The sequence below is a fragment of the Rhododendron vialii genome, chromosome 13a (genome assembly GCF_030253575.1).
Source record: "Rhododendron vialii isolate Sample 1 chromosome 13a, ASM3025357v1".
Classification (NCBI taxonomy): domain Eukaryota; kingdom Viridiplantae; phylum Streptophyta; class Magnoliopsida; order Ericales; family Ericaceae; genus Rhododendron; species Rhododendron vialii.
In genome coordinates, this window is record NC_080569.1 from 23,296,998 (window position 1) to 23,357,945 (window position 60,948).

General features: G+C 41.5%; 1 protein-coding gene across 1 annotated transcript; it reads right to left on the bottom strand.

The window, feature by feature from the left end:
* Nucleotides 1-34,214: 34,214 nt before the first annotated feature.
* LOC131314017 (uncharacterized) lies at nucleotides 34,215-56,119 on the bottom strand. The gene is made up of 23 exons (XM_058342515.1): nucleotides 55,483-56,119; nucleotides 52,811-53,114; nucleotides 51,270-51,380; nucleotides 50,976-51,184; nucleotides 50,451-50,661; nucleotides 50,107-50,344; nucleotides 49,846-49,996; nucleotides 49,436-49,739; nucleotides 47,057-47,118; nucleotides 46,905-46,988; nucleotides 46,708-46,823; nucleotides 46,251-46,318; nucleotides 46,118-46,143; nucleotides 45,825-45,868; nucleotides 43,564-43,636; nucleotides 41,112-41,645; nucleotides 37,547-37,895; nucleotides 36,138-36,248; nucleotides 35,789-35,997; nucleotides 35,384-35,594; nucleotides 35,034-35,271; nucleotides 34,796-34,946; nucleotides 34,215-34,694 (listed from the first exon to the last, which is right to left on the bottom strand). Exons 1-23 carry the CDS (start codon nucleotides 56,005-56,007, stop codon nucleotides 34,383-34,385), a joined length of 4,641 nt encoding a protein of 1,546 aa, XP_058198498.1. The 5' UTR covers nucleotides 56,008-56,119; the 3' UTR covers nucleotides 34,215-34,382.
* Nucleotides 56,120-60,948: the final 4,829 nt, after the last annotated feature.

Below are 60,948 nucleotides of genomic sequence, written 5' to 3' on the forward strand. Positions count from 1 at the left end.
TGGCTGAGCTTCCTTTTGAATTCCGCCCTTGCTGGTTCTTCATCACTGGAGGACCAAGTGTCATCAGCGAAAACCTCAAACCCAGGCAGCAACTCCCCAGTGACTGAACGACAAAAGGCTCGGGTTGCACGGTGTAGACATCATTCCCCACTTCGCGGACAAAATAGCTGTCGGGCTCACCATAGAGAGATCGAGGTTTTCCCGTGCATTTTCTTCTTTTGGCATCCTTGGCAGAGGAAGAATACCCCAAACCAAAGCGGCCCTCACAGGAAGGAAAGGCAGGGAACTCCGGGATCCCTTGTTGGTGAATCCCAAGACCAAGGCCAGGTAAATAGGACATCCTCCTCATAATGTCTAAGGCAACAGAGCTTATGATGAAGTCTCCATCTACATTGATAGCCAAAACCGAACTAGAAGTGTCGAAAGAGAAACCCCCGAGATCAACGTCTTCCTTGCCGTGTGCAATCCCCAAAACGGGTGTGCCATCTTCCTTAAACGGGCGAATGCCCGAGTCCCCGCAGATAGTCAAAGTACCGGTAGGGAGTCCCAACATAACTTTCTGATGAAGAGTAGATGGTACAGCCATGATGTCAGATCTGTGAAGCCACGGCCTTCCCAGCAGAAGATTAAAGGTGGCGGGGATGTCAACCACATGGAACTCAACATCCATCTCAAATCCCTCAGCGTCAAGTTTGAGCACGAGCGTGCCCTCGACCACGCGACGAGTGCTGTCGTATGCCTTAACAGCCAGATTGGAAGGTGCAAAGTCTTTCTTGGCCAGTCTCAAACGGTAAGCTACTCTCAACGGGCAAACATTGATTGCCGATCCGTTGTCGATTAGAACAGTGGGAATCCAGAGTCCTTTACACTTAACAGTGATGTGCAAGGGGCGATTGTGATCAACCCCTTCGATTGGTAGATCCTTGTCGGTGAAGACCACGGTGTGCCTAGAAGTAGGCGGGAGAATTATAGATATCATTGCTTCGGGCGTGACATCCGGTTGGATCTCAAGGCGAGAGAGAGTATGGTAGAACTTCTGATGATGTTTGCGGGAGGAACAGATTAGTCCCCAGAGTGATATAGCAGCAGGAATCCGCTCCAGTTGCCTCTGAATCATGTCCTCATTCGGGGGGCTAGGAGGTACCTCAAACAGCGCAGACCTTGAGAATGCAGAAGGTTCGTTCCTTTTGTTAGAAGAGTTAGACGAGCTCCCAGCCTGAAGATTGGAAGGCTGAAAAATTCGTCCACTCCTCGTAACGTTGAGAACGTTCTCTAAAGAGGGTACCGCTTGAAAGTCTTGACGGTCATCCCAAAGATCAGCAGGGACTTCCCCCAATTTGCGTTTTCCTTTGTCAGATGGCGGTGGGGCTATAGGTGCTTCCATGCCTAGATCGAGGTCTTCAGCTAAATCGTTCCACAGCAGCGACTCCCAGAAATCTGGATCCTCAATAGCTACAGCCTCCTCAACAGGCTCCGTGTTAGCAATAAACGGGACGTCCCAGAGTCCCCCATCGGCAAGAGAGCGGTTGACAGTCCAAACCTCGGACCCAACTTGGATGTTAACCACATCATCAACGTCCCAAAGGTCAGCCGGCGGAACGAGGTCTGTAACCATAATGCTGCGATCTTCCTCGGCCGGATAAGGCGGTGCGGGGCGCGAGAGTTCCTCGCTAATGATATAGAATGTAGGGTCGTACTCAGTGTTAGTTACAGAGTCAACCAGCCTGTCAAGAGTAGAAGGGAGAAAGCATTCCCCCAAGATGCGAGTTTCCTCCTGAACGAGACTCTTTTCCAGGAATTGAATCTCATGACCGGGCAGAGCGTATCCTTGAAGAGGATTGAGGTCAAACTCCAATGGAAACTGCCACATGGGCTCGGGATCCCAATAGTACTCCTCCTCAGGCAGAACAGGTTCAGGCTGTTGAAAAAGCATGTTCAAAGAGAATCCATCCAAAGGGTCAAGCATGTCTACCTCATAATTAGCCATCCAGGCGTCATACCAAGCATGGTTAAATGGGACATATTCGGGGTTCTGGGGGAAACCGTCTAACTCTAGCTCCGTCCATTCATTGATTATGGGGGCTGCATAGTCATCATTATCGGCAATAGCCCACCCCACCGCTTGCATATCAACCTGCCGTTCCGGTAGAAGAGGGACAGCAGACCTAAAACGGCATATCAAACTCGGAGAGGAGTTTGGATTTGTCACATCAAAATACGGGCTGTCCAAGGAAGAAGCAGAGCTGAGCTGCACGGAAGGGATGGACTGGTGAAACAGGTCGCTGATGGAAGCATTGAACACAAACGCTCCATTCTGCAGGCGTGTGAGGGGCACATTAGGATTGGACGACTGTCCTTCTTCAAGATGGATGTAGGAGATCTCGGCTTCGGGCTGAGAAGGCATGAGCACGACCGGCCTGGGTTGGTTTGTTGAGGTTATATGGTCAGTGGGATTAAATATAGTGGAGCTAGGGTTGATATAAGTGGAGCTGAGGGATATTTGGTTGATGTGGGGAGCAGCATTGTGCTTTGGCAGGGAGTTGGAAAGGATGTTTGGCTTTTGGGTTGGTGGAGGTGGAGCGTGGAGAGTCCCTTCATCTATGAGATCCTGAATCGCATGACGGAGACGGAAGCAAGAGTCCGTAAGATGACCAGCCCCTTGGTGATAGGCACAATAAAGATTGGCTTTGAAGTTGGGTGAAAGGTTCTTAGACAGAAGAGTTGGGTCGAGGGGTTTCAGATGCCCTGACTGGATCAACTTTTCCATAACAGATGACAGTGGAGCTTCAAACGCGGAGAAACTACGGGGCTGGTTACGGGGCCGGTTATTTTGAAGGGTTTCCACCTAGTTAATCTCAGCGATGCGATTGGTTGTATTGGAAGAGGAGGCATTAGTGCCGCTAGTTGCTGTGTTGGAAGATGTCCCACTGCCAAACAACGCATTGGTGTTCCCTGAGTAGACGCGAGGCTTTGGTTTCGAAGGGTTAGAGGGCTCCCCTCTCGACAGAATCCCACTTTGCAGCGCATCTTCGATGGCCATACCAGATTCGAAGAAAGTATCAAAGTTCGAGGAGGCTTGGACGAGAACCAAATGCCTAGCATAATCAGGCTGAAGATTGCGAGAGATGATTCGGAGCTGATCTCTCTCACTCGGGCGATCGGTCATCTGAGCAGCCTTCGTCCTCCATCTTTTGACAAAATCCGCGAAGGATTCCTTAGCTTCCATTTTCGTGGACTCAAGCTCTCGGGTTGTCATCTTGAGCTGGGAGTTGTAACTATACTGCGAAATAAACGCAGCACCGATGTCCTCCCACGTCCTTCTTTTAGCGATGTCGAGCCACAAAAACCAGTGAAAAGCAGGTCCTGAGAGAGTCTGAGGGAACAGCTGCGACATGGCCTCGGGTTCAACAGCCAAGAGTTTCATGGCAGCATGATAGCCATAGAGATGAGTCTTCGGGTCACCACTCCGATCAAACTTGGCAAGGTCAGGCATCTTGAACTTATCGGGGAGCTTAGCATTGGGATACAAGCAGAGGCGATCTAGGTCAATTCCCCCAGCGCTGATCTTCTCGGATTTGGATACAGATTCCTCAAGCTTGACTATCTTTGCCATGAGAGCAGCCATGTTAGGATTCAGAACGGGTCTTGCCACAGCGAGGTTCAGATTTGCTGCCTCCGGGTGAGCCTCTCTCGGGTTGGGCTGAATTATGATCCGCCCTGCATGGTTAGGGTCTTCAACAAAGATTGGTTCCGCATGGTCGTCCTCATCGACCTCGCCTCCCACTTCTGCAGCTGGCGGAAGACGAGTGTTGATAAGGTCATTGAGCCTAGTGAGATTCGCATCAGTCTGAGCACCCCTTTGCTGCATGGTGGCGATGCTGTTCTGGATGTTCATGAGTATGGTTTCGAGACTCAGTGGTTGCGGATGATCTGCCATAATGGAGGTTCCGGATGAACTTGACGAGGACGAGGAGGTTGGCGATGCCGGAGACTCAATTTCCTGGATGACTGACGGTGATTCTGATCGTAAAGCGGCCAAAAGGGAGCATGGAGAGTCTTTCGTTGTGACTGACTGAGCTTGCAACCTGACTAGCCTTTGAACGGAATTCTGATGCAGACGTTCCCAAGTGGGTTTGGCTTTCTGCCTCGATACTTTCCTTGGCGGCGCAATGGTTCAGAATTCTGCTTTGCTTTGCTGTAAGAAAAGGTTCGATAAGGGCCCTGCAACAACCTTACTCTAAACAAAAGACTTTAAAGTGATAATGCAGCCATCGTCGTCAGTGTCGCCCTTAGACTCTAAGACTACAGACAAGTCTGTCTCATGATGTTCGGATACCGCCAAAATCCTCGGATTTTTTTTCGAGAGTGTATCCTCGTTTGAATCAAATAATACTAAGAGATGTCAAAAATAGCCTAAGCCTTTGACTTTTCCGTTCTTGAAGTTTCAACTTTGAACTCGGAATAACTCGGGGTGGATGACGTGATACCTTAACCGGGGCGGCGTAGGCAACACAGTGCCATAGCCTGAGCGGTGTACGTGCTGCGCACGATAACTAGGGTGGTGTGAGCATCACGGCATTCTCTTCGTCGTTCCTTGTTTTCTGTTTGAAACTTCAATTGGGATATAGACAAGGACTTAGAAAGTTTTGATTTCCCAAAGTCTCGTTGATCCTAGGACTTTTGAAAATCTAATAACACGCACCACAAAGATGCATGACTCTTCATCGGACCTAGCAGCGTCCTAATAAACATAAGACAGACTCGAAAGAGAGACAACCTAGAAGCCGCCCTAAACATGCCCCTACGCAAAACGGTATGTATGTACAGTGCATGCGATAGGGAAAGCAGTAACACATAGACAATATATGGGGGTTAGATGTAAGTAAATCTTACCCTGTAGGTACCTGTCCTATTTTGGAGAGTTCTAGTGCTTTGTACATGCAACAGGCTGGTTTTGGCTTGTAACGGGTTCCTCGGACTAAAGCCAAGATATACCTCCCGCCGCCCGCGTAATCGGTGAGCAACAGTCGAACGGTAGAATGACCTATCATCGTCGGAGGTTGTTGGTCATTCGGGGTCCCCGGGCTCCGGTAAACCGTGCCGGATTGCCAAAACGATCCAACGAGGCTTATCCCACATCGATGCAAATAAGAATGCTAAAAATTGATTTAATGGAACAGAATCACAATTTCGCAAATGCCTTTTCAAATTTGGCTCACTTTATTTAGTCAATGCTTAGAAGAAACCGCACAAGAGAACAATCGGCAAAGCCCCAGATTGGATTGGCCGGACACGAGGTCTCGTAAAATCACCATTCCAACCTTCGGCAGCGCGAAGCTCACCGTTTTGACAAACTTTTGTGGGACTGTTCTCAAGTGTATTAAAATCTAAGCATAGACCAATATTGGTTCGATCCCCAGCGGAGTCGCCACTGTGGGCAGCGTGCCCTTCAGAATTTTCGGATTCCGAAATGCAAGGCAAGGGGCCCGGGTCGAGGGAGCGCGAGCGGGGAAGCAAGCGCTCGCAAAATACAGAGTCGCCACTCGGGTTTGAAGGTCCGACACCCAAGGAACCGTATTTCGAAGCACTTGCCGCGCTGTTTGATTTGAAAAAGTTTAAGGAACCAGTCCGTCATAACCATATCTGGGTTCGGGAGCCAGGTTACGAGAGCGGAAGGGTTTTATGGCACCCCTCTCGCCCAATCCGGAGATCGGTCTCTACTTAGGCATTTGCGAAAATGTTTGTTTGCGATTCTGTTTGATTAATCAATTTTTAGCCAATTAGGGCGGGGGAACAGTTAATCGGGGATTTAAAACTGTAACAATTTGCAGGATGTGATAAGATATGACGTGGATTAGTGAGATGACCTACAATAAATGGAATGAAGTTCAAAATGTCGATCATGCGTCGAGGCAGCGCTGTGTATGATTTTGGCACGAACAAACAGCCAGCTTGCATGCGTGAGTTCATCTGCATGCAAGCAAACCGTCGCACGACATAACCATATACTCGCGCGAGTATTGACGCTTCACCAATGGTTTGAATTTCACCCCCTTCTGGGCTCTGGAAGGACCAGTGCTCACCCAGGTGCAAACCAAGCAGTTTATAAGTACTTGAAAGTAAACAATATTACAACAAACAGATGGAAATATTATGAAAACACGACCCCTAAACAGTGGGGGTGTCTAAACAGAGGCCAAGGCCAAGCTGCTCATGCAAGGGCAGTCCCTGGAAAACCACAAACCATCGCGCGACAGAGTGATACAGGCGCGCGATTGTTCAGACTGGACTTCCAGGAATTGCTTTGCATACTTAGGGCCCTGAGACATGTTCAGGAGCATCCCAAGAGCATTCCAAACCAAGAGGTATTATAAACTAAGCTAAACAATGATTTTCAACATGCAAAACAACAAAGCAGTGAGCTAAAGCTCCTTAAAAGACTTTAAAAAGACTATGAACACAATAATAAACTTGAAGACGAGGGTCCCTTCCCCACGTGGTCCAATCTCATGCAGACAGAATTGTCGCACACAAGTATCTGGGACCATCGCGCGAGGGTGTCCCAGGTAACAGCTCTTGAAACCCTGCTAGTTTTAGGGCCAGAACTGGTATCGATTACCAGCCTTGACCCTGCCAGCCCCCCTCAGGGGTTCGAACAGTGAGCAGAAAGATATTATACCTTTGCTTGAGTGTCTTGGAGATGGCTTGAATGATGAGATGGTGAGATTTGGAGGGTGATTATGTGAGAGTGAGTGGGGTGTGAGATGTTTGTGCTTGAGTTTGCCTTCTTCTTTCTTGGAGAGAGATTGGTAACCCTTTGCAAGGAAGCATGGGGGGGGGGGGGGGGGGGGGGTATTTATAGAAAAAAGGGTTAGTTGGTGGCTAGCCAAGGCCTTGTAACCAGCCAACAATGCTGGTTACAAATGCTTGGTGGAGGAGTGGGGTGGCAAAGGTGATGGGAGAATGGGGGGTGAGGTGGTGCAAGGGGAGCCCCCCCAGAACGCTGTTCAGCCGAGAAAACGGGGTCACATAGGCCTGTAGCCCCCTGACCACCCCGCAATCTGGGTGAAAATGACAGGTGTTGACCATCGCGCGATGAAGTGAGAGCATCGCGCGAGGGTCCAGCCAACCCCGCGAGGGTCAATGGTCAAAGCTTTGACTTTGACCAGCACCTGGCAAATGGACCATCGCGCGAGGATCCCAGTGTGTCGCGCGACATTCAAACCCAAGGTCCAGGTTCTGATTCAAGGGTTTAAGGGCTAAGAATGGGTTCCTCACATGCCAAACTCAAGCCATTCCAAGTTCTCGAAACTGTTTTCGACCTGATTCATCATCGGGGAATCAAGAAACTGAAGAACAAAGTAAAACGATCGGGAAGTCAGATCGGGGTGTTTACAGCGTCTATAAGCAAAGGTCCTGAATGGACATGTGAACATTTTTTTCTCTTGGTCGGACAAGGCCACTTCTATTTGGTTATAGCCCGAATACCCATCAAAGAAACAGTAAAAGGCATGACCGGCGATTCTCTCCAAAATTTGATCAATGAAGGGGAGAGGAAAGTGATCTTTGCGTGTGCTTGCATTCAACTTGCGATAGTCTATGCACACTCGCCACCCGGTAGTCACACGAGTCGGAACGAGCTCGCCTTTGTCATTTTGCACCACGGTCACCCCCGCCTTTTTAGGGACAACTTGAATGGGGCTCACCCATTTAGAATCGGCGATGGGATAGATAATCCCAATGTCAAGCAATTTAAGAATTTCCATCGGGACAACATCTTTCATAATTGGATTGAGCCGGCGTTGAGGTTGGCTCGATGGTTTAACATCCTCCTCCAAGTAAATATGATGAGAGCATAGAGAAGGAGAGATGCCTTGAATATCCGCGATAGTCCATCCTATGGCCTTTTTATGCCTCCGCAAAATTTTCAACAATTTCTCTTCTTGGAATTTCTCAAGGAAAGACGAAATGACCACTGAAAATGTATTACTCTCGCCAAGGAACGCATATTTCAAAGTGTCCGGTAGTGCTTTCAACTCAAGAGTAGGCGGTTCGACGCTAGAAGGTACTGTTTTCCACTCAAGAGGAGGCAACTCTTCAAACTTTGGAAACCACGGTGCAACTCTGCAAATTCCCTCATCGCCATCTTCTCCATTGAGCAAGGAAAAGAGAGACTCCATCTCCTCGGATTCAAGAAAGGCGGCCTCTTCAGAGGTCAGAGCTACCTCCAAAGAGTCATTATACAAGAATTCACTTACATGCTCTTGAACCAATGTATCCACAAGATGGACATCTTGACAATCGTCATCGTCACCCATTTGAACTCCAACGTTGAACATATTAACCTCCATCTTCATGTTACCAAAAGACATGTTCAATAGTCCATTCCGACAGTTGATTACGGCATCCAAGGTTGCTAGAAACGGCCGACCAAGGATAACAGGAGTAGACAATGGTGATGAAGACGACGGACAAGTATCCAAGACAACAAAGTCTACGGGGTATACAAATTGATCAACTTGGACCAATACATCTTCCACCATACCACGAGGAATTCGGACACTCCTATCCGCCAATTATAGAGTAACTCGCGTAGGTTTCATCTCCCCCAGCCCGAGTTCTTGGTATATCGAGTACGGTAGCAAATTCACACTCGCTCCCAAATTCAAGAGAGCTTGCTCCACTCTCTTACCCCTAATAGTAATTGCAATTGTAGGACATATGGGGTCTTTGTATTTAGGTGCAAGATCTGTTTGGAAAATTTGGCTAACTTGCTCGGTGAGGAGCAACTTCTTGTGCACATTGAGCTTGCGCTTCTGAGTGCATAGATCTTTCAAGAACTTGGCATAAGAAGGAATTTGCTTGATAGCATCCATCAACGGGATGTTAACATTTACCTTTTTGAACACGTCAAGAATATCGGCATCCTTGGATGGGTGAGCCAGCTTTTTAAGTCGAGAAGGATAGGGTGCAGGAAAGGGGGAGACTTGTGGGCTTGGAGTGGTGTCGGCCTCCTTTGAAACTTGAACGGGAGATTCCCCGTCTTCCTCAAGAGCTTGCTCGATAATTTCATCTGGTGAAGTAGAACTTGTTGGTGTTGGAGATAGCACTACAATAGGGGTGACCGGCGGGTCAATCACAAGATTATCAACGGCCTTGCCATTCCTCAGAGTAATGATTGCTTGGGCTTGCTCAGACGGAGGTCTCGAAGAACTACCAATGAGAAGTTGACCTTGTGGATTGGCTTGTGGCTGGGTCGGAAACTTGCCCCCTTCTTGTTGGAGAAGCCCTATAGATGTGGTTATCTTTCCCATTTGGTTCTTCAACTCCCCCATCATTTGGGTGTTATTCTCGTTGTAATTCGATTGAGCTTACATGAAGGATTGGAGAGTATCTTCCAAAGATCGCCTTGGCGGGGGTTGAAACTGATTAGATCCTTGAAAAGGTCCAGACGGTACAAAACCTGGTGGTCCTTGTGGAAAACGAGGCTGCCCTTGGCCTTGAGCAGGCCGCCATGGTTGCATTTGAGAACCGGAAGGTGCTTGAGATGGTCCGCCTTCAATCTGATTGTTCCAACGGAATCCCGGATGTTGTCATTGACTTTGGTTGAAGTTTTGGGGAAAAGATTCAAATCGTTGGTTCACCGCACTAACTTCTTTGAGCGAGAGGTTGAGGTTACTGTAATGTTGCCTGAGAGTGGGAATAGACAAGCAATTGTCGGTGGAATGGCCCGGTGTTTCACATATAGCACACATCTCCTCTACCGCTCGCAGTGCCTTAACTTCCTTTACCCCTTTCAACTCCAACTTCTCCAACTTTTGTGCTAGTTGCTCCATCCGTGTTTCGATAGCATTGTGCTCATTAATGGAGAACTTTCCAGAGCCACCGGGACCTTGGCTAGGCATAGCTCTATCACCAGCATCTTCATAATTCCAAGTCAAAGACTTCTTTGCCAACTATCTAAGTAATCCCAACCATCATCGGGTGACTTATTCATGAATCCTCCAGAGCACATGGTTTCGAGCAGTTGCTGTAGGTGGATAAATTCAAGTACTGCTTTGAACAGCACTGGAATGCAGCGGCTCCACGTGGCTCTTGAACGTAACCCTAATTCGTCAGAGAAACCCTTATCCTGCAAAACAGACAAGGTGTGAGCGCACCTTTGCCGCTCGTGGCAAAGGCCCTCCGATGCCTTTGTTAGTATTTCGTACTAATGATCAAACCCTAATTATCAGTAGGAAAGCAATAAGATTGCAGTGTATTGCGTACCTTTTACCTCTAGGCTTGCTCTGTTTATATAGACATTCGGATGCTTGGTGCCCAAGCATCCCTATTGCCATAGGATTCCCAGCTCGTATAGGAAACCCAAGATATCAAGGATTCCCGTTTTCTTTATCAATTTATGGAAAAGAGTCCTTTTAGGAGTCTTTTCCATTACTGACCGAACATCCCATTCTCATTGGGTATCTTTCTCAGACCCTATATTCTCGGGATCTTATTCCTTAACGGAGTACCACTGTTTCTGGACTCTTCCAGAATGTTCCCTCTATTTCATCATCTGACAGGACCTCTTTCCTTGTTCGGCTGTCTCATAGCCGAACAAATGGTCTGGACCAGTTACTTCACATGTAACTGGTCCTAAGGAAACAATTTGGACCATATCCTTTCTAAGGAGCTCTCCTTCTGTTTGTCTTTTCTTTTGCCGAACAATGTATCTGAACAGTGGCATCACATGTCACTTTCCTTGTATCTGGTCCAATAACGTCTCATGTTATTGTACCGAGAATCGTACAACCTCTCTGGACCATTGACTTCTCATATCAGTGGTCCACAGTGCGTTGACCCTTTGTTGACCATGCTCGGGCTCATTTTGCACCTGTTCGGGAATACCTCCCTACAATTGCTCCCCAGCTTCACTTATTATTTTTTACTCAGATGATGTGTGAAGCTTCTCTTCCGAGCAAATTCATTTTGCTCCTGCACCTTACATATTGGAGCAACTTATCATCATTTTACCATGACGAAAATACCTTTTTAGGCCTGTTTTCAGGCTTTCAGCCCTAATCTTTACACGTGTCAATGTTTATTTTGAGAACATTTAATGCGGACAGGCGTGTTTTTTGGGGAACGGAACACTCAAACGCCGTCTGGGGTGACGTTTCACTTACGCCACTCTGGCTGTAGGGTATTTTTGGGTTTTCGTCCCATTTTTCAAAACACCCCAATCTTTCCCTTAGACTCCCTCTGCAGAAGAAAAGACTGTTCAAGCGTTCCCCCGCCATTGAAGCTCTGTTCATCGTCTCAAGACCTCTTCTTTTAAGGATTCCATCGACTATTCTCGTAAGTCATCATTTCCTCTTCTTACAACTCCATTTCTCAAGTGGATTGTTTTCAACCGCAGTTTAGGGTTTCATTGTCCCCATTGCTTTACACTTCGTAGAATTCCAAAATCCTATCTGGTAATGGGTAGATTTCGAAGGCACTGTAATACTCCTCAAGCCATGGCTAGTTTCAGATCTCGATATGGGATTCCTGACGATGTAGCCACTGTATTGGCTCCTGAGGATGCCCTTCGTGAGAGTTTCGATTTCGACACTCTTCACATTCCTGTAGTAGCCATTGTTGAGGGCGGGGTTAGATTCCCTCTGGCTCCTCTGCTTCGCCAAGTTTTGGCGTATTATAAACTTTCCCCAATGCAAGTCTCTGCCAACTTCTTCCGAGTAGTTATGGGCATCAACACCATAAATCAGATGTTAGGGACTTCTTTAGGTTTATACGACATTCATCACCTATACAGTATCTCTAGAACCGGGGATGCCCTCACATATTATTTAAAGAGTAGGGATTCTAGGAAGAAGCTTGTCCTTGAACTCCCTGACTTTGCTCGAGGGGATGACGACGACTTCCTGATTGTCACGGGCAACTTCGAACCCAGAGATGAGGACGGCCAAGTGATTGGTTTTCACGCTCCTCATGTATTCGGGAGCCCACGTTAGTGCTTTCCCCTAATTTCAAATTCTTGTCCTTTTTCATAGGAAAAGCTTTTTCATGCTTTCTAATTATTTATGCTTTGCTCGGCTGCAGCTTCAAACATTAACCGGGGTTATAATATCATAACCCCTCAAGTGCACGTAGCTGATATCAAGCGAGCACTTGCTTTCAACGGCGAAGGGACTTACCTTGCTGGCCGAGCAAGAGCGGCTCAGGTTCTGCTGAGTTACAAAGCGTCATACGGGGGGTTTATTGATCGGCGTACCCGAGCAGCGGACAACCTTGCAGCGGCTGGTCCTTCAAGACCTGTTCCCGAAGAAAGGCGTTCTCGGACACCTCCAATCTCCGACGAACCAATTCCCCTGGCCGAAGAAGCCTCCAGTCCCACATCAAGTTCTTCTTTCAGCGGTTACACGTCTTCACCTCCAACAATGAACCAGCCAATTGATTTAGGGAGTCTTCTCACCATACCTGGTCGAGGTCGTGGCGCTGCTCGGGGCCAAGGTGGCCAAGGTCGTGGCCGCCGTACTCAGACTCAGACTGATGCTCCTCCTGGCTTTTCCCCAGAAGAAATCGAGGCCATCCACAGAGAGAAACGTCAACGGGTGGAACAGCCTCAAGAAAGACCCCCACCTTCCTCCTCGTCTCCTGCTCCAATATGGGCTCCCTCCTTCTCTCATGGGAACCGAGCTATCACTGCTCGGGATACTGTCGAGACCGAAGGAACTGCCCTTGCATTGTCCCAGGCCTTTTTGTTGCCTGGGGACATGCAAAAAGAAGTTGCAATGTCTCCAGACAATCTTCTCAGTTCCTTCATGTCCCACAACGCCAAGGTAAAATTCCTTTTTGTGATCATAGTGTACACAGAACTTAACAGTTATGTTTATCACAATTGTTTTGAATGTTTCCAGGTGATGCAAAAAATGGTGGCCATGGCTCAAAAACTTAGCCAATCAGAGCCCCAACGAGTAAAACTTGTCAGTGAAAACTCCAAGCTCCAACGTACCATCATCAGGTTGGAGAGAGAAAGGAACCAGGCCCAGGGGGTTGCAGATGGCCTGAAAGGACAGTTGAAGGGGACTGAGGACAGTCTTGCCCAGACTTTGAAGGAGCTCGAGACGTCCCAGAATGAAGCCAAGGCTGCTTTTGAAAAGGGATATAACGAAGGAATCAAAGTTGCCACAGAGAGCTACACAAACCAGATGCCTGGAATTCAGGATCAAGTTTGGGTGGCGTCCTGGAGGGCCTGCCTTGAAAAAGCAGAGATTCCTGAGTCATCTCCACTTTGGACCAACATTGAGCTTCCAAGCGCAGCAGCTGGTGATCAGGAGGAGGATATTGCAGAGGAGATGATTGATGAACAGGTGGTGAACGTGTCGGCTGAGCAACCTGTTCCTGAAGTGGAGCCTCAGATTGATATGACCAATCCTGGCCAGGAGGAAGCCAGTGGTGGTCCTATTGAAGATGAAAATTCCACAAAAGAGCTGGCTGCTCCAGTAGTTCCTACAATTACTCCTGCAGCTGTCCAAGATCTCACAGAAGATGAATGAGCTCTGTCGCTCTGTACATCTGTTTTTGAATTTCTCCTGTCAAGATACCTTGTCCACATGTTTCTGACATGGAAGTTTTAAGATGTTTAAGTATTTCGAACTTAAATCGTTTCACGTATTTAAAAGTTTCACGTACTTTTATGCGTATATTCGTATGCTTCCAAGTTTGTGCATATTTTCGTATGCTGTGGGCTGTTGGTGCATATACTCGTTATGCTTTTATGCATGTATTTGTATGCACCGTATGGGTTCTCGTACTTTGAATATCTCGTGGCTAACATATACTTGTTTAAAGTTTATGCATATCTGTCCAAGTTTCTCGTACTTCAATTTCATACAATTGTTTCTCGTACTTTAAGTCTCACGTACTTAGAACAATTCTCAAGTTTGTCATACTTGCGTTCTAACAAGTGTCACGTACTTTAAGTCTCACGTACTTAGAACAATTCTCAAGTTTTTCGTACTTGCGTTCTAACAAGTGTCACGTACTTTAAGTCTTACGTACTTAGAACAATTCTCAAGTTTTTCGTACTTGCGTTCTAACAAGTGTCACGTACTTTAAGTCTCACGTACTTAGAACAATTCTCAAGTTTTTCGTACTTGCGTTCTAACAAGTGTCACGTACTTTAAGTCTTACGTACTTTAGTATATATCCTATACCCTGCTCCCCAATACGAATGAGGGAAACCAATGTCGTGATTCGTATTTAAAACAAATACCAAGAAAACAGCAGTTTGGACAAAAAACGTAACTTCATTCATAAACTGTAAAACCTAAGAGGGCGTTACTCGTATTACTTGTAAAAAAAAAAAAAAAAAACTAGAACACAAGAGAGTTTTATTCGTAACTCCCACACAATCACGATGTGCATAAAGAAAAATTATATAAAAAACTTTCTTAGATTATAGACATTCCAAGGTCTTGGCACTGGGTTCCCATCCAAGTCTGCCAATCGATAAGCCCCAATGCCTGCGATTTCTGTAACTCGATATGGGCCCTCCCAATTTGCCCCTAGCTTTCCCTCATTAGCCACTTTAGTATTGCCGAGCACTTTTCGTAGCACAAGGTCTCCAACACCAAACTCTCGTGGGTGTACATTCTTGTTATAACCTTTGATGAGCTGCTCTTGGTATGAGGCCAAGTGCACCAAGGCCCGTTCTCGTCGTTCCTCGGCAAAGTCCAGCTCAATCTCCAAGGCTCTGTCATTTCCTCCACTTTCAACCAAAGTGGTCCTGTTGGTCGGCAGACCTATTTCTAATGGAATAACAGCCTCTGTTCCATATGCTAATGAATAGGGGGTCTCTCCCGTAGACCTCCTAGGCGTTGTTCGGTATGCCCATAGGACCAATGGCAATTCATCGGGCCATTTCCCCTTTGCTTTATCCAAACGTTTCTTAATCCCATCAAGGATTGTTTTGTTTGAAACCTCTGCTTGTCCGTTGCTTTGAGGGTAAGCTGGAGTTGAATAATAATTTCTTATCCCATACTGGGCACAGAAAGTTTTGAATTTCTTCTGAAATTGCGACCCATTGTCTGTAATCAACGAATAGGGTACCCCAAAGCGAGTTATGATGCTTTTCCACACAAACCTTTCTATCATAGGTTCAGTAATCTTGGCCAACGGCTCAGCCTCAATCCATTTAGTGAAGTAATCTGTTGCAACTAATAGGAATTTTCGATTCCCAGTTGCTTTGTGTAGTGGACCCACTATGTCCATTCCCCATTGAGCAAACGGCCAGGGACTTGTCAGCGGCACCAGGTCCTCGGCTGGTGTTCGAATCATTGGTGAAAATTTTTGACACTTCTCACAAATTTTTACGTACACCTTAGCATCTTCTTGCATGTACGGCCACCAATACCCTTGGGTGATTGCTCGGTGGGCTATGGACCGACCACCAGCATGGCTTCCACAAGTTCCCTCGTGGATTTCGTGGAGGAACTTTTGCACCATCTCAGGATGCACACAAAGCAAGTAGGGTCCTGTAAAAGACTTCCTATATAGTTTTCCCTCTGGGGATAACCAGAACCGAGCAGATTTGGTCCTGATTTTATGTGCCTCCTTTTTGTCCAAAGGGAGTATTTCATCTCGTAAAAACTCCACTATTGGGTCCATCCAACTTGGTCCTTGGTTCACGTCCAAGACCATCTCTACACTTCTGCCAATGCTCGGCTCAGCCAAATACCCTACGGCTATTTTTCTTTTAAACTCAGATGGCACAGCTGCGGCTAACCATGCCAATGAATCTGCATGAGCATTCTTCCCAGAACTTATCTGTTCAATATACACCCTTTCGAAGGTATCAAGTAGATCTCTGGTCACCTGTACATATGCCGCCATCTTCTCGCTCCGGGTTTCATATTGCCCGGACAGTTGATGGACCGCGAGCTGTGAATCAGAATACACCCTAACTCGTTCAGCTTTTAGGGTTTTTGCACTTCTCAAACCAGCTAAGAGTGCCTCATACTCTGCCACATTATTTGATGCATTGAACCCTAGCCGAACAGATAATTCTAACATTGACCCTTCAGGGGGTAAAAGCACAGCTCCAATACCTGAACCGGTGTTGCAAGCTGACCCATCAACAAACAGCTTCCATTCCAGGGGATCTTGTTCGGCTAACGCCTGTTTCTTCGTTACAGGAGACTTTGCTTCACACTCCTTTCTCGTAGGAGGCAGAGGTGCAACCGTAGGTGAGAACTCTGCCACAAAATCTGCCAACACCTGGCCTTTGATTGCTGTGCGCGGCTGATAGTCGATTTCATATTGGCTCAACTCAACGGACCAAGTTGAGATCCTTCCCGAGAAATCTGCCTTTCGGAGCAGTGATTTTAATGGGAACTCGGTGTAGACCACAACTTTATGGCTCTGGAAATAATGTGGCAATTTTCTAGTTGCTGTCCTTAGTGCTAGGACCAATTTCTCGAGGGGCAAATACCTTGTTTCGGCATCTAACAAAGTTTTGCTCACATAATAAACTGGGATTTGCTCGGATCCCTTATCTCTTAAAAGTACTGCACTTACAGCATGCTCAGAAACAGCTAAGTATAAAATCAGAGACTCACCTGTTTCTGGAGTCGAAAGAAGGGGAGGAGAGGCCAAATACCCCTTCAGATCCTGAAAGGCTTGTTCACATTCTGCTCCCCACTCGAACCCTTCCCTTTTCTTCAATAACTGAAAGAAAGGTCGGCACTTGTCACTTGATCGGCTAATAAATCGATTAAGAGCTGCTGCCATCCCAGTTAAACGTTGGACTTCTTTCGTTGTCCGAGGACTTTCCAGATTCTGTAAGGCTTTTATCTGGTCGGGATTTGCCTCTATTCCCCTTAGAGTTACAAGATGGCCCAAAAACTTTCCAGAGCCGACTCCAAACGCACACTCGAGGCGTTGAGTTTCAACTTGTATTTCCTCAAAATCTCGAAAGCTTCTCTCAAATCTGCAATATGGCCTTGCCCAGACTTGCTCTTCACCACCATGTCATCTATGTAAACCTCCATAGTTTTGCCGAGCAACTTTCTGAACATGATGGTTGCCAGTCTCTGATACGTTGCCCCTGCATTCTTCAATCCAAAAGGCATGACATTATAACAGTACAACCCTCGTGGTGTAATAAAAGACGTCTTCTCCTGATCCGACCCAAACATTGCAATTTGATGGTATCCTCGATATGCATCGAGAAAACTCATCCGTCCATATCCCGCTGTTGCATCAACCAACTGGTCAATCCTTGGAAGAGGAAAACTGTCTTTAGGACACGCCTTGTTTAAATCTGTGAAGTCAACACATACGCGCCATTTTCCGTTCTTTTTCTTGACGACAACGGTATTTGATAGCCACTCTGGATAATAAACTTCCCTTATTGCCCTGGCTTCCAACAAGTGATCAACTTCTTCAATTACAGCGTCAACGTGCTGTACGGCTGCCCTTCGTTTCTTTTGAATGACCGGTTTATGCTGTGGATCTATATTCAAATGATGGCAGATTACATCTGCATTCACCCCAGGCATCTCCTCTGGTGTCCAAGCAAATACATCGACATAAGTTTTCAAAAAACTAATCAGTTCGTTCTCTTCCTCTTCTGGCAATGATTCCCCAATTAGAAAGTACCTATCTGGATCAGTCTCTTTGATCAGTGTTTTCTTCAAATCCTCAACCACCCTTTCGGTGGGGTCTTTTCCAATATCCTCAATGGTCGGCAGATCCGGAATTTCCACAGTATTAACATGGTGGGCATTATGGACCCTTTTTATGATGGATACCAAACATTGTTGAGCTACCTTTTGGTTACCTTTAATGTGCTCAATCCCATTTGACCCTGGGAACTTCACCATCTGATGGAAAGTTGAAGAGACTGCCCTCATCTTGTGCAACCATGTTCTCCCTATAATCACGTTATAGGAAGATGGTACATCCACCACTAGGAAGTCGGTTCGTAGCACCACTGTCCCAGCCCGAACAGGCAGGGTTACCTTGCCTAAGGGCCAAACTGCTCCTGCTCCAAATCCGACCAATGGAGTCACTGATTGTACCAAATCTTGTTGTGTGAGTCCCAGTTTCTTAAATGCATCATAGTATAGCACTTCGGTGCAACTCCCTGAATCTACCAGGATTCTTTCCATATCATATTCCCCAACTCGTAGGGTTATGACCAAAGCATCATTATGTGGTACCTGGACTCCTCCCAGATCTTCATCAGTAAAAACTATGCCCTCGTTACTTGCCCTTTCGTTGCGCCCTCTTTTCTTTCCCAACTGCATTACACGTTGGTCATGTTTCACTTGTCTCTGAAGCAATCTCACCTCATTTCTCGTATAAGGTTCGGCTAATCCATGTATCATATGGATTACCCCTTTTGGAATCTGTTCGTAATCCAATTCCATTGCCTTGTCTTTATCCTTGGAATCCTCTTGGATAAACTCTTTAAGGTAACCTCGTGAGACCAAATCATCAAGATGTCGTTTAAACATCTCACAGTCCTCTGTCATGTGACCCCAATCCTTGTGGTAACTGCAATGCTGATTCGTAGCACGTTTTGCATCTTTATTCCCACCAAGAGTTGGGGGCCATTTGAAATATGGTTGATTCTTTATTCGATAAAGAATCCTGTAAATGGGCTCTTTCCAAACCGTGTTTATTGAAAAGAATGACTTGGGATCCGGGGCTTGCTTATCCTTGTACTGCTCTTTCTTTGCCTGCCCATAATCTTTCCTTTCACGATAAGTTTTGGGTTCTGGTTTGTCAGCTTTCTTTATAGGCTCCTTTACTTGCTCGGCGGCCAACTTTCCATCCTCTCGTAGGATGTCATCCTCGTTCCTGGCGTGCTGTTCAATCCTCTCCATTAGTTTTGCCAATGTCTGCACGGGACTCATGTTTAGAGACTTACGCAGTTCCCCCCGAACAGGTAAACCCGTTTTGAACGTGGCTATTGCGTACTCTTCACTACATCCTTCAATTTCGTTGAAGGTTTCCCAGTACTTTTTTGCATAAGTCCTGATCGGCTCGTCCTCTCCTTGTTTCATAAAAGAAAGACTCTCAAAGGTTTTGGGAGCTTTCCTGCTCGTCAAGAACCGTGCAGTGAATTCCTCGGCCAACTGCACCCATCTTCGGATGGAGCGTGAGCCCAATTTGTGGAACCAGGACAGAGCAACCTTACCCAAACTTGACGGGAACATCTTGCACATGATTGCATCATCCCCTTCATGCATGAACATCGCTTGCTGGTAATGCTGTATATGGGCCACGGGATCAGCATCTGTCTCGTAGAGGATGAATGTCCCGTGCTTTACCCTGGTCGGCAATCTAGCCTCCTGTAACTTTTTTGCAAAAGGGGAGGATGCTATATTCTGCAGTGCTTTCCGTGCTGCTTCCCGTGCAGTCATGGCTTCATCCTCCGGTCCTTTCTTGGACCTAATTCGTTCCCAATCGGAATCAGGCCTCTCGTACCTGTCCCTATGATGTTTTCTACTCCCTTCTTCTTCGGGGGTAGAACTCCGACCTCTGCTTCTCCTCTTTCTTGGAGATACCCTCCTTCGCTCGGGTGTTCGGATCCTGCTCCTCCCTTTTCGTGGAGAAGTTTTACGTCGCCTCGGGGTCAGACTTCTGCTTCTGCTCCTCCTTCCTCGCGAAGGAGCCTTTTGATACTGCACCAGAGTGTATTCACTACCTCTAGAATTTCTTCGAGATAGTCCAGAGTCCTCCGGATGTTCTCTGATTTTCTCTAATTCTCTGATCTCATGTTCTCGTTTTTTGATCAAACGAGCATACTCCTCGATTTCTTGTCTCTTCTTATCAAGAACGTCTTCGCTACGGTATATACTCCTGGAGTGTGCAATCGATTCATCCCCTCGATGGGATTTAGTCCTTCTCGTGGACTTCGATGCCGTCTCTCCATCTCTATTTCTGGAGTTGCCCTGGATAGTAAGGGGGTGGCCCTTACTCGTGGTCCTTCTGTGTCCTCCTTCGGGCTTTCTCGGAGCCCCGGGTGGAGACTTATCCCCTCCTCCAATTAGCACATCCTTCGGGTCGTGTGGCGTTGCTGGCTCTACTTCCACCATGGTCGTATTTCAAAGGGAACTCTTTCGTTTCCCACAGACGGCGCCAGTTGTAGGTGGATAAATTCAAGTAGTGCTTTGAACAGCACTGGAATGCAGCGGCTCCACGTGGCTCTTGAACGTAACCCTAATTCGTCAGAGAAACCCTTATCCTGCAAAACAGACAAGGTGTGAGCGCACCTTTGCCTCTCGTGGCAAAGGCCCTCCGATGCCTTTGTTAGTATTTCGTACTAATGATCAAACCCTAATTATCAGTAGGAAAGCAATAAGATTGCAGTGTATTGCGTACCTTTTACCTCTAGGCTTGCTCTGTTTATATAGACATTCGGATGCTTGGTGCCCAAGCATCCCTATTGCCATAGGATTCCCAGCTCGTATAGGAAACCCAAGATATCAAGGATTCCCGTTTTCTTTATCAATTTATGGAAAAGAGTCCTTTTAGGAGTCTTTTCCATTACTGACCGAACATCCCATTCTCATTGGGTATCTTTCTCAGACCCTATATTCTCGGGATCTTATTCCTTAACGGAGTACCACTGTTTCTGGACTCTTCCAGAATGTTCCCTCTATTTCATCATCTGACAGGACCTCTTTCCTTGTTCGGCTGTCTCATAGCCGAACAAATGGTCTGGACCAGTTACTTCACATGTAACTGGTCCTAAGGAAACAATTTGGACCATATCCTTTCTAAGGAGCTCTCCTTCTGTTTGTCTTTTCTTTTGCCGAACAATGTATCTGAACAGTGGCATCACATGTCACTTTCCTTGTATCTGGTCCAATAACGTCTCATGTTATTGTACCGAGAATCGTACAACCTCTCTGGACCATTGACTTCTCATATCAGTGGTCCACAGTGCGTTGACCCTTTGTTGACCATGCTCGGGCTCATTTTGCACCTGTTCGGGAATACCTCCCTACAGTTGCTTGCTTTGTTGCATGCAGCCCATATGGAAGTAGTGAATCAGTTGATACAAGGCAAAGTTGTGGTAAGGAACCGCAGAAAGCAAATCCTTGTAACGCTCCCAATACTGGTGGAAAGCTTCTCCCTCACGTTGTTTGAAACCCTAGATTTGATCCATCAAGAGCTTTGTTTGGCTTGCTGGGAAGAATTTCTTATGAAAAACATCTTGCACTTCCCCCCATGTGTTCAAAGATTGAGGCTTTAAAGAGTGAAACCATGTCTTAGCCTTATCCTTCAAAGTGAAAGGGAAAAGCCTCAATCTTGCTTGGTTGAGAAGCACCTCCCCGCTAACGAACGATTGAAGAACTTCCTCAAATTCCCGGATATGTTGGTACGGATCCTCGCGCTCCATACCGTGGAAGAATGGAATGCAACGATGATAGTCTGATTTGAACACGAATGTGTTTGCAACAGTGGTGGGCTGTGGAAAAACTATCGGTGACAGTTGAGTGACTCGTTCCGGATTCAAATAGTCCTGAAGAGTCCTAACCGGAGCAGCTTCCTCATCTGCCATTGATGTTCTTGATGGAGAATACGGCCGAGAATATCTACTTGGTGGAGAGTAAGCTCGGAGATTTCTATTTCTTACGCGAGGTGGCAAGCTAGAGCGATGTAGTCGGTTTGAGCGAGGACTACGATAAACCACAAGCATGAACCTCTGCTTTTAACGATTAAGAACTATGGAACCACTCTGCAATAAGAAAAACAGATTGGAAGGGCTATGCCGCCACCTCTCTCTCAAGACAATTCTGAGGGGCTATGCAGCTGCCTCAATATACATGTACAAGAAAAGAAAACAAAAGGCAGTAGATACCAACACTAGCTTCGTTACACCTCAAATTGATAGAATGATCGGTTAGAGGTATCCACTAGAATTAGTATGCAATGCACAAAGGAAAATTAAATGGAATACTTACAATGGTTTGTCGAACCTCCCAATAAGCTATATAAGAAAAATCCCCGGTAACGGCGCCAAAATATGCTTCGTCCAAACCTAACCATCGAATTAGGTTGAATTACCCCGAGCGTAGGGCTAGGTCATTGTCAGCATAATATCTGGAAGTCCGGAATCGTTCCCACAAAGATGGTCTTTATAGCTTGCTAGGATTTTAGATGTAAGGATTTGCGGCGTTTAGACGGCCAACTTTTGGTTTTGCTTTGAATGGTGATAAACACTTATGAAAACGACTAGAGAATGAGTTAAACTTAATTTAACAAGCGGCAAGGCGTAGAAGTTCATAACGCCCGTAACTTAGGCCAACTAACCATTCTCAACGAAAACACGGTTGAATCGCACGGCATAGGCTATCAACCGGAAGAGTTTGCTATGAAACCATTAAAGACAAGAAATTAAGTATGGAGAACAAGCGAGCTCTTTTATTCTCTTGGCAAACACGAGGCGAGACATAGCTTACGGAACCATATGTGCAAGCATATGGTCACCGGAGGTTAACATCGACAAGTTTTTTTACTTAAAAAGTGAACCACGCTCATTTTCCATACCGAACCTCAAGTATTTAGTTGAGAAAGGTAAGATTAGCATAAGTCACATGACGTTAATCACTCCGTAGCCAAGCCTAATCAACTACTCACACATAACAAAAAGACTAGAAATTATGCTTCGAAAGGTAAACATGACTAACCGATAAAAACGGAAATAAACTTGACTTATGAGTAGATCCAACAAGTAGCTATAACATTACCTCTTGAGAATTAAATATACAACCACTACTTACTTGAGTTCTTGAGGAATTAAAGACAAAGCTTGGAAGACAATAATTATGGAGCTCTAAAAAACAAAAAGACTTAAAGTGTAGAAAGTTGCATAATGGCCAAATATTGCATAAAAGGCTATTTATAAGGCTAAACAATCAGCCATACAATGGACCAAAAGGCCCCCAAAATATCCCAAAAATATGTCTAAAGTAGAAACTTTCCATAAATAGAAGGTTGAAACATTCAGCACAAAAAGCTAGTTGAAGGGCATTGGTACCGATACCTTAAAAACATGGTACCGGTACCAACTCAACTGTCTTCATATCAGCAAATATAGTACCGGTACCATATTTTTGAGGAACCGGTACCTCTGCCTTGAAACTGCAGAACAGCTTCAGCTTGGTTCACCAAGCCTTGTGGTGTCCCGACGGCCTTTCATTGCTTGATTTCTTGATCACCGAGACTTGGCGGACATATGCCATGGGCACTTGGACTCTCGGATACCCTTGAGAACCATCCTCGATGCATTAGGCTCGCTTGAACCACTTTGGCACGTTCCTTGCCAACCTTGACCTCCGGCCGATCTCCGAGGCTTCTTATGACACCGTTAGGCTTCGGTGGCAATGAAATGAGTACCGGCAGGCATTTGGACACTTGGTTCAACCTGGAACGTTGATTGGTATTCAAAACCTGCTTAAAAACACATTTAACCTGAAATTCACCCAAAAATACCTTACGTGCGATATCGTATAGAAATAACAACTTTCAACAAATAAAAGCCACAAATTAGAGGATTAAAGCCCCAAGATCATACGATCTTGGGTGCTAATCACAAAAATTCGGGTCGTTACAGGTAGGTCAAATGCAAAATTGTCTCATTCAAATGTTGGCCTTTCTGTTTCCAGTTTCTACCGGTAGGATGCAAAATTGTCTCGTTTATGTTTCCAGTTTCTACCAGTAGGAACTTGTTCACCTACCGGTAGGAGATTGAACTGCTGCAGTGTCTTTCAGCTGCTTTCCTATATCTTTCAAATCACATTTTGAAGCTTCTTATCGACTTTAATGGGTTTGTTTGCACATTCTATCAAGTGTTTTGAAGAGTATGATTTGTCTCACTTTTAGAGTGGTATCCGATGGACTGGAGTGAACTCGTTGTGTTAAGAAATGAGAAATGGACAATATTACACATTGAAATACGAGCGATACACCTGAACATGTCTAGGGATCCGATGAGTAGTATTGCAATTCATTTTCTTTCGACTCGTAGAATTCTTTAGATTCCTTTAGCATATGCTTTATGGACTCCATGTATAGAAACTAGAAGACCGGACGTAGCAGAGTCTAGTCGTGAGTTGATATGTGGTATGTGAAGGTACATGGGAGTACTTAGAGGCACAGTGAGAACATGTGGTATTGTGGTATGCTTAAAGGGAAGGACATGTATTAGTTAATTAGTCGAAGTCTTGATATGGTTGATAGTTTGGAATGTTTTGAAATGAAATCAGTGTGGTGGATTGGTAGTGTTTAGAATGCTTGAAGTGAAATCGATGTTATGAAAGGACTATTTGAGAGGATATAATAACTTGTGTCCTCACGACTCGTCAAGTCTTTCAATCCTTTTGGCACCCTCCTTATGAGGTTCAAGTGTAGAAACTAATGGATAGAGTATTGTAGGATTATATATATGGGCTTAATACGCTATGTCTGATGCGAATGGGTAAACTAATGAAAATGTATGAACATGTATATTTGGGGAGTTAGGTAATGGTTAATTGAAGTTTTATGGTACGACCGATAGATTGATGTTGAAGTTGATTATGAAATGATGACAATTATGAAAAGTGTGAGAGGTGACCCAAGTGGTCGTTATTGTGGGAATAGACTCGGGGTGACCCTATGCTCGAGGGAACTAGACCCGAGGTGACCCAACTGATTATTATTATTGAGGAAATAGACTCGCGGTGACCCTACGCTCGAGGGGACTAGACCAGAGGTTACCGAGGTGACCCAAGTGATTATTACTATTGAGGGAATAGACTCAAGGTGACTCTACGCTTGAGGGAAATAGACCCGAGGTGACCCAAGTGATTGTCGATGGAAAACACCTGATTAAAAGAAAGGATAGGTTTTGCAATAAAGGGATTTGATGAAGATCAATGTGGACACTAGAAAGATTGTAGTACCGTACGAAGAATTTATAGACAAATGTGGAACGATGTGAATTTGTTAGTGTATTTAGTTAAAGAAGCAAACGGTTAGTGACATTTATGTGTAGTCTAGGACCCTTAGACTATAGCTTGCGATTTGTTGGTGGTCACTAGTGCATTGGGCGTAGCTGTCAATATTCACTTTTTCATGGTGCATGATTCATCAAATTTACATATAGTTTAAGTATAGAATTCTCTACTGGGCTAGTGTAACTCAACCCAATCTTTGTTTTCAGATTCAGATGCCGGATAATAGATTGCATGCATTGTGTGCTTGATAGTGAAAGACTTTTGGAAGCTGACATTATTAGTTATTTCGTCATCTTTGTGAAGATCTCATTTTGTTAAAGAAGGTCTTGTAACTAATTACTCTTGAATTTTCTTTTGACTAAAGTTGTAATTATCTAACTGAAGGACTTGTTTGTAAATTAAGCATGTGAGAAACTCTTTTGGGTAACGTATATGATATGCGAGACTCTTTTATTGAAATGTATTGTTTAATTATGTTGAAAATCGAGGGCGTGACATAGTAGATACCAAAATCATACAGCGCTGCCATTATGGATGCCGCTACACTAACACCGATTGCAATCATTTTTCGTTTATTTCCTAAAAACATGTTATTGTGTCAATCTTTATCTAATTAGTCGTGGCAATTTGATTAACCGCGGTCTAAAGGTTGTTAAAAAAAATAAGGTCCTAAGACAGTCAAAAAGGGTGGGGAGTAGGAGTACAACTAACAAGATGTGCACACAACAAGGCCAAATTAGTGACTTGCTTGTACGTAGGGGAATTCCAATGAGTGGGATTACGGAAAAAGTTAAGCAAATGCACGTACATAGTTAGAACTAATTTGGGCTCTGCTTTGTACGGAATTGTAACTGGATTTGTTTCACATATAATGAAGGCAACCTAAAGTATTTGGAAAAAGGACAAGGGATTTCATTTGGAGTCTAGCTATCGAAATCTCAGTAATGTTCAGCATTGTCTACCATTTGGGTAGTTTTGTTTGCCTATTTTTCAATTGGCTACAATTGCGAGGCTAAAGGCGAGGATCTGGGAGCGTGATTTTGATTAAATGCCTATCTATTTTGGAAAAAATAACTGGATAACGTGACTGCAACACGTGCACCGAACATTTTTATGTAATAAGGACTCCAGATTAATTACTCGCCTCTACTGCCATTGACGGCATCATTCCCGTTGCCTGAGGGAGCTTTTGCTACAACTGGAGGGTCCTCCAAGAACGGGTAAAGCTCATACCGTACGGTACAGCTTGGTGAGGTTACCCTCCCTCCTTTTTTCCTGTTCCTTGCACTGCAGGCACGCACCCCAGACACAACATAATCTAGGTAGTTACGAATGAGCACCAGAATGGCAGATCTGACGTGCATTGCACCATACTGTACGTACAGCTTTCTAAAATTACCAACGTCGGCTTCATTGGTTGCATACATCAGGTTAGAAGGTAAAGAAGTGGCAAAACTAGTCAGGTTCGTAAAAATATTGTCCAAAACCTCAGTGAACTTATCCGGTTCTGTTAAGTTTTCTGGGTTCCATTAACACGCGGACTGCGTCTCCAGGGTAGAGAAAAATGATCGGCTCGAGTAGCGAATTAAAAACTGATCGTACCAAATGGTTGCTTCTTTCTTGAAGGGACATCTTTGTTAGATCTCGTCCCCTGCCACGTCGATGCCATTCTAGCAATTGGCGGGAGAAACGTGGCCTCTGCAAAGGAAGAGCACCCTAAACTTTGTCCGGTTCTCCTTCTGTCTTGTTGGAGAAGATGGAATCGCTGCCGTCATTGTAGAGTGGTCGCTGGAGGACTCGTTTCAGGTTGGATTCAAATTGGCTATTGGCTGTGTACTTGGTGGTGTTCGAGCATACCGTATATAGAACTTGTAATTGTGTCGTGACTAGGCTGCTGCGAGGCATAACAGTAGTAGAAAACTGGTGGAGGAATCACGGTGGTGTGAGGCATAACGAGAAGCAGTAGGGCAAAAACATTAGGCGTCATTTTTTGTTTTCGGCTTAATTGCTCCCCGGAGAAACATGAACTGGTAATACTGCCGGAGAAACATCAATATATTATAGAAATGTGTTCCAACCCCCAAAGCGTCCAAAATCCTAATCCTTAATTCCTTGATTTTCCAGTTTCTTTAAAAACAAATTAAAAAAACCCCACCTTTGTCCCACGCACATGCCAAACGAAAAAACCCCCATCTCTTCTCCCACGCCAGTTAACATCCATGCCCACTCTCCCCTCCTTCAAATCGGCCCACTTACACCTCCAACGTACACACCTGAAAACACGGCTCCCGCATCTCTCTCTCTCTCTCTCTCTCTCTCTACTCCTCAACTGGCACCGCCCCATGCCTCTCTCCCACAACCCCACCCCTCTCCCTCACTCTCTTTCCCATGGGCTAAGAATATCCCTCTTCACTCCTCCCTCAATCTTTGATAGAGCTGCTTGGCCGCCAACCCCCGCTCTCTCCATCTGGCAGGACTTCTCCTTCACTCCTTTTCACCCTCTTTTTCATCTGTCCCCATCTAAAATTCTCTCTCTCATATGCATCTTTCAGAGGCGAGGTTGAGAGATGAGGGGCGTCCTACATTGCCGAGGTTCAGAGGCGAGGATCAATTGTTGATCAGGGGCTACCAGGGGTTTCTTTAATTCACTCAAAGAAGAAAAAGGTTTGGTTAGTTGGAAAATTGCAGGCCATTACGATTGACTGTCTTTTTTGTGTTCGACAAAATGCTTCAATCATCCTTTATGTGTGAATTCATTGGTTAGGTTTAAGGTTTTGACAATTGAAAGCAGTTCGGATCTCGCACCGCTTAGTTCTGCTAACCCCTAGGTATGATTTTCTCTCTGCTTCTCCTTCTGCACTCTATGGTTGCGAAAAGCTTTCCTTTCTGTTGTTTGGTGTTAATATGTCTAAACTTTGAATATGAGAAGTGTGATACATAATATAGGACGTCTTTGATACTTGGTTGAATGTTTACGGAATTCGGCAATCCGACAAACACCCATGGTCACCGGAAAGATTAACCACATCAACGCACTGCATTTAACAAAACAACAGTGCATCATGTCAACCCATTAGTTGCAAGGAAAACCAGTTTGTGAACAGAGGGATAATCCTATTACCAACCTCACAAGTACGGTAGTCCCAAACTCTCATAGGATTGTCCTTATTCACAGTTTCTGTTTGTAGGAAATATAAGAATAGGAATAATCAAGGGGCCATGATCCATTGTGCATTTCCAAAGGGGGTTTCAGTTTTGTTTTTTGGTTCTGTATGTACCCTGCATTGAGTTTGAGGAAGGAGGCAATTGTGCTCTTCCATTTGTCTGATGCTTTCTTCATTTGTATTACTGGTCCCGTACGTCTCTATTATGAAAAACATAATCACCGTTGTACCCGTTTGATGCACATAGAGAACGCTAACAAAGATTCTGGAAATTATTTGCCGTAGAACACCCCATGAACTATACATAGAGAAGATATTAATCTCACTATCATATACACAAGTGATTCTGGATTTTCGATGGAAACTGACAGAAGTAGTTTCTTTTTCTCTAAATTAACCCAAAAAAAAGTAGGGGTTGAATGTTTGAAAACTGGAAATAAAATCAGAAAATGGCAGTGCAGTTTTAGTGTTTTCATTTTGTTCTAAATAGATTAGTACGAAGCGAAAATTCAAGCCTTGCTTGCTCCCATACTAATATGAGTTTGTGGCCTTTCATTTTCAATTTCTCTCTCCTATTCTTTTTGAAGTTATTTGGTTTTGGAATCTGCATGTGATTTGATTGATATAGTGGCTTTTTGATTTTCCTTTCTTATATCAACTTCATCTAATGCGTGTGAGACTATAGGATTTAGGTGGTTTGGGTGTCCAAAAAATAGTTTTTTTCTCACTCTCTTTACTTCTTTTTTCCAGCTTTTGGTCGAATGAAATTTTACTTTTCGGTCAGAGGATGTGAAAAACTAAAAGAACTTCAACATATTTGCTAATCAAAAAAATAAAATAAAATAAAACTAGCATTGTGCCCTTCCGATGCATTGAAACGAAAAAAAAAAAACCAATGTGAACCTACTTTTTCTCTATTGTCTCATGCATCGAACGGGCACAACGCTAGTACTCCGTAAATAAATGGTGGGGGGGGGGGGGGGGGGGGGGGGGGGGGGCCTGTGCACAGCATGCGTGTTGTGCACCATCTCGGTTGTCCGTTCAGGCTATCCGGTAGTCCGGATCTCATCTTGGCAATGAACGACCGAGAGCCGTTCGTTGCCAAGATGAGATCGGAGCGTTGGATGGCTGATCGAACGGTCCAGATTGTGCACAACACCATGCTATGCACAAGTAGTATAACATTGTGTAGCAGTGGCGGCTCCAAATTCTTTTAGGAGGGTGTTACTTTAACTTTATTCTCTCTATTAACGAGTATAATATACACAATTTCGTATCTCTCTTTCCGGACTTAGTTTCTAAATAGTTCGACTGCAGTGAAGAGACGGTGTCATACAATCTTGGTTGTTCATCTCAACAATCAATGGTCTAGATTTGTGAAAAATTCTTAGAGTCAGTAAGATCTACTAGTAAGATTCTTTAAGCAACTTTGATCCACTGAAAACATTTTTGGATTGCAGAGAAGCCTGATTCATCTCATAAAGACATATTCTTGCCAAAAAAAAATTGTTCATCATCGATAGCTATGTCTTTTTTGACAAAAGGAAGATGTTTTATTAACTGATGGGCGGGGAACGCCTAAACATTAGCGAGAACGAAACCCCATGGGGACAAGGCGGTAGTCAACAGATCGAACGTACCACAAGAAAGGGATTTTTTTGCACTGATGTGTGCAGCACGATTAAAATCACCTTTAACAAAACTAAACTCACACGAAAGGAAAGTCCTTCAATGTCAAACAATCATGAATTAAAACTGCAATATCTAACGGTGGAGTCTTTGATATTATGACTGCCTCCGCATCCGATTCAATAATGACATTAGAAAATCTCAGTGCGATATGCTGATATCCATTTGAATACTGTCTCAATAGCTATGTCAATGGTTCACTTTTGCGAAAAGCAAAATAAATCATCCAAACTTTTACCATTTATTTATTTTCAATAAACGTGAACTGTTGACATACCTATTAATATCCAATTGAAATAACTATTGTTTATAAGGACTTCATTCTTTGTGAGATTGAAAATATGAACGACCCCGTACATTATTATGGGTCTGGAGTGAATTGAATCCAATTACGATGAACGAAAATTGAACAAAACCAGAGGAGGACAGTAATTATACAATGCTCCTGGAGTATATAAGCAGTATACTTCCTCCTCTCACATAATATGTGGGTCCCACCTGTGTCTCCCGTGTGGACCCCACATGTTATGTGAGATGATAGAGTATACTATTCATATACTCCGGGAGTATTGAATAATTTTCGCGAGAATTGGGTCCCGCCACCTCTTTAACAAAATCAAACGAGGTCTCCAAATATTGTGGAAAAGACGAAAAGTGAGTCAGAGTAACGATTTTTTTATGGGTTGATTAGGATTGAATTCTTATAATATTGGCTTTATGGTTCGGCCTACACTTTGATGCACCAATTAAAATCACTGAACGAAATTATCAGGAAAGGAAGATAACACACGCAAACAACAAAATTTAAAGTGATTTAGATGCAATAGGAGCACAATACTACTGAGCAGTATAAAATGTGACGACATCACTTAGGTGATGTGATGTCATGTGGATGACAATATCATCCATCACGGATCTTTAGAGCATCTCCAACAGCCTCAAACTGTTTTTAGGTAGATTGGATAGGAAAAATGGAATTATTTAGTTTAGCTAGTCACCACTACAGCTACCTAGGCAAACAAGTTATTCAAATCCAAATAGCATTATTAAATTTAAGAACATCCCTTGCCGGCTTGCCTCATGGCCTGCCAAACCCACCAACATCCTCACCAACAAAACCCACCTCGCAGCACCTCAAAACCATTCAGAGAGAGAGAGAGAGAGAGAGAACCTCAAAACCCACCTCGCAGCATCAAAAACCCACCGCCAAAATCTACCAATTTTGATTTTCATTTCGATTCATTGAAAATTAGTCAGAAAATCAACTCTCGCTGGAAAATTGATTTACTGAATGAAGATAAAAAATTGCCGCCGACTAAACCCGACCTCAAGCTCAACACTGGCAAAATCAAATAGCAAAAGAAGAAGAAGAAGAAGAAGAAGAAGAAAAAGAAGGGAGAGAGAGGCAAGCGAGCTACAGAAACCTCGTCGGAGTATCTCGAAGTACGACAACTGTTCTTGCCTTCGCCGGAGCTAGCGGATATGACTCATCGGCGTGAGAAATATCTTGTCGCCGATCTATTTTGGGGGAGAAGGGCTCTAGTGAGCCTTCCATACTCGATGGGTGAGGTGAGGGTCCGGAGCGAGGGGCTTAACTAGCGAGGCTCAGTTGAGGTTGTTGGAAACGGAAAAGATGGAATATTCTCACTAGTTTGACCTCGCCGGAGGGTGTGAAGAGGCTGATGGAGATGCTCTTAGCCAAGAAGAAAGTGGCAGAAGCAGCAAGTCTGAGGGAGTCGAAAGCTGCTCCTTATTTACACTTTGCCCCTTGCAGTTGTATATACTTTCTCCCTATATTCATGGGGAGAAAGTATGACTCAAAATTCTTCCTCCATAAATAGGAGGGGAAATTATACTAAACCCGCTTAAACTATCACACATATAGGATAAAAAGAAAAAAGAAAAAAACTATCACACAGACGCACTTTGTCCCCTTAAACTTGTACATCTAACAGTTAACCCCCTTCATCTATGAATCGATTTGCACCCAAGGCCTGCCTTTTGCAATCTGTTACTGTTTTGGATGGAAGGTGGTGATTCGATGACTGGAGCTCGAATATGGGACTATTTTGCCCTCATCTCCCCGTTTTGTATGAAGAAACCCTAGTAAAGAACGGATCTCTCTCTTTAAAAAATGATCTTCCTTAACTTTCCCATCGACATCCCAAAACCCATTGAGGCATGTGTTTTCATTCGTCAAGGCGGCGTTTACCCATCTCTCGGCGTGGGTCATCTACTACAGGAATTCGAGGCCGTCGCCGTCGATGCAGATGTGCTGGAGCTCCAATAGGATCTTGCTCAGCTCGTCCACTGAGTCACCCACCTGGTCGTTGTAATCCCTCAGCCTCGATTGCTCTCTCTTACTTGTGGTTCGGACAGTGGTCAAGTAGCAAGAGACTTTTCGAGCTTAAGTTAGGGTGACTTTGATAGTAGGCTAGGCTAGGTTCCTTGGGGTGTTGACGAAGAGTTTGATTTCCTTGCCGATCTAGCGATGCACAATCCAAAGGTGGGCGTCGAGGTTGAAGATGCCCAGGCCGAAGAGCTCGTGTAGGATGGAGTTGAACCGGGAGCCCTTGACGTAGTTGGAAAGTAGGAGCATAGGAGGTGATCAACGACGGTGGGGAGGGTGGTGCAGACATCGTGGAAGAGACCGAGGAGGCCATTGACTTGGATGGTAGTATGTAACTTCATTCAATTTGTTCACAAAGTAAAGGGGATTCCAATCATGAATAGTTCAAGGAGGTTAGGTGTTGAAATTTAAAGTTAAGGGGGGCAAAGTGCCACCGGATGATAGTTCAAAGGGGTTTAATATAATTTCCCTCAAAATAGGAATTAGTTTCCTACAATAGCGAATTGATAGAGCATCAATTGTGAAGCGTGAGGAAAAGAGGTTGTAAGAAATATTCTCAATAATATTAGATGGTCCCAAATGCCAATCTTTTCTTGATAATTCCTAAAGTAATTATCTTTTCTATATCAGGTTTCTTGCAATTGCTTTAACTTTCAAACAGAAAAGGTGATATTCAAATACTAAGTATGAAGTAACTACTAATTTTTCGCTAAATAAAGAGCAGATAATTAACTACCAAGCAAGTTCTTGGGTAACTATTTCATCCCAGTTTCATGCCTAACATGGGGCTACTAATAACACTTGCATAGACATGATCTTCATGTATGAACATTATATATCATATCCAAAACTCCAGATATCCTTGTCATATATTAGGAAACCTATGACTTTGCAACAATGTTGGATAAATAATCCAAGAGAATTACTGCTTTGTTCGGCTTTCATCAACAAGGGGTATCAAAGTTTCTTATAAACTAGAAATACCACCATGGCCAATGAAAACTCCGTTGTGGATGACCCAACAATCAACTAATGCACAATTACTGAGTACAACATTATAGCTGGAGGAGATGTAGTAGTTCAACAAGAATTGAATAATAAAAAACATGAGACAAATATATCGTTAAAACAGAAGATGAAATGTATGTGGATGCGCATGCTTAACTCGCAGCTCAAGCCGTGAACAAAAGGTTAATTGGTCTTGTGATTCTGAATATTCATTCAACCATGGGAAACTTGATGATGTATGCCTAGATAAGAATCTAAAAGGCTACAAAGAATAGCCTCTCCACAGTGGCAACCATAACTTCCCAACGATCATAACTGCACTCTGAACCCAGATAATGTGAAAATCTTAAGTAAATAGCAAAATGAACCCAGATAAACAGTAGAGAATACCATAGTAAAACACTGAAAATGAACACTGAAAAACACTGATATATGCCTCATGCGAGGGTTCAGCAGCAGCCTACTAACCCTGTTAGCAAGATAAATGTTATCGCATTTTTCTTTTCGACAAGTTTGTCATAGGTATCGCCTACCCTAACCCCCAATGCATCAAGTACTTGTCTCATACAAACTAAAGTGGGTACTGGAGGAGTGGAAAACGGAAATTTTAATTCTTGATCCACCCCTTGAGTGTTGGACTATCACCTGAACAACCCAGTTGGCTAAGAACTGTTAACATAATTGGGTTGAGAAAGAGGCGTGTTAAGCTTAAAAAGCACCCTTATAGTAGTTGGAGGCGATTTCACAAACAGTTGCCCTGCAGAGAACAATGGTCTGGAGAAAAACATCAGACCCACCCAAAAACTATCAGAGCCACCCAAAATTGGGTGCATTAAGTGTCTGTTACACATACCTATAGGTCCATGGGTGAATACCGTATACACTATACAGTATGGCACTTTTCTTTTCTTTTTTTTGAACCGAGTATGACTCTCTTTCTAAGAATACAAACTTTTAATTTTTTTTTTCTTTGACATAAAAATGTTAAGAGCAGAGAGCTAGATCAAACCAAGTAGACAAAAGTTCTTATTAAGCATAAATGATACTATACTGCAATTCAAAAAGAAAAGCAAAAATGAAATACTGCAGTTCAAAAAGAAAAGCAAAAATTATCGTACATGAATTTTGCCAGAAAACCAAAAAAAGAAGAAAGAATTTGCTGACATATTATCGGGCTGATACATCTGAAATAGTCATCCCGTTCGCTGAGACTAAGTTAGCATTTGGTGAGGCTTGACATGATTTTAACACCAAACGCCCAACAGAAAATGCTGGTTGTGTTGGTTTAGGCAGTGTTGCACTATCGCTTCCCAATGTAATAACTATAGTTGACATCGTCGGTCTGTCTGCGGGGTCTTCTTGGACGCACAACAATCCGAGATGGATACACTTCAACACTTCTGTTTCTACACATGAATCCACAAGTAATGGGTCCATCAGGTCCATTACTCCTTCACCTTTGCACCATAAATTCCACGCCTATCGACAATTTGAAAGTAATGAAATTAGAAGTAGGAGTTAATAATATGGCACTTAGTTTAGGGATGGAGAGACGAGTAGGAATCTAGCTATGAACATACATAAGTGAGTAGGCTGTGACCATGCTCAGAAAGGTAAAAGCCGTTGTTCCTTTTCCTACTTATAATTTCTAATAAGAGAACTCCGAAACTGAAGACATCAGATTTAACAGAAAATAGTCCTTCCATAGCATACTCTGGAGCCATATATCCACTGTAGTTGATAATGTATCAAAAAGATAATTAGGAGAGATGGTTAAACAAGTTATAAATGCATAAGTTGGAAAACAAAGAGGCTTACTATGTGCCAACAACTCTGTTTGTGTTGGCTTCACTTTGGTTTCCACCAAAAATCCTTGCCATTCCGAAGTCTGATATCTTGGGATTCATTTCTCGATCTAACAAAATGTTGCTAACTTTAAGGTCCCTGTGAATTATTCTAAGTCGAGAATCCTCGTGCAGATACAGAAGGCCTCGAGCTATCCCATTAATTATGAGAAAACGTCTCTTCCAGTCTAGTTCTGCAGCTTTAGTTGAATCTAACATAGAAACAAATTAATAACATTCAAGTTGATTAAGAGAAGTCTTGTTTGGGTTTGATTGCAAATGTCTTATCGAGTAATGAGTGGCGATTTCAGAGAGATTCCATACCAAAAAGGAAGAAATCTAAGCTTTTGTTGGGCATGTATTCATAGATTAGCATTAACTCGTTCCCCTCCAAGCAAAAGCCTAACAGTCTGACAAGATTCCTATGTTGTAGTCTTGCAATTAAAGATATTTCGTTCTTGAACTCTTGCAGCCCTTGGCCGGAATTTCTTGAGAGCCTCTTTACTGCAATTTCCTTCCCATCTGGTAATGTACCCTGCAAACAATTTCCAACCGATGCAATGCGTTCGAATTAGGATCACGAATTTCAATTACTTATTCCACTACGAAGGCATTGTTCTTGGGAAAAGCCTCTTTTAGCTCTAAATTTAGATTTTGTTTTCCAAAACGTGGCAACACACTGCAAATTTAGACAAGATAAAATCATCTGCAGATTGAGCAGCAAAGTACCTTGTAAACTGGACCAAATCCACCTTCTCCAAGCTTATTTTCTTCAGAAAATTGCTTCGTAGCTACTAGTATAATATCTAACTGAATTGAAGGAAAGTCCTGTGATTTCGCGGGTTTTTCTCCATGCAAATTCTGAGTGTCGTAATCATCAACAATTCTTCCTTGCGCTAGGTCAAGTAATTGAACTTCAGAGCTATATTCTGTCTCTTCTGTGGAGAAATACAGTTAGCTATAGCTAAGATAATTTTTGGTTTTTTGATCCACATAGCTGAGATATTGTGAGAGTAAAGATTGTGGTATTTGCTAATTGGGAGTAACGATTAACGAACTAGAGACTGTTGTTACGTACCTTTCACTGTTCTTTTCCTTCTCCTTTGGTAGTAGATACCAAAACCAAGCAGCACCACCACTATGGACGCTGATACACTAACACCGATTGTGATCATGTTTCCATTTTTTCCTTCAAAACAGATGGTAATGTTTCAATCTTTGTGTAAATCGTGACCCTTTTATAACAGCGGTCTAATGATCATAAAAATAAGATCCCAGCATAACCAAAAGATGGGTATTACAAGATGTGCAGACAACAAGGCCCCCTTCTTCTTCTTCTTCTTCTTCTTCTTTTTTTTTTTTTAATTTGAAGAGGGCAACAACATCAAATTATAATTGCTTGCTCTGTGGGGTTTACATGTTTATATTCTTAAGCAATTGGCAAAATTTATGCACTTCCAAGGTTTGGGATGATAGATACATAAACCTTCCTTCAGAATGTCCTTGGTATTTGCTGGTTCTAAAACAGATCTGTTTGCTGTAGTTTATCATGCAATTACAAGATCTCTTTCAGTGCTCCTATTTCAGATATACTGAAATGCAGTTCTCAAATTATCTGCTACGGTTCTTATTCCAAAAGAAAAAATATTACAAAAAAAGCATCTGTTATTAGGGTTGCATTGTGTCAAATTGTGCATAATGATTAACTATACCTCTTATGCTACTGCTCTCATGATTGAGGCAAAAACCACAATCTAATAGAGTACAAGTTTATTTTTATTTTATTTTATTTTGTAGTATAGGGTGACCAAGTTGCTTGCTCACACGCACACACTTCAAACTTATCCTCTCAGAACCTTCCCACAGCCGTTTTGCACGCTAAATTCTGGGGGAGGTGGCCCAAGAGTTACTGCATGAAGAATCGAACCTTATACCTTCTGAAACAAACATCTAAATCTCAGGGCAAGACCACCGAACCAACCCGTTGGGGTTTGATTGCATATAGTTGTTTTGAAGAACGTTTAGTGTGGTGTATTATTCTACATTTTCCCAAAAGAACATACTCATTAAGAACAAGAACAAGTAGTAAGAATATGACATGCACGATTATTAAATAATCGAGCCCAACTGGTTGCCTAAAAAAGCCCTGTGCTATGGGTCTACCGTCCACCCCACAGAATCCTAATTAATTGTGCTTCCAGAATAAAAAGGCAACCGAAATTATTTGGGGCTAGCTAGCTAGATCTATAAGGCATTGCGTTAGGACCGATCGAGTCTTTCACCTATACAAAAAAAAACTAGTAATAATTCATAAATACTGCAGTCGTAACAATTTTAGGTACTTAGGACCAAAAATTAATTAATAATTACGAACAGGCAAAGCTCATACCGTAGTAGTGACAGATTATAGCTAAGGTTACTGGACAAATTTAGAAACTGGAAAATTAAATTCCAAATCCAATTAAGCTTTACAAAATAAAGTTTTACCAGGGCCGCTTGTAGTTGTAGTACTAGGAGGAGGAGGAGGAAGAGGAGGAGGGACGACTGGCGAAGGGGGCAATGGTGCGTCATCGAAGCTGGCATTGTAAAACGAGTACATCTCATATCTGATATTACAACTCCGAAACAACATTCTCCCTCCAACTTTGCCAGCACAGCAATTCGGAAACAGCAAGATACAATTCCGAAGACATGTGTTGCACTCATAATCAGACAAATCCGGCGTGCATTGCGCTAGTCCGTACACTTGTTTGGATAGTGAGTAGTTGGCTTCTGCAGTCGCAAACTTCTTGCCTGAGTGATCACTCGAAGCCCGATCGGTTATATTGGGCATTACCTTTACAAGTGTATAAAGTTCATACTATTGGTTAGTGAAGTGGTTTGCCAAAAGTTACTCACGACAAGGCTCAAATTTAACTTAAAATTATACTTCTACGAAACTAAGGTTCTGTAAAAACATTTTACTCTGTAAAACATTTTACTCCTACATCGAAACAAATGGAGACCAAGTGTATGTTCAGTTGTCCTTTATGTCCGAACATCTAACCAACGAAGTTGGGATTTTATTTAACACAAAACAAGTTGATTTGCCAAAACATAACGCCATCGACTATCTGACTCAGGGGATGATAAGGCTACCGGTCAGTAGCCTGCTAAGATTCTTTCTAGTTTCAACTGCTTTCTCTCCATGTGCAGAGCCCGTCGGCTTAGGAGCTCATCCCGTGCTATGCGTAATATATAAATCTCATTCCCTTTTTGGCGGCTAGAGCGAGGTCGACTGCTTTGGCTCTCTCTTTTCATTCTCTTTTTATACGCTTTACTCCAAGAAAAGACAAAACCGAGCAAAAATTATTTGGGAAGAAGCCATTTTTTCTCTTCTCGGATGCCATTTGAGGCAGAGGCATTGACGTACATTGATCGTGTTAACTTTATGTTGTCCTCCATATATCCGTATGATAAATGGTCCAAATAATTAATCATAAAATGATAGGAACATGCAAACATATTTCATAGTAAATACTACAAATAATTTACCATGAAATCGGAAAGCTTGTATGTCATTTAATTGCAGAGATTGATATTCATCACAATCCTTTTAATTTAGAAAACCATAAATGTATATATCTATACAGAAATGATTCGTGCACAGCAGCCGTTTTCTCCCGCACAAAGATGATCGGAGCCGCTCATTTTGTTTAAAATATGTCGTTTAAGGTCTCTGTAAAAAATGAGCTTCGTTCGATATCGTTAGAGGCGTTAACAAAACACCCAAAATCACTTCAGAAATGATTTTGGGTGTTTTGTTAACGCCTCTAACGATATTGAACGAAGCTCATTTTTTACAGAGACCTTAAACGACATATTTTAAACAAAATGAGCGGCTCCGATCATCTTTGTGCGACCCGGGGCGGGAGAAAACGGCTGCTGTGTACAACAGTCTGTGCACGTAGCACAGCTCATATCTATATAGATATCATAATAAATGAGATATCATAATAAAGGGGTAATAAGGGTAATTCAAGCAATGAAAGGATGAAAACATAAGCATGCAAAGTGGGCGAGATGAATTCTTACAAGGCATAAATAAAGAGGATGATTATTTAAATTTTTCTTGAAAAACTCTCTCCGTCCACCATTGTTCCAAGCACGGTTGGGTTCTTGAAAAATGTGCAAGGAACGATTTTTTGATCTGGACTAAGGAAGATGCGACAAAATAGGAGGCGGCTACAAAAATTTTTAGTTCAGCAGTAGTGACAAAAAAATGTAAATAATTTTTTTTGTATATAAATCTTTATGTAAATTAAATATATATATTTTTATATTTTTTGATTGAATTCTACAAGAAATTTGGGATCTCCCAACGGTTTTTTAGTAAAGGTTGAAAAAACCGTCGGTATAGATGGTGTGTAGCAACGGTTTGCAAAACGTTACTAGAAACAGGACTATAGCAACGGTTTTCATGCAACCGTTACTAGATTACAATACTGTAGCAACGGTTTTCCATAACCATTATTAAAAACCGGACTATAGCAACGGTTTCCAATAACCGTTACTATAAACCGGACTATATATACGGTTTTCATTAACCATTAGTAGATTTTCACATCGCTAAAACCAATTTTCTTTCATGCGATCGGTTTTTCAAATTCGAACTAACGATCGAGACAGTTGACTTTTTTTTCATGTTGATTAAATCATTCTCGTAAAAATTTGACTCAATCGGATTTGTAATTATATTTAAAATATATATGTTTAATGTAATTCATGATAACAATTAAACTACGTCTTGTGTTGTATTTGAACGTACAGTAGCAACTCGACCACAACACAACCATGATGATTGAGACCATTGATTTTGTTTTCCTTGTTGATTAAATCATTCTCATATAAATTTGGCTTAATTGAGTTTAGAAAACTTCTTTATTGAGACTTCATTAGTAAAATAAATTTTTTTGCCCGATCAAGTATGTAACAATACCCGATTAATTTCATTTTTCGTATGAAGGATGTACTCTTTACTATGTAAAAAATAGACGGTTCCAATCGGAAAAAAAAGTAGGTGTTTGTATAGTATAAACCAAATTTAAAAACTTGGATTAAGAATAAATCGAAAAAACTCTAATGACATAAGCTAGCCCAGCCAGTTTGCATAGTATAAATATTAGAAGGCCCTTGATATTACACAAGTGCTGGGCTTGGTTTGCACTCGCGTGCGCATACGCGAGGTCTTGGGTTCGATTCCCGGGAGGAGCAAAATTGTTGTGTTGCCTTTCATGCGCCATGCGGCGACAGGTGGGGCCACGTCAGCGCCACGTGGAGGTCACATGTCTGCTATGTCATATTTTACCCCAAATTTAAAATAAAAAAAACTTGCCTAAAGAAACCGTTACTAAAAAAAAATCTGTACCAGCGCTCGTCAAAACCGTTGCTATACCTCTACACCACGGATATCTCACAACGGTTTGGCCAACGGTTGGTGAACCATTGGTATTACTTTTAGCAATGTTTTTTGTGTTTTTTAGTGACGCTTTTGACCGTTGTTAAATCACGATTTTCTTGTAGTAGAAGTTATGAAATAGGTCATTGTCTGACCACTTTCAAAGCAATTTGTTGGAATAGTATTGTACATTTGGGAACATGCAATCAATTTTGTAGGGTTCTCTCTACTTAGTTTTCTTCTTCTTTGCTCTATATAAATGTATCCGTGGCGTATCAAATATAGTACTGCACAAGAAAGAAATAAGACAACACAAAGAAAAGAAACAGATAGAAAGGGAACAAAATATGATAAACTTTTTTTTCAAGAATTTTTTTGGATTTTCTTTTTAAAAAAATGTTATTTTAAAGTTTTCTGCTTTGTTTGGAACATTTTATGAAATTTTTTTTTGAAAAAGTAGTGAGGCTAATAAGTGGAGATAAATAGAGAAAAAAATGATTAGAAGTAGGGGGAATCTTTTGAAAAATAATTTTCAAAAAGAAAAGCAAACAATGCATTCGTTTTGCAGACAAGACATTTTGGGATGGAGGGAGTAAAATTTACAGTTCATAATACCTCTTCCAAAACTTCATTTAAACGGGTCACATTCGTCACGTTCTGCAAATTCCACATATACCAACTTCCGGTCTCTGGAGCAGAAAAGATGGATGGCTTCAGGGACACATTGGAGTACCTCAGCATACATATGTCGTACCAGATCGTGACCTGTTTTGCCCAGGGGCACTTTTCAACTACATCTCCAATAGCGTAAACGACGCAGTCTCGACACATGGTGGCTGAAACGTCGCCACGACAAAGGAAGAGGCCGTAGGCGATGTCGGGGACACTGCTGCCGGCGTTGGACTCGTGAAAGCCATTGGATACAGTGGAGTTGGAGGAGAGAACGGAGAAGAGGGTGTTGAGGTTTGTTTTGTAGGTGCTGTTCGGGGCGTACGTACTGGTTGTGCTAAGATTTGTGTTCGGGCATTCTATGGCCAAGAAAATTGGGTCAGCACCTTCGATTTTTGGGATGAGGCTGAGCAAGCAAATAGCGTAAGCTGAACAAAGAAAGTAACAAATAGAGCCACTTCGGGTATTTTGTGGAGGAATTTATCCATTGTAGAGCACCAGGGGCAGAGTTCAATTTTGATGAAAATGGAGATTAGGAGAGGGTGGAGAAGTAAGTGGTGGGGCGGGGAGGGGATATTAGAAATCATGGGTGTAGACCCAACGACTTGGCAGTGGGTCAATGAGGCGTATTTTATTTCATAACTGTGATTAGGGCTGCAAACTGCTTGTGGCTCGGCTCCTTAAGGTTAGGTATGGTTAGGATTGACTCGTTTAGTAATCTAATCAAGTTCGACGTCGAGTTTTAGGCTCGTTTAATTAGTAAATGAGCCGATCTGAAAACTCAAAAACCCGGCTCATTATGTTATAATCAGCTCGTTTAAAGAGACTCATTTTTAATGTTTTGTCAGGTCTGTGGATGTCAATTTTGCCTATTGGGGTTCTCATTTGTCTGTGTTTAGGCTTTCACCTATCAGATTAATTAATCTTCTTTCCCTTGACCCAAAAAAAAAAAAATTGAGAGTAGCAATGGGGTATCTCCGATGGCATTACAAAAATTGGATAATCAAAATTTGTCGTCTCTTCTTTTGGTTATTCAAGGGGTTACGTTGCTAGCATAATTGACATTGTAAAATCCCACGACGGTCATTTTTAAGTCCACAATCAAAAATTCATCTTTAATAGAGAGAGAGGATTGGGAATAGATGTAAGTGGATGAGTTCAAGTTTGAAGCTTCTCGATGGCTTTCAAGTTTGAGCCATTATTGGTTGAAGAAAGCATGAACCAGCATGGTAGGGTCGTTAATGACCCACACTCCCACACGATTGGTTGTCTGTCAAACGAAGATAAGGCACGCAAACAAAGTTACTGTCTCGTTTATGCTAGTCATGATTAACTTATGTACTATAATTTTTTGGTTGCTAACTTGATGTGTAAAAAAAAAACTTGATCAGGGGTTTTTGGTGAAATTAAGTACAGAAACTAACTTGGGTTGGGTTGGATTGAGTTGGGTTAAGAGCGGGCCCTTTTTCTCCTCTTAGTTCCACAACGACCGTTTCCGGTTTCTAGATTAAAAATGTAAAGTCAAGACTCGTTTTCGTTTGAAAGTTCTTTCTTTATTTCCTTATTTTATTTTCATGTTTCCCACTTGTGCATGATTAGTCAAATACACTAAACGGCAGACAGACAAAGGTCCAAGTTTAGGCCCCGTTCAGAAATCTTCTTAAAAAATAATAAGCTTATTTCATATTTTCAAACTTAAAAATAATGTAAATGAAAAATAAATTTTCAATTTTTTTTGCATCGTATAAAAGATCTCGATGAGATCTTTCAAATAAGATCCATATTGCATATTTTTATATTTCAATAAGTTCATAATTTTTGAACTTGAAATTGCCTTCTTAAAAAATAAGAATTTTTTTTTCCGTTGCGGAACGGGGCCTTAGACTAATCCAAGTTTAGACTAATCTAATCTTACTTCCTGAATCCCGTCCTATATCCTCCCTTCTTAAGATAACTAGGGTGGTACCGTCGTCCGTCGTGCTACGCACGATAAACATGATCATTAATTTGATTGTACATTTTGGAGTTAGTAGTTTCGATAACGTGTATGAATGAAGGATGATACTAAGGATCATTTTTTTTTTATAAGTAAGAGATTATATTATCAAAAAGGCATCAAGGGAATGCCGCCCATATACAATTGAAGGCTACAAGACAAAAAGACCCTATACACTTGCACTCCTATTCGATTGAAAAAGCTCAAATCAATCTAAAAATTGGTCAAGAGATGGAAAACAATCATACTAAGGATCATATTAAGATTAAATGTTATTAATAGTTTGAAGTGTTGTTTCATATTACAATGCTTAGAAGTAATCCATAATTTTAGACTGGGAAATCCTAGACAAAACATTGTCTAGATCATAAAACCCAACATTCACCAACATTGTAATCTTACATTTTCTAGATCATAAAAGCATACATTAAGGTTCAAAATACATCCATTTACAGGGTGATTAGCTGGTAGAAATCTGGGAATATAAGCAACTATAAATTTTAAACACAGCAAAGTCATGCGACCATGAGATGGACGAGCACTACTAGAAATTACACCATTGCCGACTAAATTTACTTTAGTCGGGAAATTTAGTCGCCAAATGTTGGAAAAATACCGACTAAAATTATTTACCGACCAAAAAACAAATTTAGTCGGCGAATATAAATGTTTCCCTAATTTAAAAAACCAATTAATGAAAAACATTTTCCAACTAAATGATTTAGTAGGGAATAGTAATATTTTCCGACTAAATTTACATTTAGTCGGCGAATATCATTTTTTCCTAATTTATAAAATCAATAAATGCAAAAAAAATTTCCGACTAAATAATTTAGTAGGGAATTAGTAATATTTGTCGACTAAAATTACATTTAGTTGGCGAATATCATTTTTCCCCCATTTTAAACAAATTTCAAGAAAGAAAATATTTGTTCCAATGACATTGAGCATGATGCAACCTTCCCAATCAAAACCGTTCATTTGTTTTTCCTTCTGAATCATAAAGATTTTTTTCAAAATTTTGGCTCGATCGGGTTAAGGACAGCCATTTATCGGCACACAAACTCTTAAATAAAAAGAATTTGTTGTCCAATCAAGTGTCTATCCAAATGCAATTAACTTCATATTTGGTACGAATGATCTATATTTCGTATGTACATCAAAGATAGATAATTTGGATTGCCAAAAAAGATCTTAGGCAGGGCTTGGTTAGTGCACTATAACACTTAAACGTCTCCGAACGCATTAAATATCTTTCAATCATGTGGTCCCCGATATTTGAGTGATCTTCGATTTTGGTGACAATCCTATAATTGGTAATATAAGTGAAATCCTAACGGATTAAATCACGCATTATAAAAAATTACTTCGACAGTTATGTTTACAATCTATAGTTTGATTTACTTGATAGTCAAACTAAGTCTTATGTTGCACTTATTATTGCAAAAGCCACACGATCGCGAGAAAATCATTACGATCGAGACCGTTCATTTTGTTACACTTGTTGAATAATTCATTCTTGTAAATTTGTGGCTCGATCAGGTTTAGATACCCATTTTATAATTAGAATTAATAGTATTTTCGTTCAAACAATTGTCTAATGAAAAATGATCAACTATAATCTCGGTAATGATCTTTTAACCCATAATAAAACAAAGATAGATTGGTTCTAACCGGGCAAAAAAGACCTCAAATGGGGCTCAGGTGATAATGGTTCTAATTGCGTATTGGCGAATATATTCTGTCTTTTTATGAATGTTATTGAAATATTATCTTTTAGTGTGTAGGTCGTAAAAAAAAAAAAAAATAGTGCTAACGACTTTTTTGTATTTTCAAGAAAAGTAAAATTTAAAAAAGCTTTATTAAAAAAAAGTTAATTAAAAAAATTAGGGTAAAAGAAACGAAACCAGATGGTATAAGTATATTTATTACAGAGAAGTAAACAGAATAGAGCAGTGGTGCAGTGGAAAGTTGCCTGTGATATCAGCCGAAAAGTCTCAGGTACGAGACCTTGGACGGCTTCCGTCTTGGGAAGGAAAATCAGGGCAAATACAAAAGGTCCCATGAAGGGGGTAAATATGATTTTTCCACTTTGGCCCCTTAATTTTTTTGTAATAACATTTGATGCCACAATGCAATTATTATTGCCGACTAAATATTTAGTCGGCATAAAGGGGGTAAATATGATTTTTCCACTTTGGCCCCTTAATTTTTTTGTAATAACATTTGATGCCACAATGCAATTATTATTGCCGACTAAATATTTAGTCGGCAAAAGTTAACTTTACCGACTAAAATGGAAAACCGCGACAAAGTTTTTTAGTCGCTAAAACCATACATTAGCTCTCATTCCTCAACTAAATTATTTAGTCAGGAAAACCATTTCGGCGACTAAAAAGGTCACATTAGGCGACTAAACCTTTTAGTCGGCAATTGTGTTTTTTCTTGTAGTAGTGTGAGCCCAACATCCAAAACACAGATATATAGGTCGCAGAGTCTGATTACACCCCGGTCTTTCCCTAGCTCCCTGGAATTCAAAACCATTTTTAACACAAATCACACTCGGCCAATTATAAAAACAAAATATGTACAAATAAAATTAAAGATATGAGGGAAACCTAAACATGAGCGGGAAAGTTATCAAGACGGGCTCGCAAACTTACTCCCCAGCTTTTGCCTCTTTACGCTTCTTATCTGCACTCCAAAGCTGCAAAGCAAAATCAAACACCACCTTGAGAACACTTCTGCGTCTTCACACTTATTAATTTGCATTTGCAGCGATAGGGAAAGAAATTTAAGGTCCTTTATACATACAACAGGAAAAATAGATTTCCAGTATGATCAATGGTTTTAGCTACACATTCTAAACTTCCATGCTGATATCAAAAAAAGGGGTGTATATTGCCAGCACATAACCACACACCCTTTCTACTCTTTTGTCTTATACCCATCATACCCATAGCTCTGCAACAACCTTGTCGCCTGTAACATCGCATGGTAGCTCAAAGGGACTCTCCCAAATCCAGCCAACTCTGGCCTCGGAATCTATTTTTCAAGTTTTTGTTTCTCTTTTCTTTCAAGTCCCTTGCATGCTATGATGTTCTTTATTTGCTCTTCAACAAGCATTTTCTCCACCTTTTGGCGTTCCATTGATACCCTTGACACAGTTGATTCGAAGCAATCAAATAAGGCAGCATAAAAGTTCAATGCAATAACATGTTTGATTCCAGTGTGCTCTTTTGTTCACAAGCCCATGTCGCACTTAATAAAGATTAATGTTCCTCAAACCAAAATTTTAACGAACAAAATCAGGTGATCCACTTTGTTTAATAGATATAAATAATGACATGAAGTAAAGAGAAAAAATCAAACATGTTATTGTTTTTGGCAGCAAGACCTAGATACAGTTTGTCTTCAAAAATTGATTTGTCTTATAAAACCCAACTTCAAATGATCATAAAAGAAGCAGAAAGTAAAGCTAACTAATAGAAAACATGAGTTCTAGACACTTTCAGAATGAAACGAATTTTAAGTGTAGAAACTAACCTCCCTATGCCTTGCATTTCTGCATCCTCTGCATCAATTTGTTCTTTGGATAATTGCATGATGTCATCAAGGAATCTCTTCTTAAGACCTTCAAAAGTCTCAGACAATTGCTTTTCCTCATAACCAATGTCCATATCTCATCAGGAGGCAGAGATCTAGGATCATTGTTGCCTTGTTTCTCTGAAGCCATCTTTGACCTTGGTAATAGGCTCTTGGTAAATGGCTGCCTTAGAACTTCCTTTCTTCAGTGCCACATCACAGTTAGCCTTTATCCACCCTTCCTGTGGAGGAGACCAATGTTGACTTGGTAGAACCTGGACCTCATTCTTCCTTTGTACGTCCTGATTACCCAAACCCCCTCAAATTCAGACCATCCATAAGCTGATCTAGCCACAGCCTCCTTAGGATCCACTGGCACAGAATTGAAAACCCAGTCATTGCGTGATTTCCAATTCTGCCAAGCCAAGAAAATGATTTACCCACAAATTTCGGACCATCTATAGCTGAATTCAAGTGGTCCATGATGGAGACAGTCCACTTCATGACAGACAAGATTGCCAAGGGATCCATTTTGTATGTTAAACTGCTCTCATACCAAACTAGGGTGGTCCAACCACACTGAAAAAGAAGGTGTTCAACGCTTTCAGGTTCGCATAGACAAATTGGACACAAGGGATTAGGGTTACACCTCCTTCTATGGAGATTCTCTTTTGTTGCGAGGAAGTTACAGCATGCTTTCCACCAGAGCCTAAAGGCGGTTCTGGGACCGTGATTTTGATTAAATGCCTTTATATTTTGGAAAAAGGCCAAAGTCCACTTTCACCCCTTGTGATTATCACCATGTGTGGATATCCCCCCTCATGGTTCAAAACTGATCATATAACCTACTTGTGGTTTTGAAAATGTGCGGATAAACCCCCTGCTGTTATGTTTTCCATTCATATTAACGGAGATGTATCTCACAAACCTCTACAATGTAATTTAAGTCGTTCATAATGTATTAAATAAAGAATAGAATATCTCTGTAAAAAATCATCTCGATCAAACATCAATAACCCAGTGATCTAATTTTTAGTAAATCCAAATTTGAAATTTTAATTTCATAACAAAATCAATTCGACTATGAGCTTTTCATTTTTTTATTAACTTGAATTTTGACATAGATGTAGTGCTCATCAAAATTTACAATATCAACGGTTTAGATTCAATTTTTGGTATAAGGGATGGTGTGGTTAGATTTAAAAAAAAAAAGAAGAATCAAGGAACATGATGAGGATATATCGATTTTTTTAATGTTGTGTCCGTTAATATAGATGAAAAATATGACGGCAAGGGGTCTATCCGCGCATTTTCAAAATCATAGGTAGGTTATATGATTAGTTTTAAACCATGAGGGGGTATCCGCACATGGCGATAACCCAGGGGCCAGGGGTGAAAGTAAACTTTGCCCATGGAAAAAATAAGGGGATAACATGACTGCTGCACGTCTACCTAACATTTGCACGCGATCAGGACCCAAGATAATTAACTAATTACTCACCTCTCTACTGCCAATGGACGGCATCAGTCCGTTTGCCTGACGGAGCTTCAGCTACAACTGGAGGGTCCGCCAAGAACGGAGCTTCAGCTCATACCGTACGTTGCAGCTTGGTGTGATTACCCTCCCTCCTTTTTTTCCCGGCACTGCAGGCACGCGCCCCAGACACAACATAATCTAGGCAGTTACGACAATGCACCGGAATAACAAATCTGGCGTGCATTGCACCATACCGTACGTACAGCTTTGTAGAATTATATACCATCGCCAGCTTCATTGGTTGCATACAGCAGGTTAGAAGGGATAGAAGTACCAAAACTGGTCAGGTTTGTAAACATATTGTCCAAAACCTCGGTGACTTATCCGATTCTGTTACGTTTTCTGGGTTTTATAAACACGCAGCTCTGTGTCTCCATGGTAGAAAAAATGATCGGTTTGAGCAGCGAATTAAAAACTGATCATACGAAATGACTGCTGCATTCTTGAAGGGGCATTTTTGTTAGATCTCGTTCCATGCCATGTCGATGCAATTCTGGCAATCAGCGGGTGAAACGTCACCTCTGCAAAGGGAGAGTCCCTATACTTTGTCCGGTTCTCCTTCAGTCTTGTTGGAGAAGATTGAATGGCCACCGTCATTGTAGAGTGCTCAGTGGAGCACGCGGTTCAGGTCGAATTCCAATTGGCTATTGGCCGTGTAATTAGTGGTGTTAGAGCATACCGTATAGAGAACTTGTAATCGCACCGTGACTTGGCTGCTCCGAGGCATAACAAGCAGCAGTAGAGCTAAGCTAACTGTAGGCATCATTATCTTCCGTTAATCTCCCGCTCCTATGGGTATCATTGCCATAGCAATAGAGAATCCTTTATCTATTTCACTTATTTGACAAGATTTTATAGAGCCTACTCATGTATGATATGATTCGGGTCTGATCATAAAAAAGATTCTCGCTCATGTGCAAACATTCCAAGAAGAAGACACGTTTTGCATGCATTTTTTTTTTATTTCTAACATTGAATTCGGTATTTTCACATACTCCTTGCCACTTAACTTGGTAAATTTTGTACAATAAGCCCCACTATGATCAATTAAAACTTTTGACTAAATACAGAGATACGGGTCATAAAGTATTCCTAAATGAGCAGTATGCCAATCGATGAATATTTTAAAAAAAATCTAGAAAAGTTATCGACATGATACATCTGAGATTGTCATCTCATCCCCAGAGACTTCGTTAGCATGTGACGAGGACTGACATGAGTTCAACACCAAACGCCCAACAGAAAATGCTGGTTGTGTTGGTTGAGGCAACGTTACATTGTCGCTTCCCAACGTAACAACTACAGTTGACATCGTCGGTCTATCTGCAGGGTCTTCTTGGACACACAACAATCCGACATGGATACATTTTAACACTTCTGTTGCTACACATGACTCCGCCAGTAATGGGTCCATCAACTCCAATATTCCTTCACCTTTGCACCATATATTCCACGCCTGTATATTGACGTACAATTTAGAAAGAAGTGATGTTATCAATATGGATGATCGTTATGCTCTTGGGTTAAAAGGTATAGAGATGAGTAGGAATCCAAAAACATACATAAGTAAGGAGGCTATGACCCTGCTCAGAAAGATAAAAACCGCTATTCTTTTTCCCACTTATAATCTCTAGTAAGAGAACTCCAAAACTGAAGACATCAGATTTAACAGAAAACAGTCCTTCCATAGCGTATTCTGGAGCCATATATCCACTGTAGTTAACAAAGAAAAAACACTGTAGTTAACAAAGAAAAAATAAATAAGAAGAGATGGACACACGTGTTTATGTCTACTTACATAAGTTGGAAATGGAGAGACTTACTATGTTCCAACAACTCTGTTTGTGTTGGCTTCACTTTGATTTCCACCAAAAATTCTTGCCATTCCAAAGTCTGATATCTTAGGATTCATTTCTTGATCTAACAAAATGTTGCTGACCTTAAGGTCCCTATGAATAATTCTAAGTCGAGAATCCTCGTGCAGATACAGAAGGCCTCGAGCAATCCCACTAATTATGAGAAAGCGTCTCTTCCAGTCTAGCTGTGAAGCTTTGGTGGAATCTAACAAGAAACAAACAACATTAAAGTTGATTAACGATGGTATTGTTTGGGTTTCATCGAATAGTTTTGTCGAGAAACTAGTGACAACTTAAGTGTGAGTCAATACCAAAGAGGAAGAAATCTAAACTTTTGTTGGGCATGTACTCATAGATTAGCATCAACTCGTTCCCCTCCAAGCAACAGCCCAAGAGTTGGACAAGATTTCTATGTTGTAGTCTTGCGATTAAAGATATTTCGTTCTTGAACTCTTGAAGTCCTTGGCCCGAATTTCTTGAGAGCCTCTTTACTGCAATTTCCTTTCCATCTGGTAATGTACCCTGCAAAGAATTTCCAAGGCATGCAATGCATTTGAATAAGACTCATCAATTAAGGTTATTTATTCCGCTATTGGGGCATTGTTGTCACAAAAGGACTCTTTTAGTTCTCAATTTTCTGGTAATGTACCCTGCAAAGAATTTCCAAGGCATGCAATGCATTTGAATAAGACTCATCAATTAAGGTTATTTATTCCGCTATTGGGGCGTTGTTGTCACAAAATGCCTCTTTTAGCTCTCAATTTAGATTTTGTTTTCGAAAAAATGGCAACACCCTGGAAATTTAGACTAAACAAAATCATTAGCACCACAAGTACCTTGTAAACTGGACCAAATCCACCTTCTCCGAGTTTGTTTTCTTCAGAAAAATGCTTCGTAGCTACAAGTACAAGATCTAGCTGAACTGAAGGAAAGTCGTGCGACTTTGCGGGCTTTTCTCCTTGCAAATTATCAGTGCTGTAACCATCAACAATTCTAGCTTGCGCCAAGTCAAGTAATTGAACTTCTTGGTTATTTTCTCTCTCTTCTGTGGAGAACTGTACAGTTAGCTATAGCTGACATATTATGAGATCAGTAGATTGGAAACTGGTAACTAGAAGACTGCTTGTTACCTTTTGCTATTCTTTTCCTTCTCCTTTGGCAGTAGATACCAGAACCAAGCAGCACTAGCACTACGGATGCTGATACACTAAGACCGATTGTAATCGCGTTTCCTTTTCTTCCTGCGAAACAGATGGCATTGTTTCAATCTATGTCTAAATCGTCGCCATTTGATTAACAACGGTCTAATAGTTGTAAAAATAAGATCTCAACACAGACAAAAGGTGGGTATTACAAAATGTGCAGACAACAAGGCCCATTTATTCTAAATTGAAGGGGGCAACAAAGGCCAAATTAGAATTGCTAGCTCTGATCTGATGATTGTAATTAGGGACTCCAAATCGGTGGGAATTAGATGTATGTATTTTACATAATTGGCCAAAATTTATGCACTTTCCATATATGGAGGCACTTATGATTTTGGTTGATGACAGATATATAATATACCTTCCTTCAAATGTTGCCTTGGTATCAGATCTATTTGTTGTAGTTTATCATGAAGTTTACATGATCACTTTCAGTGCTCCTGTCTTAGATTTTTTTCAGCCGTGCTACCCTTACCGCTTGGTTTTCCCGCACGATTTGACTGCACACATGTGGGGCTCATTCCGGAACCCCAAAAATAAAAAATAAAAATACCTATAAATTTTAAAAATAATTTTTTGGAGCCCTATAACAAATTAGCTTCAACAGATATCTGATATCGGTAAATATTTTTCTAAATTTATAGGAGCAAAACTGAGCAATTAAGCAGTTTCACCCTACGAATCCAGAAAAAATACTTATCAATATCTGTTGGAGCAGCTGAATTTTTACAGAGTCTCATAAAAAATTATTTTAAAATGTATTAGGATTTGTTTTTTGTATTTTTTGTGATCTGGAGTGAGCCGCACATGTGTGCGATTAAAACCGTGCAGTCTGCAAACTAAAATTTAGTCCTCAAATTGTCTGCTACGGCTCTTATTCGAAAAGGCAAAAAAATTACTATAAGAAAGCGTTTGTTAGGGTTGCATTGTGTCAAATTATGCATAATGCTTAGCTATACCTTTTATGTCTACTTCTCTAATGATCAGGGGCGAAGTCAACATAGGCCCAGGGGGTCACGTGCCTCTTATTTTCTCTATCTCTCTCCACTCATTAGCTCAATTTCCAATTATGAAGATGCAAAGATAAGTTATGTACAACTTCTCGTTGTTCAAAAATGTCAAGTCGTTGTATTCACTAACTTATAAGCTGTAGATGGTATATGAGTGAGTGAAAAGGGAAAAAAAGAAGGGAAACTAAAGAGAAAGAAGTTGTAGGTTAGTGTGAACAAAGTGACAAAATGCAATAACATGTAATCCAACATTTTTAGTGGAAACGCCCCCAAGGCTACCGAAATTATTTGGAATTAAGATAAGGCATTGCATTAGGACCGAGTGTTTCACCTCTTAAGAAAAAACTAGTAATACATAAAAATCATAGACTCGTAGAAGTTTTAGGTACTTAGGACGAAAGATTAATCGATCATTAAATTCCAAATCCAATTAAGCTTTACAAAATAAAGTTTTACCAGGAGGAGGAGGGACGACTGGTGAAGGGGGCAACGGAGCGGCGCTGGCATTGTAAAACAGGTACATCTCATACCTGACATTACAGCTCCGAAACAGCACTCTCCCTCCTCGTTTTGCATCACAGCAACTCGGAAACTGCGAGATACAATTTCGGAGGCAGTTATTGCAATCAGAATCAGACAAATCCGGCGTGCATTGTGCTAGTCCGTACACCGATTGAACTGATGAGTAGTTGGCTTCTGCAGTCGCAAACTTCTTGCCTGAGTCATCACTCGAAGCCCGATCGGTTATATTGGTCATTACCTTTACACGTGTATAAAGTTCATAGTAATGGTTAGTGAAGTGGTTTGCCAAAAGTTAGAAATAGATTTCAGACTAAAAATCGTTTTTTTGGTATATACGCTGCAATGGAAAGAAAGAAACCAAACTAAATTACTAGAAGGACAAGATGTTAAGGCCTGGATCTCATAATCAACCACAGCTGGTAGCAGACGCAAAATATTGATAAAGAGGGAGTCAACTATATAATTACTCTGAATTTGAAAGGATTATGGGCAAAAAAAAAGAAGGTAAATTTTCATTTAAAGAGACTAAAGTAAAATTATTATATTTGTGAAAAGGATTAAAAATTGAAACGTACTTTAAATAACAAGAGATACTATACGAATTTGGAGTACAATCTCCCTCACCCTCAACCACACAAGACCCAAACTGAAATTAATTACTCCCTCCGTCCCAAATTCTTGGTCCTTTTTCCATTTTTGGAAGTCTCAAAAGATTAGCTATATCTCTTAATTTATACTATTGTTTTTTTTATATCAAATATAGATCTTGTTTAATAGATCTCAATGAGTTTTTTATACAAAGTTTTTAAAATCACCTAAAAAATTAAAAATTGTAAGATATAATCAATTAAAAATTGGCACATGCTCCCAAAGTAGACCAACAAATTGGGACGGATGGAGTAGTACAAAACTAAACTTGTGTTCAAGTTGTCCTTCTAAGTTGAGCTTTTATTCAACTAGCTTAGCCTAGCTTATGAACTAGCCAGGGTTTTTGAATCTTCCTAAGAGATCAGGAGTTTGAATTTCTCTACCAATGTGTGAGTGTGCTTTCCTTTGAACTTGTTTGAATTATTTCTCCATTTAATGAGACTTGTAGTCGGATTGGGCTTATAACGATGATAGTCCCTTTGATAGGCTTATTTATGTTATCGGTTGGTTATTAGGCTAAGTTATCTCGTAGACTCTCACACGATTGATATAGTGTCTTGTGATTTTGTATTTTATACTTAGACTCTCACACAATTGATATAGTGTCTTGTGATTTTTTATTTTGTACATCATGTAACTCCCTCCTATTGATTGACAAGATAAAAAGGGCTTTTATTCTTGTAGCTAGGTTTTATCAAAACAAGTTGAGGGTTCCCCACCCCCCCCCCCCCCCACCAACACACACACACACACACAAAACGGCCGTTTCACACGTTTACACCCGGAAGTGAAGTGATCACCCCAAGAGTTGTTGGAAAAAGAATCGAACCTGAGACTTTAAGATGGAGCAAACACCCAAGTCTCAACCCAAAATCACTTGGCCAAAACAAGTTGAGTTTTTATTCTCTTTTTATAGGCTTTATCCCAAGGAAAGACAAAACTGGAAAAAAAAAAAAAAAAATTTGGGGAAAAGCCATTTTTTCTCTTCTCAGATATTGTCATTTTGGGGCATCGAGATTGTATGTGTTGAAAAACTTTAGGGTGTCGATATGTATATACGTATACTTGTGTCAAGCTTGAATAAAATGTGTTCATATTTTTTTAGTGAATTTCTACTTTTTTTTGTTTTGTTTTTACACTTAAACTTTCCAACTTCAGCACCCCCATAAAAACTCTCTCCTGCCACTGTTCCAAGCATGGTTTATTGGTTTCTTGCAACATGAGAAAGGAACGATTTTTTTTTATCTGGACTTAGGAAGATGCCTCCAAGATTTTAGTTCAGTGACAAAAAAACGTAAAGAAATTTTTTGCACATAAATCTTTAAAAATATTTATTTTGGTTAAAAATTTATTAGGCCTAGTTTATTTTATTTTATTAAACTACACACCTGCAAATTCAAGTGAAGTGTCGTTTCCTTTGGCCACGTATAAGTAATTCAGTGCTGAGTCTACCGACAACATTAGAGAAGAATCAAATTTTAAGTTAAAGTATACAAATTAAATTCTAAAACTATTTTTTAAGCACAGGGGGCTTGCTTGAACCCCTCAGCCTATAGTGTAGCCGCCTAGGCCACAGAAGACGCCCAGTAACAAGAGATGATCAATTTAGTCATTGCCTCTTTCCTCAACATATTTTATTTGGATATTCAATAAAACTTCAAATTTCCTTAAGACATTAGGATTATTCAATAAAAAATAACTTGAGATGGAAATAGTTTTTCCGAAGCAAAAGTAAAATGTAAACTTTTTAGAAATAACTCTCTAATTTGTATGAAATCTCCAATGTCATCCCTCTCTTGGAAAGATAACAATTTTGCACATAAATTCCATCTGTTCCGATCACACCGTCAACGAGAATGACGAAATTGAGATAAAATGTGAACTACAAGGTTTAAACTGATACAAGTACTAGAGAAACTAAATTGAGATGTCATGTCTCTTAAAAGAGTTCGTAATACCTCTTCCAAAACTTCGTTTAACCGGGTCGCATTCGTCACGTTCTGCGTATTCGTCAGAAGTGCACCTCCTATCCCCGGAACAGATAAGATGGATGGAGTCATGGACTCATTGGAGTACCTCAGCATGCACTCGTCGTACCAAATTGTGACCTGCTTCGACCCAGGGCACCGTTGGACTGTATCCCCAGTAGCATAAACGACGCAGTCACGACAAACGACAGCAGACACGTCGCCGCGGCAGAGGAAGAGGCCGTAGGCGATGTCCGGTGGGCTGCTGCCGGCGGTGGACTTGTAAAAGCCGTTGGATGCGTTGGAGTTGGAGGAGAGATTGGATAAGAGGGTGTTGAGGTTTGTTCGGTAGGTGCTGTTTGGGGCGTAGGTACTGGTTGTGCTAAGATTTGTGTTCGGGCATTCTATGACGATATAATTTGGGTCAGCTCCTTTGATTATTGGGATGAGGCTGAGCAAGCAAATCGCGTTAACAAAGAGAGCCTTTCTGGGCATTTTGTGGGGCAAATTATCCATTGTAGACCACCTGTGAAGGCTTTTGGCTGGGAGTTCCAATTTGGGAAGTGTTTGAGAGAGAGAGAGAGAGATAACTTTGCCCAGCACAACTTATTTTATAAATCGAACTGGCTCTCCATTAACTTTAGGAATGATATTTTTTTTTTTATCAGATAACTTTAGGAAAGATGAAAATTGACTTTATGGGTTAGTTACGCACAGTCGGATCCAATAGTAGTCTGGCTATAAAGTTGTTCCTCCATTACCAATATATATATATATATATATATATATATAATCCGGATCTCTTAAGGGATCCCGCACGATTTTACCATGCGGGACTTTCCTTTCCCGATCGAATTACTATTCGAGCCGCTCAAAGTGATCAGAGCGTGATTTTAAGAGTATCCGCGAGAAATCAGCAAAAAAATGATCAGGAAATGCTTTTTCCGAACAGTTTTTTATTGAACGGTTCAGTAAAAAACTGTTCGGATCATATACACTCGGGATGCAATGAGGGATCCCGCACGGGCTTACCGTGCAGGACTCCCCTTTCCCGATCGAATTGCGACGATCCGAGCCGCTCAAAGTGATCAGAACATGATTTTAAGGGTACCCGCAAGAAATCAGCAAAAAAAATGATCGGAAAGGGCTTGATCCGAACAGTTTTTTATTGAACGGTTCAGTAAAAAACTGCTCGAACCAAGCCCTTTCCAATCATTTTTTTTGCTGATTTCTCACGGGTACCCTTAAAATCACGTTCTGCATACTTTGAGCGGCTTGGATCATCGCAATTCGATCGGGAAAGGGGAGTCTCGCACCGTAAAGGATCCCTCATTGGATCCGGGCTGTATATATATATATATATATATATGAAATCCCTAGACGGTCTGGTCAGTTGTTAATTTTATAGTCCAGAATTAGTCAAGGTGTTTATGAATTGGTCCGGGCATCCTATTATATCAAGAAGGAAAAAAAACGCCATGGTTCGCCCTCCACTTTCCTGCTCCAAATCATGGAAACAAATATAGAAATCGGTCGATGGCTTTGAACCATTCGCACTGACCATCGTTGGGAGATTATGACCCACACAAGCTTAAAAGGAAGATAAACGCAAACAAACTTAGCCAAAAAAAAGAAAAAAAATACTACTCCGTAATAATTCTACCCCTTCTGGAACCTCAGGGCAACCTCTTGGTCAATCATTGACTGTGTCATGCTTCTTGGCTGATCCTCTTTCACTTGGTAGTTGGTACAAACCTATTGTTTGATGGCAAATGCTAACAACCGCATGATGGCGCCTATATTTTGCCTACAGATTTTGCCCGTGTTGGCATCAAGTTTCGAGCAAGATTTGGCCTTAGCCAACAAAGTAAAACAGATACACACGATTTTGAATGAAGTCTAGCACACACACAATTTACAGGAACCCATTTCAACCTTTTATTGCACCAACAATACAAGGAAAACACTTAGAGTACTAGACAGAATATTGATAAATGCGTAAATGTTCACATTAACGCCTCCTAATTTATCATTGATAAGTCCATTTATTTCAATACTTGGTGTTTTAATATTTAATTTTTATATTGTAGGTGTTTGAAAGCATAATGGATTAACGCCGATTAAATCATGGATTGAGCCATACAGTATTATTTTTACTCCTACTGTTGCATGTCTTGGTGGGCCTCAAAATGATACCATTTTATTACCACTTTATTGACGGAAGCCTTGAACAAAAGATAAAAAGGAATTAGACCAAAGGAAATTCTCGGCCCACAGGTTATTACTTACGCGGTATTATTTAGTCGGCTACAGAAGATATAGGAAAATTCTAAAATCAGCCAAATGGCCTGACAATAATGAGTGTGTGAATTTATATTAAAGGGTGTAAAAAATGCACAGAAATACGTATTTTCTTGTCTTCTAGCGTGTTTATCGTCAGCCCAGTAAGCTGACAATAACAAAACCGGAAGATATAAAAGAAACGAAAAAAGGCTGCTGCTGCGGAAGAAAAGAAACGACAAGGCTATCGAGATCAAAAGGACGGGGGCTGCCATGCCTTTGTTCCGATAGTTTTTCTTTTGAATTTTGATTCTTTCAAACTATTTGAAATTTTGTTTAATTACTCGCACTTTGATAATTTATTTTAATTTTTGTTCTTTATAAAAATTGCTTGTTGGTTTTTGTTTAACTTAAATTTTTTGTTTATTTTTAATTTCAAGTTATAAAAATGTGTTTCAAACTAGGAATTCTTTCAATTTTTACTTGATAATGAGTGAGTAGTCGTCGGGGTAAGGTCGCGAGGTGATTAGCACAACGTTGCTGGATTGGATGCGTTCTGCTCTTATTTCGAATTAAAAAAACATAAGAAAAATAATTTTAGATTGATAAAATACTTCCTGTAGGCGAACTTGGGCATTGTTGGAGTCTATGTGAACAGGGAAAAGGGGGTCCAAAACTCATTCTCCGCTGCGCATGGATAAACAATGACCGTAAGGGTTTGCATCTTATGGGATATCTTTTTCAGTCTAAAATCAAACGTTTTAAAAAACACCGATTGGAGCAGATGAGTCCGAGCCGGTTGCGAGTGCTATAAACCCTGTGACCGTACCTTTCTTTTAATTATTTGAAAAGTACAATCAATTTTTAGATTTTGGTTAATTTCAATCAATTGACAAGGGGTGGCTACCTAAGAGCCTGTTTAAATCAGTAACAACTAGAGTTTTTAGTCAGCACACATCACTGTCTCTGTGGATTTGACTCCGGACTTACCGGATATTGTGCTACGTCGATCTCAGCCCTACACTTGGGGCAACCCATTAATTTAGGACTAGAAAACTGTCAAGCATTTTTGGCACCGTTGCCGGAGACGGTAACATGTGTTAAGAATTTGGATCATTATTTTTTTTTTATTTTTTTTATTTTTTGTTTTGTTTTGAGCTATCATAGATAAAGGTAGGCAATCATTTATCGTAAGAAAGCAATCACCTCTAAAACCTAAGTACTACCGAGATACTACCAGGCGTCTCGTAGCCAATGAGAGAGAGACGAGAGTAACCGTGGGGGTTCAGGAGCCTTTTAGTGGTGAGTCGTTTGATATTGGTGGTCTGTTCGTTAATTTAATAATCGAACCACCGATTGCAGAGCCATAAAAGTCGATGCGTGAGCACATGCATCCTGAGAGGACCACTCATCTCGGACCAATTATTCTGCCGACCGAGACGGTGGAGGCACGTAATGCTTTTACCATAAAGCTTAGTACACATAATACCCTTCCCCTCTTCTACGGGAAGGAGAATGAGGATCCGTATGACCATATCCGTTATTTCGAGCGATTGGTGTTCACCCTTACCACCACTGCTCAGTAGGAGAATGTTTGCATTAAGCTTTTCTCATCCTCGCTTAAGGATAGTGCGGATAAGTGGTTGCGGATGCAAAAGGCGCAGTCTCAGACGACGTGGACTGCTGTCCGAGATCTCTTTTGTAAGAGATATTTCTCTGAGAATAAATTAAAGTACCTAACTCGCCACATATAGTCTTTTAAGCAGAAGGAGGACGAGTCATTCTTAAGGTGTTGGAAGAGTTTCAAGGACTTGTTGTTGTCCTTGGCGCACCATGGGTTTGCGAGACACCAACTGGTGTTGTTTTTTTATTTGGGCTTGAATGTTGAGACGGCCTAATAGATTGAGTACCTTTGTAAAGAGGAGGATTTTCTAGATAAATCCCCGGACGATGCGGGGACTTTCTAGACGAGTTGGCTGAGAAACATCGAAATTGGGAACCTTCCGACCTCGATGATAGGGCCATGGCTGTACAGGGACCCAGTGATTTTGGCATTTTTCCATCAAGCGGACGAGAGCACAATGTCTAGTCTCAACTGGACAAGATCGCTAAGCAATTAGAGGACTTGAAACTTAAGCAAGTCCAACGGGTGAACGAGGTAAGAGTCGAGGAAGTGTGCACATTGTGTGAGTATTCAGGGCATCCAATCATTGCTTGTCCCACATTTCTCATAGTTAAGAAAGCCTACCATAACAATCAGGTTGAGGTAAATGCGATTAACTAACATTGGGACCCGTTCTCAAATACCTACAATTCAGGATGGGCCAAAAACCCACTTCTATGTTGGATGGATCAAAAAGTTCCGGTGCAACCTCAAGCACCATCTTAGCAACAAATTTAGTAATTTCAGCCTCTTCAAGGCCAAATGTCTCAATTTCATTACCCACCTCAGCCTTAGAATTAGCAGGGGTTCGGTCTTCCATCTTTGGACCACCCCTAGGCATAAACCATCCCTTGCGAGATAAGTAGACTGATGAGGTGATAAAGGCTCTCATGCAATTTCAAATAAGCATCACTGAGCAAACTAAACAAGCAATTGGTGACATTAGGACCCAATTGACCAAGTTAACTGCGGCAGTTGGACAAGTCCAACAAATGAAGGGAAGGTTTCCTTCTCAACCTCAAGTCAATGCCGCCGATACTCATTTTGTGGGTGATTCTTCTTACTCAAGCAATTTGAATCCCAGTTTGGAAGAGGTTAAGGCGATCACCTCTCTCAGAAGTGGGAAGGTGATCGACAAGGACTTACCTCCGAAGCAAAAATTGGTTCCACCCCCAGTGTCGGTAGCTGCACCAGTAGTTTCTCCAGACTTGGGGAACGTTCCCGAGGAAAAGAAAGAGTTGAAGTCTCCTGAAGTAGCAGTGCCTGCTCTTGCAGCCCCCATGACTCCATTGCCACCTGTTACTCCATACCCCCCATCGGTTGGTGGCGAAACCTAAGGCCAATGTGAACTTTTAAATTTTTGAGTTATTCAAGAAAGTTCAATTTTCTATCTCGTTAATGGAAGCCATTGATGTCATCCCTCAATTTGCAAAGGTTTTGAAGGATCTGTGCACTTTAAAACGGAGGACTAAGAGTTAGGACCAAGTGCTTCTGACGGAACAAGTGAGCTCCAT

Coding starts and splice junctions, on each gene's coding strand:
- LOC131314017 (XM_058342515.1), bottom strand. CDS start 56,007: ATGGATAATTTGCCCCACAAAATGCCCAGAAAGGCTCTCTTTGTTAAC. Junction 49,740..49,845: donor GTCATAGCCTCCTTACTTAT/GTATGTTTTTGG, acceptor GTCAATATACAG/GCGTGGAATATATGGTGCAA. Junction 36,249..37,546: donor TACAACTACAAGCGGCCCTG/GTAAAACTTTAT, acceptor TCTGTTTTGAAG/GAAAAAATGGAAACATGATC.